The sequence below is a fragment of the Rhinoderma darwinii genome, chromosome 2 (assembly GCF_050947455.1).
Source record: "Rhinoderma darwinii isolate aRhiDar2 chromosome 2, aRhiDar2.hap1, whole genome shotgun sequence".
NCBI classification, from domain to species: domain Eukaryota; kingdom Metazoa; phylum Chordata; class Amphibia; order Anura; family Rhinodermatidae; genus Rhinoderma; species Rhinoderma darwinii.
In genome coordinates, this window is record NC_134688.1 from 349,296,727 (window position 1) to 349,368,815 (window position 72,089).

Below are 72,089 nucleotides of genomic sequence, written 5' to 3' on the forward strand. Positions count from 1 at the left end.
ATAGGCACTGTGGTGTTTTCAGGTGGCTGGGACAAAAAAAACCTAACAAATAAAATTCAACCATTTTTTTAATGTCTATGAAAAACGGATGTAAGTGGCGGTTAAAAACTTCCAGACGGCTGGGAAATAGATTTAAATTTTGAGACACACTGATGCAAAACAGCCATGAAAAATTGATCCAGTGTTAAATGCCCTTTTATTTCATGCTGTGTGAACATAGCCTTATAGCCCTCTTCACTCTCCCCTCACAGCAATCCAGGGTGACGGAGACAGAAGAAGACTAATTGCAACAGAGCTGCAACAACGTGTGTGTGTATATATATATATATATATATATATATATATATATATATATGTAACCAAAAAGACAAATATAGTAGTAATCACCCACCGAATACAAGTAATATGTGTCAAAAAAATTGTTTTGTTAGGGGGTTGATCAAGAAAGATAATTATTGTATATTGCCTGCATCCAGACTATGTGAACGAACCAAAGGCGAAAAATGATGCAATAAGCAATTATGAGGTATCAAGATTAAAATCAATCTTTATTAATAAATCTAAGACATAATATATAAAAAGGTGCACAGACACACTAAAAAGAGGACAACCACATCACCAGCTCATACATATGAAGTGATGATAAAAGCATGGACATGAATCAGAGAATAAAGTGGGTCAGACAGAAATATACAAACGTTTGTATGTGAACAGATATTCAATAACAGTCTGCACCAATCAGATATCAACTATCTAAAAAATAACCATACTGACCCATAGATTACTGGAGCAAGAGATAGGCATCCACCACGACGTGCGTTTCGGCGCCCTTGCCTTCGTCTGGGGGTCGACCCATCTGGGACCCACATCTTCTGGGACCCACACCTTAGATACATCCTGTGGATATGCCATTAATGTCCCTGATGGGCGAACATCTTTAAAGATGATTTTTGAAGAAGATTGGTGATTCACAAATTAATGTATAGCTGCAGCATCACTCACTCACATCACTGGCTGCCTGTGCCTGCCTAACTAACACACTGACACTGAGTGACTCCTATCTCTCCCAAATTCATCTCTCTATCAAATGATTGTAAATCAAACTATTCTCTTCTCCGCTGTAAAGGATCTGCCAGACACAGCTTCTGTATCGACGCCCATGGTTAATCAGTCTGCACCTGCTCCTAAGTCTGATAGAGTGACTCAATCGACTACCATTCAGGCTGGGAGGCTGAGGAGTGGGAGAGCCTATCACAGCCTGGCCAGATGGAGCTAGCTCCCGCCCTCTGTCTATTTATACCTTCATTTCCTGCTCCTCCTTTGCCTGTGATTCTGTCTGGTTTCCTGGCTCTGCTGCTCCTGCTAGTACTATTTACCTCTGCTTCTAATTGACCCTGGCTTTACTGACTACTTTCCTGCTCTGCGTTTGGTACCTCGTACACTCCTGGTTTGACTCGGCTCGTTCACTACTTTTGTTGCTCACGGTGTTGCCGTGGGCAACTGCCCCATTTCCCTTAGCTTCTGTGTACCCATGTCTGTTTGTCTGTCATGCACATATTGAGCGTAGGGACCGTCGCCCAGTTGTACGCCGTCGCCTAGGATGGACCGTGCAAGTAGGCAGGGACTGAGTGGCGGGTAGTTTAGGGCTAACCTGTCTGTCTCCCTACCCCGTCATTACATCCGCACTATGAAACACAATCAGTGACACTAATCCACTATCCATCTGCAGCATCAGATAGTGACAATGAGTCATATGACTGTCATCAGTGACACAACTTTACCCCTTATGACTGGCTGTGCTAGAGGAAGGGATGCCTGCAGGACATTATGAAAAATGTGCAGTATATTTTTAAGCCTCACCCCCGATTCACACAGGAACGCACACAAAACCTCACAGAAATACCCTCTTTGAGGCACAGTTTGCATAAGTCCCTCCCCGTTTGAGGTCAGTTTCACGGGACAGTAGACAGGTATGTAATATTCTTGTAGACTTCAAGATGAGGGTGAAGGCATAACTGTGAACTATATCCGACTGTTGCTGAAGGCAGGGACCATGCTGAGCTATATTGTCTGGCAAAACGACAGACACCATGATGGATACTCGTCGGAACACATTAAAGTCAATGGGTTTCATCGGGTGCTGTTGGTGTCCGTCGGGCAACAGATCCACGCTTACGGTTTTTCGTTGTTTTGCTCCTATGATGCAGCAAAACAACAGAAAACCCTGATGCAGTGGTGAACAGACCAAAATATCAATATACAAGTATCTATCCACAGGAAACCTAGATTCTACAATGAGGTGACAGGTGTTACCCGAGAACCGATCAGGCAGGTTTATCTTGGGTTCAGGAGTATGAATCAGGATGGAAGCACCCGGAGCTTGTAACGCCTCTTGTTGAGCCAGGCTTTCAGTCAGTTCATGCACCAGGGAATGATCCAAGATAGAAGTCAGGGACAGAAACAGGTCACAACAAAGCACAAATTCAGAATAGAAAAACCAGATTAGGAAACTTAAACTAATAACTGGTCCTGAGCACAGCAGGCAAATGATTTAAACATAGGACCCAGCGCTCTACCTGATTGGGCGGCCGTGCCCTCTGTTGCAATGACAGCCGGCAGAAGGAGACAGCACTGGACTGTGGCGAGGAGAAGTGCATTACAACATGTTTGCTATGAGTTAGTTATCTCAATATTAACACTTATGCCACATGCACATGTAAAAGTTTCCTATGCCTTTATATCACAGAGAATGCTGCCTTTTGATGCACTGTATATTGGAGATATTCTCCCCTACGAGCAATGGTTCTAGGAGAGAATATCTCTATAATATGGTATTTGATGGAACATGGCACTATTGTTTTCTTTCGGTTGCAGTATGCCCTCATAAGGCATACTGCGGTGCACTAGGGCTGTATAGAAGTCTATGGAGGTTGTAAAAAGCCGCAGTAGTGTAGCTATAGGGGTCAGAGCGGATGACCGGGCCCGTAGCCAGGGGGGCCCATGGCCCCCCACACGACGTCTATTAAAAGTTACTATAGTAACTGGGGCCTATGTAATAAACGACACTGGCCACTGTTACTATAGTAACAGTATACTTACCCTCCTCGTTTGCGGCGCAGAGGAGGTCCCAATGTATTTGACGTCATGACGTCACAATGCTGTGAGCTGCACACAAAGTTGTAACACTGGATGGCGTCAGGACCTCCGCTGCGCCGGGAGCCGAAGAGGAGGGTAAGTATAACTTTACTGTCTGCTGATGTTCCGTCTCTAAGCCTACCTTGTGGCGGCCATAGATACAGGGTTCAACAGACAATCTCACACATGCTGTAGAAGATTACTGCCTGCTGGGGCCCTGTATCTAAACCTACTATGTGGTGGGCTTAGACTTGGCCTAATACATGATAGGCTTAGATACAGGGCCCAGCAGACAGTAATCTTATACTGTATAAGATTACTGTCTCATGGGGCCCTGTATCTAAGCCTACCATATGGTAGGCTTAGATACTGGGCCCATCAGACAGTATCACACATGGGCCCTGTATTTAAGCCTACCACATGCCTTACTACTGTAATGTGTTTTTTTGTGTTTGTCCTTTTTTTACAGGTTCGGTTGTTGGACTACGTTGGATTCAAGGACTACTTTGATGCCGTTTTTTTTATTTTCAGTAAAATGGTTAACGAGGATTGTGTGTTTTTTTTTTATTTCAATAAAATATGTTTTTATTCCTTTTATTTTTGTAGAAATTTTATTACTACTGCCTTAGTAATGGCCGCTAACTGATTGACGGCGTCCATTACTTAGGCGGTGCTTAGTGTTAGCCAGTGCAGTGGCTAAGACTAACCCCCATTATTACCCCAGTCCCCTCCGCCACCAGGGGTATCGGGAAGAGCCGGGTGTGATCTAGTGCCCGACCATCTGTAGTGATGTTCGGGCACTGGGGTGGCCGCAGGCTGCTATAATAAGACTCGGAGAGCCCAAGAACAGTGGGCCTTCCCACCCTGGTAATGCCAGCTTGCTGCTATGTTGTATCTTTTAAAATGAAAAAAATTAATTTTAAAAAACGACGTCCGCCCCCCATTTGTCATAAACAGCCAGATACACATAGCAGCAGCAGGCTAGCATTACCACTGTGGGAAGGGCCAAGGATTTTTGCCTTCCACAGTCTAATACCAGCCTGCGGCCGCCTCAGTGCCCGACCATCACTGCAGATGGTCGTGTACTGGATCGCATCTGGCTCTTCCTCTTACGCCTGGTTGCGGTGGGTACCAGGGTAATAATGGGGGTTAGTGTTGGTCTTTTCACTGGCTAACATTAAGCCCAGTCTTAGTAATGGAGGCTGTCAATCAGCCAGCGGCCATTACTAAGGCAGTAGTGGTAAATATTGTATTGAAATAAAAAAAAAACACTCAATCCTCGTTAACCATTGTATTGAAAATGAAAAAAGCCGTCATCGAAGTAATCCTCGAATCTGAAGTAGTCCAACAACTGAACCTGTAAAAAAACACAAACACAAAAAAACTTAGTAATGCATAAATAAGCAAAGCAATTATTATCTTACCTTTCCTGGGTCCAGCGCTGGAGCCACAATGTCAGCAAGCTGGGCCCTATATCTAAGCCTATCATATGTGATACTGTCTGCTGAGCCACTGTATCTAATCCTATTCATAGCTTTAGGGTCTTAGTGCTATGTGCTTATATGCTGTCTCCCCTGACGTTTTAAGACCTTAGTGACGCCCCTGGGTGCTAGTGCTGCATTGTTGGGTCACCTAGGAGACCCAGCAATGCAGCTGAAAGCTGCGGGCCGTCGGGCTTGAGAAGAAGTTGGTGGGACCCAAGAAGAACTTTTGCATTGGGGCCCATGAGCCATTAGCTACACCCCTACAGAGTCATAATATGGCCATGTGCGTAAGGCCTTATAGTATGTCTGGTGGGGGTAAAGGAGCTTCTGACAAGTGCGCGGGCGTGGGGGGGGGGGGGCGTGTTGCCTGATTCAACGTTCTGATTCCTGGAAGCCCAGGAAGTTAGGAAAGTGTGAATACATATGCAACTAAATACGTGTAAACTTTTTTTTTCTCACATGAGCTAACTAATATTTTAAACAGTGTATCTGTTACTCATCTCACCCCAATCCAGTGCGCTATCTGCACACAGCCGGTCACCAACTGCATCCATGATGATCTACCTGCTCTGATGATATTATGCAGCAGCAGCTTTAAAGGAGGAGATTCACATGGATAACCTTGCCTTTAAATTAAGGTACACTGACTTTAACTTTGATCCTAACCTTAGTGGTACGTCTGGATTTCACCTTCATCCTGCTTTTTAGTCGTCAAGTACCAATTCTTTTGACCTCCTGCTTTTGACCTTGGCCCGTCTTCCAGTTAAATGTCGCATTTTGACCACTCACTTGGTGATGACCCCTGGCTTCACTTTAACTCTGATTTCGCATCATTCGTAACATTCCTAGAGCACACTTACGGTCCATTGGTAATTACATTGGGGACCGCGACCTGGGAAAGATCATACCCCAGAGGTTCTAGCGTGTAGAAGAGAGAGATTCCTTAGACCCCGCACCGCAGCTTAGCCCTTGTCAAACCAATTGCGGTTAAAGAAACCACTTCCTGGTGAGAACGTAACAGTATCATAATTCTAAACATGATCATTTTCAATTTCTCTTACTTAATAAATAACTAATGGAGAATCTTTATTTTTTCATTGGCACAGTTTATTCAGTGAAATAGCACACATGGCTCTGAGCCCTGGAGGAAATAAATTGCAATTGCTAATAGTTGAGAAGAAAGATTTACTGCGTAATAATACATCAGAAAAACAATACTTCTGTCAACAGGATACCAGCAAATGTGTTAGGCTTCACATTCTGCTTTATTGATCTTTAATGATAAATCTCCCATAAGGTTAACTTTTAAAGTGAAATGTAATTGTAGCATTTTAATGATTATCCTGCTTTTAAAGCATTTTAGAAGTTCCATCTCTGAGTTCTCAAATGTTTTTTTTTATCTCTTACCTCGGTTCAGGTGCTTATGTAGATGCAAAATAGTTCAACATTATTTTTAATAACTGTTCCATATTAACATGTTGGACTCCTCGATCAGTGATGAGCAAAACTTAGTGTTTCAGTGTATTTGGACGTCCTTTTCTATTCATGGGGTAAATTGAACTGGGGAAATGCAAATTAATATGTGTTTTTGGTTCTTAATTTGCCAGGGTGATTTAAGCAGTACAACCAGAAGTAAAATAATGGAGTTTTACTGCCTTTGAATTGTTATGGGATGCCAATTATTTTGGTGATTCACAGTATGACGACTGAGCTCTTTGGAGCAGGGTGCGGTCAGCTTTTTGGAATCCTTCCGAACCTTGACTTGTTGTCAAATGGATAAAGGCAGGAGATGTCCAAATCATATCCCTGCAGATGTGCGGAGAACATGTTATGTGGGCCATAAAAGACATATACTATTCCTGTAAGTAGTTACTTCTCCCAATGTCGCAAGAAATGCTGAATCCGCACATTGTTACCGGCAACATGGTTGTTCAGAACAGGAGCTGCTTTATTAGAGAATTAGTTGCATGTGGGCATCTTCCCCCTTCGCTGAGCTAGTGCCATGAACTTGCAGAATACACGTTCTTGAATGGAAGGGACTGTGCCACCAACAACTTAGCCGGATAGTTGACACTTCAGTGAATGGCTGCAGATGTGCTATTTGCGAGTCTTCAGCATTTCATTCCAAGAAACAAATACAAAAGCTGAATACCAATGTGGAAAGATTTACATTAATCAAGATGAATGAGTCTTGGATATGTGACAATGATTTTTAACCACCTCTGGCACATGAAGGAGACTAACTAGGCACCATCACTTGCCAAGGCTTTTGCCAGTGCTACCTTTAATTCTGTTCAATATCATCTGCTGCAGCTCTCACAGGCAGACACTGATAGCATTTTCTGACACCCTGACAAAAAAATCTCCTGCTGCTCCTGATATTATTCCATTTTCCCAGTGGTGCAACTGCAAGAGCGGGGCCCCATAACAAAGATCAAAATGTGCCTTCCATGAAGGAGGAACGGTTACTTACATTACCTTTAAATCTGATTGAACATTCATTCTGGCCCCCCATTCTCTAAATTGATCATTGGTAGGTGTCTACCAGTAATAGTCACCCAGCCCCTGTTCCTTGTGACTTCTCTATCCTGCATCCGCTTCAGACTGGAGTGGGCAGGCAGACGCTAAAGTGTGACTTCCTCCATTCACCTAGATGGTGCTGACAACGGTTGTACTACTTAAAGCACCAGGGCAAAAGAAGCACACAGAAAATATTTTGATCCGCATATCATCAATTCATTTTTTGCTACAAATAACAATGGGTCCCTCGATTTGTCAATGTACAAATTTAACACATGCCATTCTTAGCACAAATTTTCGGATAAATGACATGTCAGTGCATGATGTGCTTACTCACAGAATTTGTGGCCACTTCCATCACTTGGCAAGTGCCTACAGAACATTGAAGGAAATGCATGGCACTTTTTCGCTAAAGAGGACAGTTCACCTCTCCTGACATGTCTATTTTAGTAAATAGTTGTATTCCCTATGAAGTAACAATTTCTGGAATATATTTTCTTAGAACACTGCGTAGTGCCGTTCCTTTGTTATTCCTCCTAGAAATTTATGAATAAATTGATAACTGGGTGTTACCATTCCCCTTGTCAAAAGGGGTGTTTCCCTACACACTCTGTTAGCACTGATTGGACATTGTCAGCCTGTGTAGTGACACATCCCCAACTTGTAAAACCCAGTTTTCAATTTAGGAGGAAAAACAGAAACGGTACAACACAGAGTTTTAAGAAAAGATGTTCCAGTATCGTTATTTCATGGGGAATCACATTATTTACTAAAACAGACATGTCAGGAGAGGTGACGTCCTCTTTAAAAATGTAACAAAGTGGAAATAAGCTGTTTGCATGCTTTAAGTAGACACAACAAGTCTCAAACATAAAGCCATATAATAGGTAGTCGAGGAGCAAATCCCCTCACACCAGCACACCAGAAAATATCTGTTCTGTTCAAATTCTTCCACACATTTGAAACACTAAAGGCCAATTTACTCAGACCAATGATCAGCTGAACAAGCGTTCTTATGAAAAAAACGGGGCAGCAATCAGCCACCGATCGAGCAAATGCTTGTTTGTTGGCTGTTCAGATCTTTTATGCAGTCTTAAACATCATGTTACTGACAATATGTAAACTGTATGAGGGCCGAACTATTGTATTAATGCTAGATTGTCATCATACCGTTTACATCAGCCCACGTAGAGGGCCTTGAAATGAGCGCTGATTCACCTGTTATTACCGGCGGTCATTATGGGTCGAAATCTGCCTATGTAAACCAGCCTTCACACTCAAAGTCAGTTCTGCCACTGCCAGCCTGAATCAGCTCATCTTTCTCATTAAACTACTAGAGTAGAAACTAGAAAGGTTGTAGGAGTAAAAAAAAAGCACAAAAAATGTTGATCATATATATTAGTCTTGTAGACCCACTGCTTTCCTTACTGTAGCAGGACCTGAAGGTTTGCAGCAGATTGTAAAGCAATAGTACCTCTTAGCAATCATGTCTGGACATGAAAGTCAACCACCTGTGCCTCTGCCTAGCGCTTTTAAAGGATAGGACTCCAATGTTTTACTCTCTGAAAACCCCAGTGCCCAGGGAGCACTGTGAGTGATCACAGCACAAAGTTGCTGCCCAGAAATATAGATCAACTTTTTTTTACGGAAAAATTAGTTTCAAGTTTGAATATAAAAAGTTTGAAAATAAGCAAGGAAAATCAAAACGAAGGATAAGTTTATAGTGATAAGCTACAATGCTGACAATGTTAGTGGTGATAATGGTGATAACAATAAATGGCTATCCACACCGTCACTCCACTTGAGACACCAGATAGTTAGGTAAACTCTACATAATTGCTCTTTTTAAACAAGTAGGGTACAGTCCTACGCATGCGGCCACAACCCTATAACACATGTGGTTGCCAATGGGCACACAATTTGGCTGGTAATACCTGGCAAAAACATGAAGCCACTGCCACTGCAAGTGAGTGGGGTTATGCCTGTATACGGATGCCTCTACGTAGGACCATATTCTAACACTGATATATTGAAAAAAAACTGAAATTAAAAAAAGCTAAAATTTTTTTTTTTACTTGAGTTAAAATTAAATACCAAATCAGAGCCTAATCAAATCCAATGCAATGGAATTAGGACCAATAAAACATGATTCACATGAGACGGAAATAATGTGGAAAATCCGCAGCCAATTACAGTCCCATCCGTTTAGATGTGATTTGAACAAATCCCATTCACATGCTGCTAAACATTTTCCGCACGGAAATCAGAGCATGCTGCGTATTTTCAAACTCGCAGCATGCTCTTTCTGTTCTGGATGTTTATTGTGGGTTTCACCCATTTCAATGTAGAAGAGGTGAAATCTGCAGCAAAATCCGCATAAATGCTTCGATATGTTGCGGATATGCTGCGGAAAATCCACAGCATTTATGTCCTGTGTGTATTCAGCCTAAGGGTATGAACACACCGCGGCAGCTGCAGGCAGCTGAAACCACACCCACATGTGGTGGTGAATGGGCGCATGATTTTGCCAGTATTACCAGTTTTACCTGCTAAACTATGTGGCCATTCGTCACCCATGTGGGCGTGGTTTCGGCTACCTGCTGCTACCGCGCTGTGTGTACACACCCGGATGGCGTATACTTTAGCATTATCACATGGAAGCAATTACAATCTAAAGATGTCCAGTTTACAACATCAGGTCTGATTGTAGATTCAGGTTTGTCTGTCAGAAGAGGAGTTAAGGAGTTAAAATGTAATCAATCACACAAGCTATTTTCTAGCTGGAAAATCTCTAACATGATAAAAGGTGTGTGTACTCGATCAATACCCGGCAGAGTGCCAAAATCAAAGAGCTGCTAGGCTGGGCAAGCCTTCTACCTGGGAAAGGAAAGCTCCTGTCCCTTTAATTTCTGTGTGGGGAACGAGAAGTGACAACCACAAATAGTTGTCTCGTCTTATCCCCTTGGACCATTTGGGAGAAGGGGGGACGGGATCTGTGCTACAGTTCAGGTTAGATTCATGCTTTACAATATACACTAGCATGTGGTGCAGATCATAATGCAGGCTGCATTGCAATTCTAAATCCAATTTTTCCTCACTATTCCTCTGTAGGCCAGTCACTCTACAGTAATCTGATATGGAAAACAAACTAACTCTCCTACTGCATTTAAGGAGCTGAGTTAACACAGGTCGCACAGCCAAATATCGCTGTGTTATAGCTTTGTCGTGCTGCGAGGATCGATGTAATGTAAGTGAATGTGGCCAAGTTATGACCCGCAAGATGCCGTGACCGCAACTTGAGTCACAAGAAATTCTTCAAGTTTGGATTTCTTGCGATGATCACAGCAACTTGTGGGTCGCAACGAGACGACATTCACTTATATTACTGCAACATATACAGCGCAACACAGAGATCTTTGGGTGAGCGACCTGTGACGTGGCCAAAATTGCCGTATATTCCTTGCCTTATACAGGCTGTAGTTCAGGATCAGTGCAAAACAAGAAATGCATTGTATGTACAAAGCAACTCGACTTTTCATGCAGTTAACTATATATATATATATATATATATATATATATATATATATATATATATATATATACACACACACACCCTTAAATCTTCCTAGAACTTTATGTTAGTCTTTCACATCATGGTAAGGAGACCTTAACCCATTCTTCTTATCAGGATTTAGGACAACTCCAGTTTACATGCCCTCTTCCTACTCAGAATATCCCTGTATTAGCCACAACAATAAGAGACTCGGCAGGACCGTGTATTACTTGGTCACTCATTTATTTGAATGGGCGCCATGTAATACCACATTTCTCCATTAGTTGCTATTGCTAATCGCTAGGGATTTTAACTGCCCAACCGTAAAGAATGGAAGAGCCAGCACTGTTGTCTTTTTTTGTTATGGTGGCATTTTGTTATTTTTCCTATCTCCAGAAGTTGTGAAGGGTGTATTTTTTATACATGTATCTATATATGAGGTTTTTTTTTTAATATTCCTGTGCTGCTTGTTTCGCCCATGTGTTTTGAAAAGACTTAGAACAGATCTATGAAAAAAGTCCAAACCTGGTAGTGTTAAAGATCTTATGTGTGGTCATAAGTGTGGTGCTTACTGACTGTTTCAAGCGGTCCCGCAGAACACCGAACGTAATCTGAACCTATTTAGTTTGAAGGGCCAGTTACTCTTCCCTTGGCTGATATTGATATTGAAAAACTTTGTTCCTTGAATTGATGATTCACCTCTGCATATCTTTTAACATGGCGGATCAGTGAGGGTTCGTGAACTAACACCATTACCGATTGCTAGAATAAAGGGTCTGCGGCATTCCCTGAGACAAATACTTTCACAACACTGTAAGAGCCTTGTTGCTGTGTCTTTTCTACTAAAGTGGATTCACACTGTGTGGTCAAATCCTGGTTGCCGCAAACTAACAATGGCTATGCCATTTTGCAACAATTTCACGGTAATCGTGGCAATAAACCTTGATTTGACCCCACCCTGTAAAAAGATCATTACAACTGCACTACTTAGACTCATATGGATCAAATTGATTTGTTTTTTGGTATTTATGATAAAAGGAACACTGTGGACAAATACGACACGCCGGTTACGCTTAGTGCAGGGCTCGAAGGACGATGCATGACACAGGGATTCTCTCTTTGGTGTTCTTTGAATCACTATGTAATGCACCATCCCGTCAAGCCCTGCACTGGGCAAAATACAGTTTTACCCAGAGTGTTCTTTCATTTCTTTTTGTTTGTATTAATATTTGATATTGTTATTATAAATCTTTCATAATGAAAGAGCATCTGCAGAACTATATATGGCATTTTGGGTGCATGCAGAGCATGGAGCCTATATAGTGGCACACAGTGAGATATGCAGTCGAGCAATTGTATGGTTCCCCTGTATGGCACCGTATCACCGAGATGCTTCTAGGGGAGAATATGGCACCTGATGGATAAGTCTTTTTGAATTTGACAGTAAAAAGTCCCTTGAATGCCATCTATATGAAAACAAAAGGAAGCGAAGATACAGTATGGCCCCATAGACTTCTATGAGTGCTGTATTACGGTTCCATACGACTTGAAAATGGCACAAAGCAATATTATGCCCATGCGAAGGAGGCCTAATTCTTTTATTTTAAAGTCCACTTAGTCTTTCAGGTATCGAAAGGAGGACGTGCAGCCTAAAGGCCATATATACAATATCAATGATCAATTATTATAACCTAATTTAACATGATAGAAAATATATGAGCAATAGAAAGAAAGATTCACCAATGGCACAAACAAGTAGTGAGTATTGTAGTGAATTGATATAAAAGCTCCATTCATTTAGGCAATCTGCTGTCAGGCGCTGAGAGATACTACAGTGCAGTGAGGTCTTTATGTATGCACTGCATGCCTTACTGCAGAACCAATTGTAAGTTTCTGCTCCCCCATTAAGCAAAGGTTTACCACAAACTGGGAAAATAAATGCTACGGAATTCGGATAAAAAGGGTAAATCAAACATGGCAATTACCTCATTGCATGCGGCTTGTGACCGCTACTTGTCTGTAAGAAAGAATTAGTAACTGCATGTATAATAAGGGAGGCCAAGTGCCTGCAACGTGGTTCATTATCATCTACAGCGGGCATGCTGCTGGGAGGAAACACTACATTAAGGCCATTGCATAGGAGAAGCCAAATTAAAGGTACACGGGCCATATGTGTGGCTATTACATGACATAAAACCTTGAATCAATTTCTTGCAACAGGGACATGTAATGTCATGGAAGACGGTTCTTACAGGTAGTGTTCCTTGTTTTCCAATGGGAGGTGAAATGGGAATACTGAACCTTTTATCCAATATTCTTTTTAGGTTTGTATTTGTTATATGTTTTTTATGTATGTTTATGTTACTATATGTTTTGATTATTGTTTTTATATTACAATAAATTACGTTGTTTTTATATTACTCTATTTTGTATCTGTTGATACATGTATCTCATAAAAAAAAGGTTATGCATAGAAAGTGGCGTTCCGGATTTACGTCTTTTGGGTTGCAGGTTGTATCCAGCTGTTATTGAATTAGAAGAACATGGCTCATTAATGGAATCTGTAGACTATACTTAATACGGAATTCCAGCCTTCTGTGCAGTGGACTGTAAGGAATGTACTATCTGTCTAATGATTAGGAAAGGACTGGATAAAGGATTGTCACTGCTCCTTCTTCTCCAATAGAAAATGGTCTATTATGTTAAAGAATCCTATGACCCGAGGTAAGAATACTGGCATTTCAAGAAAATCTAGTGGCCAATTTTAAAGGTGGAATCCATGAAGAAATCTTGTAGAGCCCAACCTGTCCCTAGACTAATTCTGTACTCCTTGTGCTGTGAAGACATAGCTGTGTAGATGCTGTAGGTAGAACACTAGAGGGATTTACTTTAACCTCTTAAGCACTGAGCCACTGAATTGTGTAAAAAAAAAAAAAGAATCAATGCATTTACTGGAATCCCCAGCAGTGAAATGGTAGAAAAAAAGGAGGAAGAACTTGGGATCCCCCCATTACAGCGTCAGCAATGAGACTCCTGTTGTGTTAAAAAGGCTCCGCAATGATCTATATATAGCACATAATATGTTACAGCTAAGTTATCTGCATTTTACATGCGGTGCCATACCTGATGACACATTTTACAGCAGGGTGTATCTTAAATATGCAGTATTAGATTTGCTAAGATTCCTTTTGCCAGCGATCAAATATCAGCTTGCTGTCTGCTGTCAGTAAACCTACCCAATTGATTCAAGGCTCAATACCCTGGCAGCTCATTTGTTATGCAGAATACACTTGAATACACATTTCATTTGTCTTCTCTCTGAGCTGTGTGACCTGGGCAAGAGACAAAAAGCCTTCTTTATTGTTGAGGGGTGGGGATCCACAACATCCTCCGGGAACAGTGGTCGAATAGATGGCAGGCAGTGCCCCTTGTATTGTTGTCATGAGAGACATAGAGGACTTTCTCCCCTAAAATATTGACAGCTCATATAGTGCCAACTATATATCTTCTTATAGCTTTGCCAACTGCGCCCATTACTGCTTCTGAATGACTTCTATGGCAGAGATGAAGGACATGCATGGATTTATATTTTGTATTAAACAGTCTCTGCACTCTGGATAGGGAAAAGTTAAAAGATGGTTAATGGAAAGTACATACGGCAGAGATGCGCCCTGCTGTTATTGCAGACATAGATGTTTTGTCCTTACATTCAAAAGGTCATATATATTTTTTTTTTTAAGTTAACATTATTTCAGCATTAGTATAGTGTCTTTATATGTAATTGGTGGTTCCCGGCTATAACCCAGTACATGCCTTATCCATAATGTAACTGCACTAGCAGTATATTTGCACGAGGCACATTTTAGTAGATCCAGGTATATCCACAGACATACATAACATGTGTTTATGTTTCATTCTAGGTGGATTCCAATGTTCCATCTATTCCGCTCTCCCTGTAATGTGGGATGTGCTGTGAATGTTGCCTCTTGCTTTGTTGCAGTGCAGAATAGCGAAGCATCATAACGCAGGCTGACAAGGGGGAAGGCTGTGTGACTACTGCATCTGGAAACTGGGTCTCTGCAGATGTTTCATGATGTACCAGCGTTACCTAGCTCCTGTTTTTTTATTCCTTACCACCAGGCAACGTCACACCTCTTGAAGACACCAGACCCTTTTTTCTTCTTTTTGCTGAGCTTAGCATCTATCATCTATCACATTATACGTTTTAAACAGAGGTTTTCAAGAAAGGATACCTGCCAGACCAATCCTACCCTTTCACTTCAAGAAGAATGAAGTCCTCGTACCAAGGAATCCCCCATTTTTAGCAACAGCTGATTTCATTTTTTGGAATCTTATTACAAATAAATTTATAGGATGCCACAAAACCTGTTTTTCTTCATTGTATTCCCTGGAGAACGGATTATACCTAGTCTGGTTACTAAGAAACCTGGAGGATTGTTTCTCAAGGTAATGTCTTGTTTCATTGCTCTCACACAGGAAGGCACTGCTACTAATAAAAATGACACTGGATTTTGATATTCTCAAATTTTATGATTATTATATTGCATGGTATAAGCTTTAGGTGCTTGTTTTATGGTATTTTTACTTTAGACTATACACCTATATGTATTTCCAAATAAAATATAATTTTGAATTAATCTGTTTCACAATTTGTCATTGCTTTGCAACATTGAATAGTTTCTTGATGATGACAGATATTAATAATCCATATATACAGTAGCATGATGTATGATGTGCCATATATACATTTCTTATTTTGATAAACACCTGTTTACACTGTACTAATTGTGTATGTGAAATATTTATTATTTCTACAATATATATTTTTTATTACATGATATCAAATTTGAGTTTAATGTTTATGTACAGAAAACATATGCTACACCCTTACAGGAAGCAATCTTTACTGGCCTTGTAATGTATATTACTTTTAATGCTCCTGGGATCTCATATGTATTGAATGCAATTGGAGAACAATAGTACGCTGCCCTAAATTGTATATTTGATGCTATAATGTAGGATGAGGATGCACACCTTTAATCTATACAATGCCACGGGGATATGTATATTGATCTATGGAGCATTCAGCACCTCAGCCTACTTGGTATTAGTAGTTTTCTCTAAGAGTTTCTGTGCAAAAGATATCTAGCAGCCATTCTGGTGCCAAGGTATGGAAAAAGGTGACCGTTGTTTTAACTATTCTCTCCTCTTTTCTAGGCGAGAGGTTTTATGCCTCTCATTTTCCGAAAGCCTTTCCTATCCTGAGTGTATATATCCACACTGCTTCATTGTAGTCACATTTCAACAGCCAACCAGATCTAGGTTGTGCACTAATTTGGACGAACTATGACAGTTGCCACTGGAGATCCCACAGATGAAGCGTCAGCTTTGCCAGGTCACCCACAGGACAGTTATGAGCCTGATCCTGATCATGAATGTTGCGAGAGAGTTGTTATTAACATTTCTGGCCTTCGGTTTGAGACTCAGCTCAAAACCTTATCCCAGTTTCCTGAAACATTGCTAGGGGATCCTAAAAAGAGGATGAGATACTTTGATCCATTGCGGAATGAGTATTTCTTTGATAGAAACAGACCAAGTTTTGATGCCATCCTGTATTATTACCAGTCTGGCGGCAGATTAAGGAGACCTGTGAATGTGCCCTTGGACATCTTCTCCGAGGAAATTCGGTTCTATGAACTTGGTGAAGAAGCTATGGAGATCTTTAGGGAAGATGAAGGATTTATTAAGGAAGAGGAACGCCCTTTGCCAGACAATGAGTATCAGAAGCAAGTATGGCTTCTTTTTGAATACCCTGAAAGCTCTGGCCCTGCTAGGATTATTGCAATTATATCAGTTATGGTGATATTAATCTCAATTGTCAGTTTTTGCCTTGAAACTTTGCCTGTGTTTAGGGATGAAAACGATGACATGCACGGGAGTGCTGTCAATTACTATCCATATTCCAATAGCACAGGCCGTTACCAACAATCTAATACCTTCACAGATCCATTCTTTATTGTTGAGACACTTTGCATCATATGGTTCTCATTTGAGTTCTTGGTTCGTTTTTTTGCCTGTCCAAGCAAAGCTGGATTTTTTACCAATATTATGAACATCATTGACATAGTGGCTATCATTCCTTATTTTATTACACTAGGTACAGAACTGGCAGAAAAAACTGAAGATGGGCAACAGGGTCAGCAAGCAATGTCTTTAGCAATTCTTAGAGTAATAAGACTGGTCAGAGTGTTTAGGATCTTCAAACTTTCCAGGCATTCTAAGGGCCTTCAGATTTTGGGTCAAACCCTCAAAGCAAGTATGAGGGAACTAGGACTTCTAATATTTTTCCTCTTCATTGGTGTTATTCTTTTCTCCAGTGCTGTGTATTTTGCAGAAGCTGATGAGAAAGAATCTCAGTTTCACAGCATCCCCGATGCCTTCTGGTGGGCTGTGGTTTCCATGACAACAGTAGGATATGGAGACATGGTCCCTACAACAATAGGTGGCAAAATAGTAGGCTCCCTCTGTGCGATTGCAGGCGTGTTAACCATTGCCTTACCAGTTCCTGTAATAGTGTCCAACTTCAATTACTTCTATCACAGAGAGACGGAGGGTGAGGAGCAAGCACAATATTTGCAAGTAACCAGCTGTCCAAAGATCCCTTCTACCCCTGACCTTGAAAAAAGCAGAAGTGCCTCCACGCTAAGTAAATCTGATTACATGGAGATCCAAGAAGGAGTTAATCATAGCAATGAAGATTTTAGGGAGAAGAATTTAAAAACGGCAAATTGCACATTAGGAAATACAAATTATGTAAATATAACCAAAATGCTGACTGATGTTTGACGAATCTGCTCCTTTCAAGTGTATGGAGCAGCTGCAGAATTTGTGTAATGCAATAATCTGCTAGGTAAAACTTTTTCTAGATGTGTCAATTCTGCATGGAAAGCAATAGTTGTGTAAGTGATGTTTTATTGCATCTGCAACAAATACTTATTCACGGAACATCTATTGTCAGTGGTAGGCCAGAATAATCTGCTAGAATTTTTGACTAGGGGGTAATTAAATTATGGTGTGGCCATCAGTAAGCTTCACTTTATATGCTACTATAGGCATTTAAGCCAGAATTGTGTGTATAACTAAAAGAGCTGCACAACCTCTTGCAACACATGGTGTCCCATAAGACACAAGACGTAGCATCATGAAGAACACTTGTATTGATAATTTTTCCCAAGAGGTTCTGCAGCAACGACTGGCTTTACTGCACTGGAGACATTGATGGTATCACTTAGATTTATTGCATTGCGGAGGAGCTAAACTGCTCCCGTTAATTACAACTAAAAGATGGCGGTTTCCAAAGAAATGTACTTCACAATGAATTCACGGATACTATATGACCATGGCAAGAAACTATTAGTACAATATTATCCAACGCTATAGGATGTGCACCGCATATTCTGTAGTGATGTAAACTATAATTGCACTTAATTGATCAATGCACATATGTACAGCTCTACATTTCATGCTTTAAGAATTAAATAGCTGTTGAAAAAGGCCTTCCATATTTAAATGGGGAACATATATATTTTTGTGTTAAGGTTCTATTATTTGTATATCAAAGCTTCAATATTTGGAATTTATTTTTGAAAAATTCTCGAAAAATGATGCTATGCTGCAACTGCATTGTGTCTCTGCTGGGATGTATAACACAATGCTAACGGGATATTAATGTGTACTTTGATCTGCAGACCACTGAGAAAGAAATATGGCGCCATGGTCTACTGCTTCTTAGTTATGAGAATCACATCATTAGATGATGGGAAGGGTCGTAGCTGGGATGGATGGATTAATGTTAAAAAGAACCTTAGAGGGGACATGATGCACAGAGAGCCGGGGTTAAATATGTCATGGAATTTTTGTGGGACTGCAATAAGACCATGGTTAGGGTAACCCACGTATATCATTCCAAGTATATGTAAATTAACTGCATGCATATGTTAATAGTCGTCGTTCTTTAACTACTCCTGACAATCTTGTTAGGTAGTAGTTCTCTGTAAAGTGGATACTGTCCACTTGAAAACGTTTCTACTTCAGGCCTACATATGGAGAGCCCCTGATTTAACACTTTGCTACATATCAGGTTATTATTAATGTATACAGTACCTTGCAGGATAAAGTGTAACAGGCCTCCTCTGATGTGAAGGTTTCAGGTGTCGTGTTAGAAAATTTAGTATTCTATCACACTACTATATTCTTGATTACATTCCATTTATAAATTAGTAACTGTGAAAAAATGAATAATGCATGGAAAAGTATTGCATGCACACACTATCTATCTATATACATATGTATTCAAACACACATGCAGACGTACATGAATACTCGCACAATACATGCACATTTCCATTTTAGCTGGAATTTTCCTGCTATTTATTTCGTTGTATCACTATTTCTTCTAGAACTGCATTTGTGTAATAACTTCCTTATAGGAATACAAAACTTAGATCAGGAAAAGGGACACACTGAATGTACGAAGTAGAAATCAAATATGCTTGCACCAAGGATTGTACATACATTCAGGGAAACTTTGTTACACTTGAAAGTATATCTGTTGTATTGTTCTAGTAATATGTTAATAACAAGGACAACTGCATCGAAAATGGTAAAATAACGGACATGGGAAAAAGTTTATATCATGTGATATAAAAATAATATGGCAGCCATTGATACATCATTTGATCGGCCATAGGCACAAGTGGCATCCTAAGCATTGCACAAAATATATGTTTACATGTGAGCATGTATGGGTGAGTGTAAATGTTTGCAAAGGTAGATCAAATATATATATATACAGTAGATATATATATATATATATATATATATATATATACATATATATACATATATATATATATATATATATGTATATATATATATATATATATATATATATATATATATATAGTTTCTTGTGTTTATCTGGAAATATACACAAATATGAACTCACAAACATGTACAATTCAATAATAATATGTATAGCTTAAAAGTTGGGACAGTCCTATGGCAAACGTTCTATGCATATATGATGGCATAAAGCAATGGGTAATTTAAATGATATATTTTCCACTCAAGAGTCAGAATTGTATAATTTTAAAATATTAGTCATATAATATACTTTAAGTATATATGTAAAATAAATGCATTGATAGCTATATATTTATAGGGTATCTATCTAGTTATGGAGTTCCCGGCATTGTAAACATAAATACAGACACTAAAATGTGTCCACAGTAGGGCCGTCTGATATCGGGCTAAGGCTTCATTCACACGGCCATATGAACGGTCTATGTGAGCACATTATTCTATGTGTTTTCCTCTGATGGGATCCGATCCTGCTTTTGGCATATAGCACATGGCTGTACTATAAACGGTCCATGTGAACGAAGCCTACAAACTACAAGAAGCTTTTCAATGTGACTATCAGTGTCTGTAGTCTGCACATAAAAGTACTGTGTGATAAAGTGATACAGAAAATGAATTATTGTTTCAAGTAAACTTATAAAGTTGACTTTTTTTTTTAACAAAGTCAAATTCAGTTAATGCGTCTACAAACTGCCAAATCTGCTGCTTCTAGGGATTGCTAAAGCAAATATACAATTATTTTCAGAGGCATTGTGTGCAATTTAACCCCTAAAACTCAAAAACAGCAATACAGCAAAACAGCAATACAATGCTAACAATGGCTTTGTTACGGCTCTACATCCGTTAATGCTGACACAGACCTGTGGCAACCTCAAATTTGCATATGTGTAGAAACCATATTTTACAATACATCAAAGATGTTTCCCTTTCATTTTATGTTAATTGAGCCATGTTATGCCAGTGTGCCTGTACCTAGCCTTCAGGGTTTATCTATTGCTTTCGTTTTTTATTTAAAATTGATAAAAATACATAAAAACCTTATTCCCTTAGAGTACTTAAAGGAGTATTATGATTTTTTTTTAGCAAATAAAGTTTATTTATTGTATAATAAAAAGTTAGAACATTTTTAACGACCTCGACACATTTTTATCTACTGGGGTAAAACATTATGGTTCTTATTAACTGACCGCAAGCCGGAATCTTAAACAATTTGAGGTATTAATTTAGAAAGTATTTTGGAAAATCATATACAGGAACTTTCATTATAACACTCATGTAGATAGTAAAAACAGTATCCACTTTAAACATTATATTGTCCCAAGCCGGATTCCATTAGCGCCTGTTCACATCAGCATTAGGTTCCATTGATGGGTTCAGTCAGATCTTTCCGTCAGGGGAACCCGTCAACTGAAAGGCAAATGGAAACCAAAGCTTTCCGTTAGCATTACTATTGATTTCAATGGTAATGCTTCCGTTGCTAATGGTTTCCGTTTTTCTCTGTTCCGTAAGGTTTCCGTTTTTGTGGCGGAAACAATAGCGCATTTGACAGGCAGATTTTCTGTGGATTTTTCTTCTACATGTGGACCCACCAAAGAAGTAACCTCCAAGTGTAAATACCAGCTGGGCCGCTGGTTTAGATTGCATTCTCACGCTGCAGCGACTGCATGCGGATGAAACAACGCCCACATGCAGTGACTAATGGGCGCATGATTTTGCCAGCAATACCGCATTGTTACCTGCAAAATTACAAGGACATTGGCCACTGCGTGGTAACCTTAGCTATGACAAGGTTTATACTGCCTGCATGCACAATAAATAAACACGTTTTTTGTGCTGCCAGACCTATCTGTAACCGTTTTCATGACTCTCAGTGCAACCCACGGCAGGGGTACCGCCCTAAAAAGAGCGCCATAGAATTGCCGACCTAGCGCCAAATTTGTCCTAGCAAACTAAAGTAGTAAATTCTAGCATAACCTCTCACTACTATAGTTTGCAGGGACAAACTAGGATGAGTTATCAGATGGCCGCCCGTAACGGAGTGAATCCGGCTTAGGACAGTGTGTTGCTCAAAGTGGATCCTGTATTTACCATCTACATGAAGTTTTAATTCATAAATAATAAAAGGTATTTTTTAATACATGTTGTGGGCATCCTTCTCCAGAGTGTTATACAGAGTGAGACTAGAAGGGCGGCGAAGAGCCAGTGATAACTTTTTATTATACAAGTAAAACCTTTAGTTGCTGAAACCATCATACCTCTTTAAATTGTTCATTGAATGGTATGTATTGCTGGATGCATGAATTAGATCATCCCTGTGCCAGAGTTATAAAATACAGTACCCACATTGTGGCCTGCCTCAGATGTTTTTATGGGTTTGTAAGTTCAAAGAAGATTTCTACCCAAAAATATATTGCCCTTCTGTAAGTAAATTAGTTAAAGCCCATGTTTAGTTATTATTTGCTTTATTGTGGCGGAAGTGCAGACATATTGGTAGGCACTTAAGAACCATCAGTTTTCAGGAAGCCTATTCAGAAGGACAACCAATATGGTTTACTACTATATGGCCAATTTTATGTTTTAGATAAAAATCAAAACGCAAAAAAATACACTAAGAGTACGAACCTTCTAATATGGACCACATTCATATTTCATCCACAATAGTTGATCTTGTGAATCTTGAGGGAGTCAGGGCTTGTTTACATGCATATCTCCATACCGCCTGCTATATCGATGTAATACATGAATAGTCATCTACGTATGTATCATGTTTATATAGCATACTGTATGCACATAGAAACAACCAATAAATCCCAATTGCAGCCACAGTGCATTAGATTACCGTTGGGGGGTTATCCGGGTTTTTAAAATTGATGGCCTAACCTTAGGATAGGCCTTCAGTATTAGATCGGTGGGGGTCCGACTCTGCACCCTCGCCGATCAGCCGTCAAGTGACTGGGACAGCGGTGCAATATTGCTACAAATGTAACCCGACTTGCAAGTATGAACCAAAAGGAGAACCATGTAAATAGTGAAGAGGCTGCACTGCTCGTTTGAACGCCGCAGACCCTTTAGAGAGTTGATCAGCGGGGGTGCCGCGAGACGGACCCCTATCAATCTAATATTAATGCACTATCCTTAGGATAGCCCATCAATTAGAAAAATCAGAACAACCCCTTTAATACCAAAAATCCGAGAGAGCTACGTGTGTTTCATTTTTGAGTGCTGTGAAAAGAACTCCTTTTCACATATTCTGTGTTATTGCATATTATTTACTAGTTTGTGATCTTGAAATAAAATGTAATATTAAGCAAAATAAACCTAAATAAACATATAATATAGCTTGGAATTAATGCTGCATTAATTTAGGGAACAAAGTTACCCAGAAACCATATTAATCTTGTAAAAAAAGTAACTGCCCACTTCAGCGGAATAGCAGATTACACCCCCTCGATCAGTGGGAACTGTAATTGAATATTTCCTATAATTTGACATCTCTATTTAGGAATTGTAGCCCAGTCTTGTTCATGTGCAGCGGTGTAGTGTCTTTTGTATGAACTGCTTATTTCAGGCCCTCAACATCTCTGTTGGACTGAAAAAAGGACTAGGTCAATTCAAAACTTTTATTTTGTTGCTCCTATGGAGAGTTGCTCAGACGGAGAGTTAAGTTTTCTGCTTTATATCATTACTGTTACTGCAAAGATATTTGTGATCCTTAATAAGATGGTTTTAAAATAGTGATGTCACTCCTGAAAAACCGCACTTTTAGGCTAGCTACCGCCATGAATCTCATTGGCTGAGGATAGAGGGGCCTGCAGTCCTTTGAATGTTTTGAGAGTTCCTGGATGAGTTGCTGCATCTCGGAGTAATGTTTGATATACCAGCCACTCCTAAAAGATTCTACACTGTTCCATGTCTTCTCTAACTGGAGACTATGGCTTTCACTGAGGTCCGATTGAGTGCCAGAGACATCTTTGTAAAAATGTCCATCAACTTTTTGTTGTCAATGGTTGTGGAGTTTTTTGGATTGTGATATAGTGTTCTCTTAGAAACGTTCTGGTGTCTATCTCACTCTCATGATAAGGATTTTTTATTCAACAGTGATGTAAAAGACCAATATGAAATTATAGAAAGCGGTTGGATGTAAAAGACCAATATGCAAGATAGTGCAAAAGATCCTTTGAGGCTGGGTTCACACGACCTATTTTCAGACGTAAACGAGGCGTATTATGCCTCGTTTTACGCCTGAAAATAGTGCTACAATACGTCGGCAAACATCTGCCCATTCATTTGAATGGGTTTACCGACGTACTGTGCAGATGACCTGTAATTTACGCGTCGTCGTTTGACAGCTGTCAAACGACGACGCGTAAATGGACTGCCTCGGCAAAGAAGTGCAGGACACTTCTTTGCCACGTAATTTGAGCTGTTCTTCATTGAACTCAATGAAGCACAGCTCAAGATTTACGAGCGTCTCAGACGGCTCGCAAAATGCGAGGAGGAGCATTTACGTGTGAAACGAGGCAGCTGTTAACAGTCTGTCTTTTCACACGTAAATGCCTCTCATCGTGTGAACATACCCTGACAGTAAAATGTCTTTTTCTGGCTATGTGAGGTTTATTGTCTTCCTATAAATTGCATTGTTATTATCATGAATTTCATTTGTGTGTCTTAATCAAAATGCTGCTAATTAATTACTATCCAGACGTTTTAGAAAACATCATTTAGCAGCCTCCTCTACATGCTTAAAGCTGCCTGGCCTGCCATGTGATCACACATTTACCTATGAGCAACAGTCAACATCTGTCTTCGTTAAAACTAGCATTTCCTTCAGATAACAATGCTGGAGCATCTTTTCTTAGAACTCTATGTTGTGCCATTGCTCTGTTATTCCTCCTGGAAATGTGTAAATAAATTGACAATTAGTTGTTACTTTTCCCCTTGTAAATGATGTTTGTCCCTAGACTGTTTTACACTATCAGTACTGATTAGAAAATGTCACACTGTGTAGGGATACACCTTAAGGCCCCCTGCACACAGCCATAGCCGTGTGTATGGTCCGTGATTACGGCACGGATGGGCCGCGGACGGTCACCCACATTTGCGGGCCATGCTCTCATTAAAAAGTATAGGAGCACGGTCCATAAATGCAAAAAATAGGACATGTCCTATTTTTTGCCCTTCACTTCTAGGGTCCGGACACTTACCTGTAAATATACGTGAAGGTGTCCGTGACCCATAGAAATGAATAGATCAGTATTCTTATCAGCCATTACGGATCCGTAACTGCAATTAATAATTACGGTTGTGTGCATGAGGCCTTACTCACAAGGGGACTGGTAATACCCGTCAATGTTATTTAAGGGAATGCAAGAGTTTACTAAAACAGACATGTTTGGAGAGATGACAGGTTCCCATAATGGCGCAAACCCTTACACTCCAGAAAACGTCTCAAAATACCCATTTCAATATAAGATTGTAACAAAACAAAAAAATGGGGACAGATGCTTTTTTAAGTTTACAGTTGCTTTCCAACATGGATTATATGTATTGATAATGATAACTTTGTTTTTATGATTTTTTTTTTAACTATTACGTTATTTTTAAAGTAATTGAGTAACATTATATTTTGTATAAAGATCAGAAACCGTCTATAAATTTATACTACAAAAGGTGACACATGGAGAGGGGAAAATACTTTTTTATTGGTCAGTGCAAACTTTACATATAGAACCCCTACAAATTATAGCCATAAGTTTCCCAATGCGCTCTGCTTAGATTGTATAGAAGTATCAAAGATATTAGGTATATTTTTGACAAAAAACAGCAGTGCTCATCACAATGGACTGCTTTTATTGAAACTGAAAGATTAGCTGTGTTGCCCAGAGCAACCAATCAGAGCTCAGGTCCCATTTCTCAGTGTGCTTAAAAAAAATTAAAGCTGCGCTGTGATTGGTTGCTATGGGCAACAAGCCCAGATTTTCCATCAGACAGTTTTGCTGAATGAGGCCTAGTATGTTTATTCAGATTCTGATATTTTTAATTAATTGTTAGACTGGGTTCACACGACCTATTTTCAGACGTAAACGAGGCGTATTATGCCTCGTTTTACGTCTGAAAATAGGGCTACAATACGTTGGCAAACATCTGCCCATTCATCTGAATGGGTTTGCCGACGTACTGTGCAGACAACCTGTCATTTACGCATCGTCGTTTGACAGCTGTCAAACGACGACGCGTAAAAATACAGCCTCGTCAAAAGAAGTGCAGGACACTTCTTTCAGACGTAATTTGAGCCGTTCTTCATTGAACTCAATGTAGCACAGCTCAAAATTTACGGCTGTCAGAGAAGCCTCGAAAAATGCGAGGAGGAGAAATTACGTCTGAAACGAGGCAGCTGTTTTCTCCTGAAAACAGTCTGTCTTTTCAGACGTAAAAGCCTGCTACCGTGTGCACATACCCTTATGTTAGAACTAAAAAAAAAACATATTTTCTTTTGTACAGATACTACACTTATATTTCTGACCACATATTCTTTGCAAAAATGATTGTATAATGTAAACTATATTAGTTTAAAGTTATAATATAATTTAGAATGTGGTTGCATGAAGGAGTTTGCACTATATGCCTTTTAGGTGCATCCACAAATCCACAAGGTTAATAGATACCGTAATTCCACAAAACATGGGTGTCCACTTTGTTATCCCATCGTAGGAAACCATACTTACGCCCTTAAGGGGTTTTCTTACTAAAGTAAGTGCTGAGATAACACTAGAATATGCCATCAATAACCGATCACTTACTGATATGATCACTAAAGATCCAGGTAGTTGGACCCCCATGCACCTTCCCTGATTTTCCCTGCAGACCGAACACCCGCTGTGCAGGGAACTAGAACATAGCCCCATTCACTTGAGGGCCTGGGAGCACCACTGTGCAGGTGTCAGGCCCCCACAATCAGAATGTTATAGCATATCTTAGCAATATGCTATAATATTTCATGTTGGTAATATCCCTAAAGGAAGTATATTTGCTGCTACCAAATGAACTTCTAATGAGAAGTATCTAAAAAGAGAACACACGTCAAAATCTATCAAGTTTAGAGAATACTTACAGTCATTGTATTTGTGAATATTGTGATTTATGCATTGTCTTATTGCTTCAGACTATATATCTGTGATCCTTGAAGAGATAGTGCATGACACACAAGAGAGGAATAACACAATGTATCTATTTTGTCCACAGTGTTTGGCCGGATTCACACGAGCGTGTTTAGTCCGTGATATACGGTCCGCAGCTCGGCCGCATTTCCCGGACTGAGCACACTGCAGGGAGCCGGGCTCCTAGCATCATCGTTATCTATGACGCTAGGAGTCCCTGCCTCTCCGCGGAACTACTGTCCCATACTGAAAACATGTTTTCAGTAAGTGACAGTTTTCCCGCAGCGAGGCAGCGACTCCTAGCGTCATAGATAACGATGACGATAAGAGCCCAGCTCCCTGCAGTGTGCTCAGTCCGGGAAATGCGGCCGAGCTGCGGACCGTATATCACGGACTAAACACGCTCGTGTGAATCCAGCCTTTCTTTAAGACTTCGTTCACATCTACGTCAGGCATTGTTCTGACCTTCCGTCTGAGCTTTCCTTCAGAATGGAGCCCTGACTGACATGAACGGAAACCATAGGTTTCTGTTTTCATCACCATTGATTTCAATGGTGACGGATCCGGTGCCAATGGTTTCCGTTTGTCTCCGTTGTGCAAGGGTTCCGTCGTTTTGACGGAATCAATAGCGCAGTCGAACATATATTCTCACAAAAAGTTTATTTTACGTTCATGATTGAATATGTCAGGAACAGCACATATATTCTTCTGATGGCCCTCCAAAACAAAGGTGGGGATGTGAAACTAACTTCAATGGTGGGGATTTGAAACTAACTTCAATGGTGGGGGATGTGAATATTTTATCTCTTCATCTTGTAAGGGCTAGTTCACACTGAGTTTTTTTGGTGCGGAAACCATGTTTGAAACTGCATCAAAAACCGCGCCAAAAAATGGCTGAAATCGCCCATGGTTGATTTCAACGGGAGGCGGAGGCATTTTTTTCCCGCAAGTGGATACAAAAGCGACATGCTCTTTCTTCCCGCGGTTCTGTCTCTGACCTCCCATTTTTTGCATGTGGCGCTCAATGACCACAGCCGAAAAACGCCACAGAATACGCAGCAAGTGCAGGCAGGTCAAAATCTGCTTTGAGGAAGATTTTTTTGCCTGTAAAAAAACTCTGTGTGAACATGGCCTTATGGGAATATCTGTTGGTTAAAAACTGGAACTTTATTATAAATATTAATAAATGAAAAAACATATTTGGGGCTTGGTCAAAGGCCAACCATTCATTTTCATATCTGAATACTATACTACAATGTTAATTTTGGGCAAAGCAGTTGGGTCCTCTACAATGGTGGCTTAAATAAGCAAGTGTGAAATTTGTTTAAAGAATAGTGATGATTTACAATCAATGTTTAAATGCTGAATATACAACAGGACAATTTATATCCACGTTTTTGGATCATATTCATGGCAATATATTGTACAGTGAAACAAATTGAAAAAATGTCATTACATAACATGTGTTAATTCTGGATGTTTATTTCAATCTTTTTTTTTATTCCTTTTTATGTGTAACCTATTTTTATGTTATGCTATAAAAATGTATTTAGTTCAGATAAATATACATCAGGTATATAAGCTTTACAGTAGGGCTGTGTTTAGAAATGCTATAAGCATCCTTAAGCCTCAATTAAACAAAACTGTGTTATTTTAGTAAGGAAAGACGTTACTAAGGGAAAATAAACAAAAAAATGTATTATGCATTTCCCACAAATAACAGATGCCAGGAAATATATGTTGCCCTTGTGTCTATTGATATTCTATTTCATATTGATATTCTAGTCTATTGGTATTCTATTTATCTCATACACTAATGATGCTGACAAACAACTAAGTAGGCATAGGGGAGTTTTCCATATACCCTGAATGGTATTTATATATAAAAAAAAATTTGCATTCCCATTTGTTTAAATGGCATTTAGGGTCTTTGGAAAGCTGTGTAATGAACTGATATAGTAGTTGTCACTTATAATTTGTTTACCACATATGAGACAAGGATAAATAGTGGAAACATATCTAAAATACATTACAGAAAATGGGACTTATATTTCCTGCTATTTTTTATTTTTGGGGCAAATGTTTATTGTGTTGTCTAGGATTAGAAAAGAGGATCTGCTTTGTTTTCCCCCAGAAATAGCACGAGTCTTGTCTGTGAGCTTTGTCTTGTATTGCAGCTCAACCCTATTCACTTAAATTGGGATAAGCTGCAATACCAGACACGGCCCATTGACAAGAGTGGCACTGTTTCTGGAAGAAAAAAAACCAGACTCTTTTACAGTTCCAGGCAACCCCGTTAAACAAAGAGAATTAAATGTAAGTCTGTATGAAAATCACTGCCCTATGCATTTGCCTAGTTTGCCTGCTAAATACAGCCCTGCCTACAAGCAGAACATAAGTATTTGCTTAAATGCTTTGTATATCTCTTCAAAACCATCTTTTCTCTTTATTACAATGTAAAGAGTTTTTTTCTTGCTAGACATTCTAGAAAAACAGGTTTAAGTGTAAATGTTTATGTTTTATAGGCATATGCATATACACTACATATACAATCACATCTACATACATACATGTTTTTAAACACAGATCATTTTATTCTTACATACCATATGTAAGATTTATTTACACCATATTGGTCCATTTTAAGTAAAAATGATGTAATAATAGATGACAATGACAATGTATTCTATTGATGCTGTGTATAAAATGCTCAGTTTGATCAATGACCTTGTGTTGTCTTGTAATATTCTTTCACTCTGCACCACAGAAGGTTTTGTAGCGATGGCGAGGGTAAAGGGGGTTTTACACTGGACGATTATCGGTCAGACGAACGTTCTAGGAAAAACGCAGCAAATGGCGTGCAGGCAGATCAAAATCTGTCCTCAAAATTCCAGACAGAATTTTGAGGCAGAATTTTCTGCCTGCAAAAAACACAGTGTGAACAGGGCCTAAGGGAGTAATTACTGTGGATGTCACACAATAAGGCTGGGTTCACACGACCATGTTACGTCCGTAATGTACGGAACGTATTTCGGCCGGAAGACCCGGACCGAACACAGTGCAGGGAGCCGGGCTCCTAGCATCATAGTGATGTACGATGCTAGGAGTCCCTGCCTCTGCGTGGAACTACTGTCCCGTACTGAAAACATGATTACAGTACGGGACAGTTGTCCTGCAGCGAGGCAGGGACTCCTAGCGTCGTACATCACTATAATGCTAGGAGCCCGGCTCCCTGCACTGTGTTCGGTCCGGGTCTTCCGGCCGAAATACGTTCCGTACATTACGGACGTAACATGGTCGTGTGAACCCAGCCTAAATATCTTCACTACTCTGGTTCCCATGTTACCTATCTTCAAGGAAAGTAAGAAGGGACTGTATTGAAAGCTGCCAGGGAAGGAAGGAGACTGATTCTGTTGAGAGCCCCTCCCCCAGCAGCACATAGCAGCAGCACCAAGGGGGACATGGAAGTAAACAAAGATCAAAAAGTAATTGTATACATAATATATAATATTGCTTTTAATATGATATTAACATACATTTTATTTATATGTGTTCTCATGTTCTACTTTTTACTGTGTTTTTACTTTTACTTCTCTATGGGGGCTGCCATTTTTTTTTTCATCTCTGTATGTGTCGATTAACGACACATACAGAGATGGAATACGGCACATACAACCCATAGAGAATGTGAACGGGAGCTGTTCCATGGTAGCACAAACCCCACAATACTCAATCAAAATGAAATAAAACATGACAACAGTTTCTTTGGATAAAAATGGCCACGGTGTTTATTAAGGGTAACCTAAGATAAAATAATTCGAAGAGAATAACCATAAATAATCGAATAAATAATAAAATATAAATATTTTGACCAATAAAAACCAAGTCCGCCCAGCATTAGCTGGGTGACAAACCCCTCTAACAAACAACGTGACACTGCTTCCTCTATGTCGTCTTCCAGCCCAGTAAGTTCGCTTCTTCCCTCGACTTCCCTCGACGGCGCTGCTGCTAGGCATTGCCTCAGCCAGTTTTCTCCTCCTTCCGACTCTGCTCTTCTGATCAGCTCCATCAGCAGGACATCCATGGCGACGGTCCAATCTTCAAAAACTGGCTGCTTGACCACGATGAACTGCTCCTTTTATGTCCAATTTTCCCGCCTTTAGGATTTTATCAATGACCAATCAGCTGGCCTTCCACAAAACTGCCTGGAGATAGAATCTGCCAGAACCTGCTCATGCAATTGCACAGCTGACCTAGGTCCAATCAGCTGGGACCAACTCCAAACTGCCCAGAGACAGAAACATCTGGAAACCGGCTCGTGCCACCAGCACAGCTTACCCGGGGGACACCACGATGGTAAGTACCATTCTAATATAAAATAACAAATGGAGAAAAGAGGGAAAGGGGGAGAGAAAAACATACCAAGCAAAAAAACATATTTTATTAACAACTTATGGGGGGCCGTGCGACCATGTGTCCCCCAGGCAATAGCCTGGGGGGCCCCTGACATGGTAGCACAAACCCCACAATACTCAATCAAAATGAAATAAAACATGACAACAGTTTCTTTGGATAAAAATGGCCACGGTGTTTATTAAGGGTAACCTAAGATAAAATAATTCGAAGAGAATAACCATAAATAATCGAATAAATAATAAAATATAAATATTTTGACCAATAAAAACCAAGTCCGCCCAGCATTAGCTGGGTGACAAACCCCACAAGCCATGACATTACCAAGACATGGCCCCCCCAAAACACCGCAGCCATTCTTCAATTAAATTCTGCAGGCCCAAATTGAAAATGTCGATACCCACATCAGAAAGATGTATACAATCATTTCTGAACAGCCCGTCTGTGAGGTCTTCAAGGTCACTGTGTCTATAAGAAAGACCACCGAGGACCGACATGTATTTAGACATGGCTCTATTAATCCTTTTACGGATTCGATTCAAAAACGTATAATTTCCAGAGGACCATAGCAGTCTTGGAATAATCTCTGAAAAGGAAATAGTAGCGTCAGGGAAAAGACATTTTATCAAGGCTATATCCCTTCTCATTTCCCAAAGTAAGTCCAAAGTCTTTTCTTTACCTAGGTCATTGCCTCCAGCATGGATGATAATTAAATTCGGATCCGGCCAATAAGAACTCAGTGATTTAACTAAAGAAAACACGTTCTTCCATTGCAAACCCCTTACCCCATGCCAAAAAACCGAAAAAACTAGCGGATCCATAGACAAATTTTCTGTATAGGACCTTCTCGCGGCTCTCTTCTGTGCCCAAAATATAAAAGAGTGGCCAAGGATCCAAACAACCAAACGCTTACCTGTGGATATATAATTACACTACTAACAAGTCTGGTCGAACATAAAGTTTAAATCTATTAGACTCCCACCTTCCAATTCTTTTTATAATCCCTTCATCAATTCCTAACTGTGCAGCTTCCGTAGCTGCACCTATTCTAAACGAATGGGAGGATATTTTTAAATGCTCCAACTTCAGGGACTTCAAACATTTCTTTAAAACAGAGTTAAACTGAAATCTGGACAGCTGATCCCCATTCTGATGAATCAGGAAAGCAACCCCAAGACTCGGCCTGATTGACAACCAATGTTTAACATTAGAAACTGGGCAAAGAACAGAACCCGAAAACTGATTAATTCTAACCAAACGACCTTTTCCTAATTGATCTGTCTTAGATTTTTTTAACAATAACAAAACATGGTCAATTTTGCAACTAACATCCTGAAATGAAAGGCCCGGGACTGAAACTTTACTCTCTGCCACCAGTTCGCTTATTCTCAAGGCTGCAAAGAACATTAACACAAATGCTGTTCTAAACAAACACACTTCAAAATTACTAAAACAAACTAAATGTAACACATTGAATAATTTTAACAACAAATCTAATGAAATAGGCCTTCGTCTTTCCACAACCGGAGCTGACCTATGGTAACCTTTCAAAAGCTGCTTAACTGGGAAGAGCGAAGAAATAGCCGGACAACTGTTTAATTTAAGAAAGAAAGAGATGCCTGCCAGAGACTTAGAAATGGAGGCAAATGACAGCCTCCTACTAATCAGGCTACATACAAATTTTAAAACTAGACCTACCTCATTATGAAAGAAATTACAGTTCTCATTAACACAGAAATTAACCCACTCCTTCCAAGCAGCTGAATAATCAGCCCATGTTCTTGGAGCCAAGGATCTCTGAATATTAACATAGATTAGTCCCAAATCAGATTCCATAAATGAGGAGGACACGGAATTCCACAAAGCTCCGCTTCTGGTGCCATCGTTCTGAACCTCCGCCACTGACAACGAGATAATGAATCTGCTATATCATTCTTTTTTCCTTCTATATAGCTAGCTTTCAACCAGATGTTCAACTTCAGACAACATAAAGTTAAATGTCTTAATATCTTAACTACTAATTCACATTTTGAAGATAATGTGTTAATTGCAAAGACCACACCTTTGTTATCCGTAAACAACAAAATTCTCCTATTCTTAAAATAATGACCCCATACAACTATGGCTACCAAAACCGGAAATAATTCCAATAAGACAATATTTGAAGTAACTTTGCTTACACGCCAAGCACTGGGCCATAACTCAGCCGACCATTGACCATTAAAGAATGCCCCGTAGCCCATACTACCGGCTGCATCCGTAAATAAAGACAAAGAGTCAGAATCCTCAAAATTAAACTGCCAGCAACTGCGTCCATTAAATTTAGATAAAAATTCTAGCCATACAGCTAAATCTTCTTTTAGCTGAACCGTTAACCTAATATGGGACCTAGGTGACTTAAGACCCCTTGTTGAAAAATACAGTCGCTTTGAAAAAACTCTTCCCATAGGAATAACTCTAGAGGCAAAGCTCAACAACCCTAACAGTGACTGCATATCACGTAATGAACATTTCTTCCTAGCTAACATACTGACTAAAGAAACCCTTAACTTTAACAATTTTTCCTCTGGTAAACTAAATTCCATTCTCTCAGAATCTATTCTAATACCTAAAAATTCTAATGACCTACATGGAAACACAGTCTTCTCTTCAGCTAACGGAACACCAAAAAATTTCATAAACTCGACAAATTTTAACAATAAGGAATAACATAACTCAGAACTAGCATCACCTATAAACAAAAAGTCATCAAGATAGTGCAGAACACCTCCATCCGGAATTTGCTTCTGCACTACCCAATGTAAAAAGGATGAAAATGCCTCAAAATAGAAACAAGATAAAGAAAAACCCATTGGTAAACATTTGTCATAAAAATAATCACCTTCAAATTGAAAACCTAGAGAGTTGAAACCTGCAGGGTTAACTGGTAGTAAACGGAAAGCTGATTTGATATCAGCTTTTGCTAAAAAAGCATTTTGACCAAACTGTCTCAATAAAGAGACAGCCTGATCAAACGAAGCATAGTGTACTGTCGCTTTAGACTTGTCAGCATCATCGTTTAATGAAGCCTTAAACGGGTAAGAAAGGTGATGTATTAAACGGAATGAATTCAATTCCTTCTTAGGGACAAATCCTAAAGGTGAAAGTCTAAAGTTTGTAAACGGCGGATGTATAAAAGGACCAGCGATCCTGCCAGTTTCAAGCTCTTTCAGGATTTTCTGATGCACAATATCCTTATGCTGCTGGATGGATTTCAAATTATCCACCCAGCAACAACCAGATCCTTTGAAAGAAGGGATATCAAAACCAAACTTAAAACCGTTAAAAATTAAATTAGCTTTCTCCCTGTCTGGGAACATTTCTAGCCAAGGCGCCATTCTTATTAATTTCACTGGCGTCCATGCTTTTGGATAACTGTTCTTTGGAACTAGGGGGTTGAGACTGGTTTGCTCTTTTAAAACAGCGACACATTGGGTGCGAACCCCCACAAAAGGAACATTCATGTTTATACCGACAATTGTTCAACCATTTACACTGAGCTTCATTATAAGCAAAGCAAACTCCTTTCCTCAACGTATTCTGAGAACTAGGCTGCTGCTTGGGCACTGACCTTTGTGGAAGCATTAAACTAAGCCACAAACCAACATCCTTAGTGCCCCATTTTAATGAAGGGTACACTGCCATCTTCTGGCGAAACATTTCATCATAATTGTACCATGCTAAACCACCAAACTGGCGGTAAGCCTCAAGAATAATGTCTACATGCTGAAATAAATTACTAGAATTAATGAAAGACTTTTCCCCTAAAACTGAAGCATAGATACAGAACGCCTGTAGCCAGTTAAAGAAAGACTTAGGAGGAGAACGTTTTTTATCCTCATCTTTATCAGACTTACCATCCTGCTTGACAAGAGTCTCCTTCGCAGATGGTAATAAAGAAAATAAATCTATAAACTCGTTCCTCCAAATACGCTCCTTAATTGCTGGCTGTAAATGAAAACCTAATGGCGAAATATCGCAAGACATCACTTCCTTACAACAAGTTTCCGAAACACCAATTCCTTTCTCTAAAACAGGAATATTATTAAAACCAGCATTCTGTAAATGCTGACTACTATGCTTCCATACATCAGCGGGGGAACTAGCAGGAACAGCCGACTTACTGACCAAATCAGCTAATAATTTTAAAATATCAAACATTACATTAGAATTGAGGGGAGGGGGGATGGGGTGGGACAGATAAGGGGTAGCTGGCATCTCACCACTCTGTTCCACCTGTCCTGGGTCGTGCACCGCTTCTGCTACCTCCTGCTGCGTGCCTGTAGATCCTGGGGAAACTTGCTGACAGGAAAGTTGACTCCTGGGACCTCTTCTTCTCCTTGATACTGGCGGGGGTGGGGAATAAGCCACCCTAGTCTTCCGGCTCCTCTTCCTCGGTTGCAGCTCTGAAGAAAAGTCCTGCGCCGCCTCTAAAACCAGTGAGGCCGGCGCTTCCGCTGTGTCCTCCACACCATCCTTGGAGCAGGAGGGGGTACCCGACCAACCTGTTGTCTCCCGTTCTCTGACTAAACTTCTGGCCAGCGGGTTAGCCAATTGCGCCGGCACTTGCTGCGCACTTCCGGCACTGTGCGCCACCTTCTTTGATGACACGGTCGGCCGCCTCCTCTCAAGCTCCGGCACCTGGAGCGAACGTCCGGAACTGCGCTCCACCCTCAGTGATGACTCTGCTGCAGACTTCATCCTCTTGGCTGCAGCTGATGACGGCACCTCGAGCGACGACCCAGCAGGAGACACTGCTTCCTCTATGTCGTCTTCCAGCCCAGTAAGTTCGCTTCTTCCCTCGACTTCCCTCGACGGCGCTGCTGCTAGGCATTGCCTCAGCCAGTTTTCTCCTCCTTCCGACTCTGCTCTTCTGATCAGCTCCATCAGCAGGACATCCATGGCGACGGTCCAATCTTCAAAAACTGGCTGCTTGACCACGATGAACTGCTCCTTTTATGTCCAATTTTCCCGCCTTTAGGATTTTATCAATGACCAATCAGCTGGCCTTCCACAAAACTGCCTGGAGATAGAATCTGCCAGAACCTGCTCATGCAATTGCACAGCTGACCTAGGTCCAATCAGCTGGGACCAACTCCAAACTGCCCAGAGACAGAAACATCTGGAAACCGGCTCGTGCCACCAGCACAGCTTACCCGGGGGACACCACGATGGTAAGTACCATTCTAATATAAAATAACAAATGGAGAAAAGAGGGAAAGGGGGAGAGAAAAACATACCAAGCAAAAAAACATATTTTATTAACAACTTATGGGGGGCCGTGCGACCATGTGTCCCCCAGGCAATAGCCTGGGGGGCCCCTGACATGGTAGCACAAACCCCACAATACTCAATCAAAATGAAATAAAACATGACAACAGTTTCTTTGGATAAAAATGGCCACGGTGTTTATTAAGGGTAACCTAAGATAAAATAATTCGAAGAGAATAACCATAAATAATCGAATAAATAATAAAATATAAATATTTTGACCAATAAAAACCAAGTCCGCCCAGCATTAGCTGGGTGACAAACCCCACAAGCCATGACATTACCAAGACATGGCCCCCCCAAAACACCGCAGCCATTCTTCAATTAAATTCTGCAGGCCCAAATTGAAAATGTCGATACCCACATCAGAAAGATGTATACAATCATTTCTGAACAGCCCGTCTGTGAGGTCTTCAAGGTCACTGTGTCTATAAGAAAGACCACCGAGGACCGACATGTATTTAGACATGGCTCTATTAATCCTTTTACGGATTCGATTCAAAAACGTATAATTTCCAGAGGACCATAGCAGTCTTGGAATAATCTCTGAAAAGGAAATAGTAGCGTCAGGGAAAAGACATTTTATCAAGGCTATATCCCTTCTCATTTCCCAAAGTAAGTCCAAAGTCTTTTCTTTACCTAGGTCATTGCCTCCAGCATGGATGATAATTAAATTCGGATCCGGCCAATAAGAACTCAGTGATTTAACTAAAGAAAACACGTTCTTCCATTGCAAACCCCTTACCCCATGCCAAAAAACCGAAAAAACTAGCGGATCCATAGACAAATTTTCTGTATAGGACCTTCTCGCGGCTCTCTTCTGTGCCCAAAATATAAAAGAGTGGCCAAGGATCCAAACAACCAAACGCTTACCTGTGGATATATAATTACACTACTAACAAGTCTGGTCGAACATAAAGTTTAAATCTATTAGACTCCCACCTTCCAATTCTTTTTATAATCCCTTCATCAATTCCTAACTGTGCAGCTTCCGTAGCTGCACCTATTCTAAACGAATGGGAGGATATTTTTAAATGCTCCAACTTCAGGGACTTCAAACATTTCTTTAAAACAGAGTTAAACTGAAATCTGGACAGCTGATCCCCATTCTGATGAATCAGGAAAGCAACCCCAAGACTCGGCCTGATTGACAACCAATGTTTAACATTAGAAACTGGGCAAAGAACAGAACCCGAAAACTGATTAATTCTAACCAAACGACCTTTTCCTAATTGATCTGTCTTAGATTTTTTTAACAATAACAAAACATGGTCAATTTTGCAACTAACATCCTGAAATGAAAGGCCCGGGACTGAAACTTTACTCTCTGCCACCAGTTCGCTTATTCTCAAGGCTGCAAAGAACATTAACACAAATGCTGTTCTAAACAAACACACTTCAAAATTACTAAAACAAACTAAATGTAACACATTGAATAATTTTAACAACAAATCTAATGAAATAGGCCTTCGTCTTTCCACAACCGGAGCTGACCTATGGTAACCTTTCAAAAGCTGCTTAACTGGGAAGAGCGAAGAAATAGCCGGACAACTGTTTAATTTAAGAAAGAAAGAGATGCCTGCCAGAGACTTAGAAATGGAGGCAAATGACAGCCTCCTACTAATCAGGCTACATACAAATTTTAAAACTAGACCTACCTCATTATGAAAGAAATTACAGTTCTCATTAACACAGAAATTAACCCACTCCTTCCAAGCAGCTGAATAATCAGCCCATGTTCTTGGAGCCAAGGATCTCTGAATATTAACATAGATTAGTCCCAAATCAGATTCCATAAATGAGGAGGACACGGAATTCCACAAAGCTCCGCTTCTGGTGCCATCGTTCTGAACCTCCGCCACTGACAACGAGATAATGAATCTGCTATATCATTCTTTTTTCCTTCTATATAGCTAGCTTTCAACCAGATGTTCAACTTCAGACAACATAAAGTTAAATGTCTTAATATCTTAACTACTAATTCACATTTTGAAGATAATGTGTTAATTGCAAAGACCACACCTTTGTTATCCGTAAACAACAAAATTCTCCTATTCTTAAAATAATGACCCCATACAACTATGGCTACCAAAACCGGAAATAATTCCAATAAGACAATATTTGAAGTAACTTTGCTTACACGCCAAGCACTGGGCCATAACTCAGCCGACCATTGACCATTAAAGAATGCCCCGTAGCCCATACTACCGGCTGCATCCGTAAATAAAGACAAAGAGTCAGAATCCTCAAAATTAAACTGCCAGCAACTGCGTCCATTAAATTTAGATAAAAATTCTAGCCATACAGCTAAATCTTCTTTTAGCTGAACCGTTAACCTAATATGGGACCTAGGTGACTTAAGACCCCTTGTTGAAAAATACAGTCGCTTTGAAAAAACTCTTCCCATAGGAATAACTCTAGAGGCAAAGCTCAACAACCCTAACAGTGACTGCATATCACGTAATGAACATTTCTTCCTAGCTAACATACTGACTAAAGAAACCCTTAACTTTAACAATTTTTCCTCTGGTAAACTAAATTCCATTCTCTCAGAATCTATTCTAATACCTAAAAATTCTAATGACCTACATGGAAACACAGTCTTCTCTTCAGCTAACGGAACACCAAAAAATTTCATAAACTCGACAAATTTTAACAATAAGGAATAACATAACTCAGAACTAGCATCACCTATAAACAAAAAGTCATCAAGATAGTGCAGAACACCTCCATCCGGAATTTGCTTCTGCACTACCCAATGTAAAAAGGATGAAAATGCCTCAAAATAGAAACAAGATAAAGAAAAACCCATTGGTAAACATTTGTCATAAAAATAATCACCTTCAAATTGAAAACCTAGAGAGTTGAAACCTGCAGGGTTAACTGGTAGTAAACGGAAAGCTGATTTGATATCAGCTTTTGCTAAAAAAGCATTTTGACCAAACTGTCTCAATAAAGAGACAGCCTGATCAAACGAAGCATAGTGTACTGTCGCTTTAGACTTGTCAGCATCATCGTTTAATGAAGCCTTAAACGGGTAAGAAAGGTGATGTATTAAACGGAATGAATTCAATTCCTTCTTAGGGACAAATCCTAAAGGTGAAAGTCTAAAGTTTGTAAACGGCGGATGTATAAAAGGACCAGCGATCCTGCCAGTTTCAAGCTCTTTCAGGATTTTCTGATGCACAATATCCTTATGCTGCTGGATGGATTTCAAATTATCCACCCAGCAACAACCAGATCCTTTGAAAGAAGGGATATCAAAACCAAACTTAAAACCGTTAAAAATTAAATTAGCTTTCTCCCTGTCTGGGAACATTTCTAGCCAAGGCGCCATTCTTATTAATTTCACTGGCGTCCATGCTTTTGGATAACTGTTCTTTGGAACTAGGGGGTTGAGACTGGTTTGCTCTTTTAAAACAGCGACACATTGGGTGCGAACCCCCACAAAAGGAACATTCATGTTTATACCGACAATTGTTCAACCATTTACACTGAGCTTCATTATAAGCAAAGCAAACTCCTTTCCTCAACGTATTCTGAGAACTAGGCTGCTGCTTGGGCACTGACCTTTGTGGAAGCATTAAACTAAGCCACAAACCAACATCCTTAGTGCCCCATTTTAATGAAGGGTACACTGCCATCTTCTGGCGAAACATTTCATCATAATTGTACCATGCTAAACCACCAAACTGGCGGTAAGCCTCAAGAATAATGTCTACATGCTGAAATAAATTACTAGAATTAATGAAAGACTTTTCCCCTAAAACTGAAGCATAGATACAGAACGCCTGTAGCCAGTTAAAGAAAGACTTAGGAGGAGAACGTTTTTTATCCTCATCTTTATCAGACTTACCATCCTGCTTGACAAGAGTCTCCTTCGCAGATGGTAATAAAGAAAATAAATCTATAAACTCGTTCCTCCAAATACGCTCCTTAATTGCTGGCTGTAAATGAAAACCTAATGGCGAAATATCGCAAGACATCACTTCCTTACAACAAGTTTCCGAAACACCAATTCCTTTCTCTAAAACAGGAATATTATTAAAACCAGCATTCTGTAAATGCTGACTACTATGCTTCCATACATCAGCGGGGGAACTAGCAGGAACAGCCGACTTACTGACCAAATCAGCTAATAATTTTAAAATATCAAACATTACATTAGAATTGAGGGGAGGGGGGATGGGGTGGGACAGATAAGGGGTAGCTGGCATCTCACCACTCTGTTCCACCTGTCCTGGGTCGTGCACCGCTTCTGCTACCTCCTGCTGCGTGCCTGTAGATCCTGGGGAAACTTGCTGACAGGAAAGTTGACTCCTGGGACCTCTTCTTCTCCTTGATACTGGCGGGGGTGGGGAATAAGCCACCCTAGTCTTCCGGCTCCTCTTCCTCGGTTGCAGCTCTGAAGAAAAGTCCTGCGCCGCCTCTAAAACCAGTGAGGCCGGCGCTTCCGCTGTGTCCTCCACACCATCCTTGGAGCAGGAGGGGGTACCCGACCAACCTGTTGTCTCCCGTTCTCTGACTAAACTTCTGGCCAGCGGGTTAGCCAATTGCGCCGGCACTTGCTGCGCACTTCCGGCACTGTGCGCCACCTTCTTTGATGACACGGTCGGCCGCCTCCTCTCAAGCTCCGGCACCTGGAGCGAACGTCCGGAACTGCGCTCCACCCTCAGTGATGACTCTGCTGCAGACTTCATCCTCTTGGCTGCAGCTGATGACGGCACCTCGAGCGACGACCCAGCAGGAGACACTGCTTCCTCTATGTCGTCTTCCAGCCCAGTAAGTTCGCTTCTTCCCTCGACTTCCCTCGACGGCGCTGCTGCTAGGCATTGCCTCAGCCAGTTTTCTCCTCCTTCCGACTCTGCTCTTCTGATCAGCTCCATCAGCAGGACATCCATGGCGACGGTCCAATCTTCAAAAACTGGCTGCTTGACCACGATGAACTGCTCCTTTTATGTCCAATTTTCCCGCCTTTAGGATTTTATCAATGACCAATCAGCTGGCCTTCCACAAAACTGCCTGGAGATAGAATCTGCCAGAACCTGCTCATGCAATTGCACAGCTGACCTAGGTCCAATCAGCTGGGACCAACTCCAAACTGCCCAGAGACAGAAACATCTGGAAACCGGCTCGTGCCACCAGCACAGCTTACCCGGGGGACACCACGATGGTAAGTACCATTCTAATATAAAATAACAAATGGAGAAAAGAGGGAAAGGGGGAGAGAAAAACATACCAAGCAAAAAAACATATTTTATTAACAACTTATGGGGGGCCGTGCGACCATGTGTCCCCCAGGCAATAGCCTGGGGGGCCCCTGACATTCTCTGAAGCATACGCCATCTGTGTGGGAACGACACATGCGCCGCTCCCACACAGACCAAATCGAAGCTTGTTCGCAGAGAGAAATCCGGCTCCATTTTAATGTGGACCGGAAGCCGCTGCCGGACAGTAAGATGACGACTTCTGGCTGCGGCTTCCGGCCATATGTTCAAGGAAGCGAAGGTGCAAGGAATAGGAGCGGAGGCGGCGGCAGGAGCAGGTCATTTATGTTCGTGTACGTGATGTGTGTTTTATGTTCGAGTATGTTCGTGTTATACTATATGCTGAGCCCTGTATCTAATCCTCCTAAACTGTGCAGTCGCTCAAAAAATGGCGGCACACAGTGTAGGAGGTTTGAAGATTCAAACCCCTCCTTCTCCTGGCATTAGCCAAAAGAAGGGAGGGGGGGATTGTGTGAGGACACTAGAGGAGAGTGCGTCCACCCCAAATTTTCAGCATAAATCAATGAGGTTGCTTTACCACAATGACCATGCTGCAATTTTGGGAACTGCTCCCTCTAGTGCCCAGCACATGGAAATGTAATAAATTAGAATCTAATTTATAATATTTCCTGACTTGTGAAAATTTTTTAAAAATGAAAACAATGTGTAATCACGCAAATACTTATTGTTTAACTGAAAAAACTAAAATAAAAATTCTAGCGACACATTCCCTTTAAAGAGAACCTTTCACCTGCCCATACATGTGCAGCTGAGCGAAGCATGTAATAGGCAGGGCTGCACAAACCCTGGGGCACTTTAACATTTTTTCCCTGTCCTCCGTTATTTAGATATCGGTGTCGGTCGTTATATTTGGTGTCACAGCAAGAGCTGGGGTGAGGAGAGCGAGAGTGTGTGCGCACGCACAGCTCCGCCGCTACCTCGGGACAGAAGAGAAGAATGTGATGCACGCACACGCTCTCACTCTTCAGCTCTCGGCAGAGATAACACAGTCTTGTCATCCTTGTCTGCCAAGAGCTGAAAAGTGATTGAGAGCGTGCGCGTGCGCCCACACGTACGCTCGCGCACAGCTCCGATGCAGGAGCCGAAGATACTCCCACCGCCATGGAACGCCGTGGTGGCGGCGGAGCTGCACGTGCACACACGCTCTCGCTCTTCTCTTTCCAGCTCTTGCTGTGACACTGTCCGTATCTAATTGGACAGTGCCACAGCGATGTTGCACGCCCCCTTGCCAGTTACATGCCCCATTGACAAATCAGGGGTTTATTTAAATATCAAGGACACTAAATATAATGGCACCGATCTCTAAATAGCGGGGAAAGATAGGACATTTTTTTATAGTGAGACAGGGTTTCTACAGCTCTGCCCATTACATGCTGCACTCAGCTGCACATGTATGGGCAGGTGAAAGGTTCTCTTTAAAGAGGCTCTGTCACCAGATTCTCAAATCCCTATCTCCTATTGCATGTGATCGGCGCTGCAATGTAGAGAACAGTAACGTAAACACGCCCAGTTAAAAACACAATACACGCCCAGTTGGACATACGAAAAAAAACACGCCCAGTTGTCCATTTCAAAGCTAATTTGCATATATATAATATAGCTCATAACTTGGCCAAAAATGAACGTTTAAAAAAAAAAACAAAAAAACTTTACTGTTCTGTACATTGCAGCGCCGATCACATGCAATAGGAGATAGGGATTTGAGAATCTGGTGACAGAGCCTCTTTAAGCTTAGGAGCTCACTGCATACTGTCATAACGCAGTATGCAGTATGCTACCATGCTCCCTCTAGTGGTGGTTGCAGGCAGCAATGCTATGTTTTTAATCCAAGTAAGGGTATGTTCACACGGCCTATTTACGGACGTAATTCGGGCGTTTTTGCCCCGAATTACGTCCGAAAATAGCGCCTCAATAGCGCTGACAAACATCTGCTCATTGAAAGCAATGGGCAGACGTTTGTCTGTTCACACGAGGCGTAATTTACGCGCCGCTGTCAAATGACGGCGCGTAAATAGACGCCCGCGTCAAAGAAGTGACCTGTCACTTCTTTGGCCATAATTGGAGCCGTTATTCATTGACTCCAATGAATAGCAGCGCCAATTACGTCCGTAATGGACGCGGCGTTCAAGCGCCTGCACATGCCGTTACGGCTGAAATTACGGGGATGTTTTCAGGCTGAAACATCCCCGTAATTTCAGCCGTTACGGACGCCCTCGTGTGAACATACCCTTAAAGTTTGCTACACCTGTATGTCTGTGCAGGGGATCTGGAGGTTTGCATCAGAAAAATAAAGCCAAGATCATAATAATGATATATTAAAAAATTAGTTAGCACAGAATTTTGAACCTAAAAACAACATCATGATAAAAGTGGGGGATTTATTTTAAAGGGGTTTTCCACCTTCTGACAACTGATGACCTATCCACCGGATAGGTCATCAGTACATCATCTGTGGGAGTCCGACACCCAGGTCACGCACAGATCATCTGGTCTGGTGTCTCCGTGCCCCTGACGTACATGCCGGAAGCAAATGAATAGGAGCAGACCTGCAGTTCTGCAGCACGGCCGCTTTGCTATGTAAGGAGCCAACTGATTCCAGCTTCGTACATAGCATTATGTGACATAACATCTGGTGCCCGCAGACCATCGGAGCGGCTTATCGGTGCGGGGTCCGCGCGTCGGACCTGCACTGATTATATACTGATGACATAGGTCTGATATACTGATAGGTCATCAGTTATCAGAAGGTGGACAACCCCTTTAAGACTAAGACTGCCCATGTTAAGCGGTTAAGAACTCTGGTCAGGTGTTGCGTTAGTGTCCCATTTTAAACTAGCATTTTTTATAACATACTTTACATGTGAGTAGACTTTTACAGCATTTGAATTATAGAATGGAAACACTAGGCTGGTCACCGCTGGTGCTAGGGTCTGTTGCTAGGCAGCACTCTGAATTCATTCCGGTGCTACCTAACAAGCTCAGCACTTGCTCAGCACTTGCATAGATTATTCATTATTCATTGTAATGAACAATAAGAAAGAGAAATTCTGAGTTTGGTCTGCAGGATTAATTCACACCTGCGGATTCACATGAGCGTGTGCATTTTGCGCGCGCAAAAAACACTGCGTTTTGCGTGCGCAAAAGGCTCTTAACAGCTCCGTGTGTCACCCTCGTATGATGCGTGGCTGCGTGATTTTCATTATGACACTCTGTATGTTTGTAAACAGAAAAGCACGTGGTGCTTTTCTGTTTTCATTCATACTTTTTACTGATGTTGCGCGAATCACGCGCGTCACACGGAAGTGCTTCCGTATGGGAGCCGGACGGCCGGGTAAACGGCCGAAAATAGGGCATGTCCCATTTTTTGAATGCCAGGTTTCCCGGGTCGTCAAAAAATCGGTCATGTGAATAGCCCCATTAGGGGTCTATTGTTCCTACTGCAGCCGGGTGACGGCCGATTTATGAACGGCCGTCACCCGGCCGGGAAACCCTGTCGTGTGAATAAGGGCTGAGGCTGCGTTCACACTGAAACCGCGCCGCAAAACTCGCCAAAAACCAGCCGAAAATGATTTCAATGGGAGGCGAAGTCGGTTTTCTCCCGGAAGCGGTAAAACTGGCTCGCAGGAGGAAGAAGGGTCATGCCCTATCTTCGGGCGTTTACACCTCTGACCTCCCATTGACATCAATGGGAAGCAGAGAAAGCGTATTTCGCGGCGTATTCCAAACGGAATTTTAAGGCAGATTTTCAGCCTGCAAAAAACTCCATGTGTACCCAGCCTTAGGGCTTATTTACACGAACGTGATATACGTCCGTGCAATGCGCGTGAAAATTTTCACGCGCCTCGCACGGACCTATGTTAGTCTATGGGGCCATGCAGACAGTCAGTGATTTTTGCGCAGCGTGAGTCCGCTGCGTAAAACTCACGATATGTTCTATATCTGTGCATTTTTCGCGCATCACGCACCTATTGAAGTCAATGGGTGCGTGAAAATCAAGCGCACCACACGGAAGCACTTCTGTGGGACGCGCGTGATTCGCGCAACAGCAGTAAAAAGTATGATTGAAAACAGAAAAACACAACGTACAAAATGAGTGTCATAATGATGGCGGCTGCGCGAAACTCACGCAGCCACGCATCATACGAGGCTGACACACAGAGCTGTTAAGTACATTTTGCGCGCACAAAACGGCACGTTTTTTTGCGCTCGCAAAACACACACGCTCGTGTGAATCCGGCCTTAGGGTGGAAAAATAAAAATAAAGAACAAAAATAAATATGCACACGCTTAACCCCTTCGCGCACCCGGACGTGCCAGCACGCTCCATATGCTGCGGGTGTCGGCTGTATTTTACAGACGACACCCGGGACTAACAAACAGCCGGTAGCAGCGATCGCGCTGTTCCTGGCTGTTTAACCACTCAAATGCAGCTCATCACCCCCCCGCAGTGAGATCGGGGGGTGACGACATTTGTTATGACTGCCCAGGGGCCTATTGAAGGCCCCCAGCGCTGCCTTCACTCTGCCTCTATTAAGCCCTGATAAAACGACGATATACTGCAATACGTTAGTATTTGAACAATACAATATATCGTATCGCTGGTTCAAGTCCCCTAGGGGGGCTAATAAAGTGTGTAAAAAAACAAGTGAAAAAAAGTTTTTAGTAGTGAAAAAAAAATAAAAAAATATTAAAAGTAAAAAAAAAACCTTTTCCAATTTTCCCCTAAAGTAATGTAAAAAATGAAAAAAGTAAACAAAATTGGTATCGCTGCGTCAGTAAAAGTCTGAACTATTGCAATATAGCGTTATTTAACGTGCACGATGATCCGCGTAAAAAATAGAAAATGTAAAACGCCAAAATCGCTTTTTTTCGTCAAATTAGGTGTAAAAAAAAAAGTTCTACGTAGCAAAAAATGGCACTGATAAAAACTATAGCGAGTCCCGCAAAAAATAAGCCCTTACACCTCTTAATCTGTGAAAAAATAAAAAACTTATGGCTCTCAGAATGTGGCGATGCAAAACTTTTTTTTTAACAAAAAGTTTATTATCAATATAAGTAGTAAGATATAAAAAAAAAACTATATAAATTTGGTACCACTGTAATCGTATTGAGCCACATAATAAAGATAAGTTGTCGTTTTTACCGCACGGTGAAAACTGTAAAAACGAAACCCCAAAAACAATTGAGGAATCACAATTTTTTCCAACTTCAGCCCGCAAAGAATTTTTTTTCAGTTTCCCAGTAAATTATATGGAACTATAAATGGTACCAAAACAAACTACAACTCCTCCCGCAAACAATAAGCCCTCACACCACTCTATTGATGGAAAAATAAAAAGCTATGGCTCTTGGAATGCGTTGAGTTAAAAAATGAAAATGAAAAATAAAAAAATGGCTTCTGTAATGACAGGGATAGGGAAACAGACAAGTGAGCCCTAATCTACCCGCCACTCAGTCCCTGCCTACTTGCAACGACCCGCCCTAGGCGACGGGGTACAACTGGACGACGGTCCCTACACTCAGTACGTGCACGACAGACAACCAGACAAGGAAACACAGAACAAAGGGAAACGGGGCGGTTGCCCACGGCAACACCGTGAGCAACAAGAGTAGTAAACGAGCCGAGTCAAACCAGTAGAGTACGAGGTGCCAAACGCAGAGCAGGAGAGTAGTGAACAAGCCGAGTCAAACCAGGAGTGTACGAGGTACCAAACGCAGAGCAGAAGAGTAGTCAGTAAGCCAGGGTCAATACGTAGCAGGGACAAGTAGTTCAAGAAGCTGCAGCAGAGCCAGGAAACCAACAGAGAAGAATCACAAGCAAGGAGGAACAGGAAAGGCAGGTATAAATAGACAGAGGGCGGGAGCTAGCTCCGTCTGGCCAGGCTGTGATAGGCTCTCCCACTCCTAAGCCTGCCATCCTGAGTTGTGGAAGATGGAGTCAGTCTCACAGACATAGAAGCAGGTGCAGACTGATTACCTATGGGCGTGGATACAGAAGCTGTGCCTGGCAGATCCATAACAGCTTCATCCCGAAGGGGTCAAACTAATACTTTGTTGAATTACCCTTGACTTTATGACAGCATTCAGTCTTTTTTGGGTATCTATTAGCATGGCACATCTTGACTTGGCAATTGTTGCCCACTCTTCCTTGCAAAAGCGCTCCAAATCTGTCAGATTGTGAGGGCATCTCCTGTGTACAGCCCTCTTCAGGTCACCCCACAGCTTTTCAATGGGATTTAGGTCTGGGCTCTGGCTGGGCCATTCCAAGACTTTGATCTTCTTCTGGTGAAGCCATTCTTTTATTGATTTGAAGGTATGCTTTGGGTCGTTGTCGTGCTGAAAGGTAAAATTCCTCTTTATCTTCAGCTTTTTAGCAGAGGCCTGCAGGTTTTGTGCCAATTTTGCATGATATTTGGAACTGCTCATAATTCCCTCTACCTTGACTACAGCCCCAGTTCCAGCTGCAGAAAAACAGCCCGACGGATAATGCTGCCGCCACCATGTTTCACTGTGGGTATGGTGTTCTTTTGGTGATGTGCAATGTTGGCTTTGCCCCAAACATACCTTTTAGAATTATGGCCAAACAGTTCAACCTTGGTCTCATCAGACCATAACACATTTTTCCACATGCTTTTGGCAGACCTGATGTAGGTCTTTGCAAAACATTACCGGGCTTGGATGTTTTTTTTTTTTTTTTAGAAAAGGCCACCCTACCCCACCGCCCAGACATATGAAAAATACGGGAGATTGTTGTCACATGCACTACACAACCAGTATCTACCAGAAAGTCCTGCAGCTCCTTTAATGTTGCTCTAGGTCTCTTGGTAGCCTCCCGGACCAATTTTCATCTTGTCTTTTCATCAAGTTGAGGGACGTCCAGTTCTTGGTAATGTCATTGTTGTGCCAAATGTAATCCACTTCTTGATGACCATCTCCACTGTGTTCCATGGTATATCTAATGCCTTGAAAATTCTTTGGAACCCTTCTCCTGACTGATGCCTTTCAACAATCAGATCCCTTTGATGTGTTGTAAGCTCTTTACGCATCATGGCTTTTGCTGTCACATGCAACAAAGAAAATATCAGAAAAATCCTAATAGAAAAGCTGAACTTTATATGGGGTTACTTAGAATCACTTTAAGTAATGGCAGCTGTGTACTGACTACTATTTAACATGAGTTTAAGGCCTGATTCACACGAACGTCCCACGGACCTATGTAATTCAATGTGGCCATTCACACAGCCGTTGTTTCAACGGACCGTGTGAAGGGTCCGTGCAAAAATAGGACATGTCCTATCTTTTTACGCATCACGCATCCCTCCATAGACTCTCAACTATGGGGGATGCGTGACATCGCGTCCCGCAACGCTAAGCAGGGATGCACCTCGGACGTGAAAAACTGCAGATTTTCACGTCCGAGATGCACAGCGCTCGTGTGAATCAGGCCTAAATGTGATTGGCTAATTCTGAACACAACCACATCCCCAATTATAAGAGGGTGTTCACACTTATGCAACCAAATTATTGTAGTTTTGTTATTTTTATTTTTCCCCTCTAAATGATTTCAGTTTGTTTTTCAATGGAATTGTACAGATTATGGGTCACATTAAAGGTGGAAAAAGTTCTGAAACGATTAATCTTGTACTGATTTTTTGACATGACAAAAACCTGGCATTATAACAGGGGTGTATAGAATTTTATATCCACTGTAACCATCCCACACACTACGGAACACTGTTTATAAATTACCACAGAAGAAAAACCATATATAATAAGTATAAACATAACTATCTCTATCTATCTATCTATCTATCTATCTATCTATCTATCTATCTATCTATCTATCTATCTATCTATCTATCTATCTATCTATCTATCTATCTATCTATCTATCTATCTATCTATCTATCTATCTATCCATCTATCTAGAAAGTCAGATGTCTTTAAAGATTTTAATTTGTATTTAACCATTTTATACTGGAACTCATGTGAAATCACCCCTCTTGAACCAACACAGTAGGGATACTAATACCAACACAACTTTTACTGTACATAAGTCCATTTATAGGATCCTCCTTTTCCCTCTATTACTTAACTGCTGTAATAACCGTAATAGTATAGTATAGTAACACACACACACACACACACACACACACACACACACACACACACACACACACACACACGTATAAAGAAATAATAAAAAACTTAAATGTAAGCATACAAATAGTAAAAATATTAGGTTATCTACACTTCTGTGGTCTCCTTGATCTTAAAGTGGATCTGTCACCATACTATGCTGCCCTTTAAAGACTGGCTCCTACATGGCCAAGCCTCTACACGTACCATGTGGGGTTCATCAGAGGCCAAGCCCACTTGTGGATCACTTTGTGCTAGGGGTTATCACTTGTTTGAGTTATTTTACAAATACCCAGTCAGTCATTTTTGGAATATTTGGACTGTGTGTTCCAATGATGACAGCAGAGTTTATGTTAAAATCATAAACAGATGTACTTGTTCTGCATAGCAGGTTGGTGGACTCTTAGGGTATGTTCACACGTAGTCAACCAAAACGTCTGAAAATCCAGAGCTGTTTTCAAGGGAAAACAGACCCTGCTTTTCAGACGTTTTTTACCAACTCGCATTTTTACCAACTCATTTTTTTACCAACTCGTTTTTGGAGCTGTTTTCATTGGAGTCTATGAGAAAACAGCTCCAAAAACGTCTGAAAGAAGTGTCCTGCACTTCTTTTGACGAGGCTGTATTTTTACGAGTCGTCGTTTGACAGCTGTCAAACGACGACGCGTAAATAACAGGTCGTCTGCACAGTACGTCGGCAAACCCATTCAAATGAATGGGCAGATGTTTGCCGACGTATTGTAGCCATATTTTCAGACGTAAAACGAGGCATAATACGCCTCGTATACGTCTGAAATTTGGCCGTGTGAACATACCCTTACATTTCTTGCCTCTGGTAAGCCCAATGAATGTCAGTCCCACACTGTTTTGATGAACTGTATAGCATAAATCAATGGTAACTAATGCATACATACAAAGGTTTACAATGTTTAAGACTAACGTGACCTGGCAGGCTACAAAAAGGGTTTATGTTATATACAGAACAGTACTGTATATGTTTCTAAAATATACATCCATTAAAGGGGTATTCTCATCTCAAACATTTATGACATATTCATAGAATCTGCCATAATTGTTGGATGTGGATCCCAGCTCTGGGACCCACTCCTATCTTGAAATTGGTGGTCCTCATCCGGGTGAGGTATCGATGCAGAGGTGGTCGGTGTTCCAGAAACAGCCCAGCTCGCTAAACTATGCTGTTTACACAACTCCCATGGAAGTGGATGTAATTGCGGAAACAGCGTAGCACAGCGAGATGGTCTATTTTGGCAATTTTTCCTGAATTCTATTAAATCTGTATGATTTTCCATGTCTTATCATACAGGTTTATGCATCCAGGAGGAGGTCAGTAGAAAGGTGACTGGGATTACAGAAACTGCGTAAATCGCAGTGATTTGCTGTTTTCGTAACGCCTATTCACTTCTACGGGAGTCACGGAAACAGCATATCTCAGCAAGGTTAGGTGTCTCTGTAATCGTGGCCACTTTGCTGCTGAGTCTCCACCTGGATTCGGTTTAAAGTACGTAAGCTACGAGGTGGCGTAAGGTAGACAAAAGTGTCTAACATGTCTACCAAGATGCACCAGATGTATTATACAGTGTATGCCACTGTGATAAATTTGGCGCATCTCCTGCATATTTGGTCTAATTTTATCCTGTCTAAATTTAGGACAGTATTAATAAATCTCCCCCTATGTCTATGTGGATTTGAAGAGCTTTATCAGAAAAATGGAGCTCTAATTATTACTAAGCTATATTAGGAAATGAATCAACATAGAGCGTAGTTTTCAGCATTAGGCTGAATACACAGCGTTTTGGTTTGTGGCATATTTGTAGCGTTTTTTGGGTCAGTAGGGTTTTTTTCAAAATGCAGCATGCTCTAGGACTGCATGTACGAAATTACGCTAAATAAAAAACGCCACCAAAAACACAAATAAGAACATCATAAAAAACACGTTACATTAAAAAAATCCGGGCAATTTTACATGCTTTTTTTCATGCTGTCAAAGCACTTAACCCATCATGACGAAACTGTACGTCATGATGGGTGAGGGGAAGTATGTAAGAGAAGCTGAACCTGCTCTGAATGCAGGGGGTGTCAGCTGTTTAACCACTTACAGTAAATGTAGCGGTCATTGCATCGACTCCCCCTCGGCGGCGTGTTCGTGGGGTGACGAAGATTGTTGTTGCAGCAGGTCTGCCATGCCTTTTTTTTTAAGCCCTGTCAAAGGCAGCGTTTATTTTTACAATTATAATTATATTTATTTTAAATATATAGCACCAACATATTTCACAGAGCTGTACATCACTCACTGTCCCAAGTGGGACTCACAATCAAAATTCCCTATCTGTATGTTTTTGGTTGTGGGAGGAAACTGGAGTATCCAGAAGAAACGCAAACACGGGGAGAAGATACAAACTCTATGCAGATGTTGTCCCTGATCAAATTTAAAACCAGAACCCCAGTGCTGCAATACTGCTAACCACTGAGCCATTATGCTGCCTTAAAGGGTTATTCCCAACTCATGCATTTATGGCATATCTACAGTAACTCCCATAGAGCATAATAAAGATGGCCCCCTCTCCACTTAGTTCTCATCTAGAATCGGCAGCTTGCGGCCACCTCACCAGGCGAAACCGGGGTCGGGTGATCCCCACTTTTGATATAGGTGATGGTCCGAGAGCGGGGACCCACATCTATCAGACATTTCTGGCATATCATGACAACAACCCTTTAATAAGAGGGCGTTAAAAGTCCTATACACTGCAATACATAAGTGTTGCAGTTTATTGTACCAGCGATCTAACAACCTCATGCCTGAGTCCCCTAGTAGGACTAAAAAAAATGTGAAAATAAATTGAATAAAGTTCTTAAAAACTATTCTGTAAAGTTCTATGAAAAATATATCAAAAGTAATATTGAACTATCTAAATATGTCCTTATTTATCCCACACGCTGTAAAAAAAACAAAACCACACCAGAGTTGCTGTTTTTTTTTTGTCACCTCACCTCCCCAAAAAAATGGAACAAAAAGTAATTAAGAAGTCGTATGTACCCCAAAATGGTGCTTATAAAAACTGCAGCTTGCCTCGCAAAAAAAATAAGCCCTCACACATCCCCATGGACGAAAAAATAAAAAAGTTATGGGTCTCAGAACATGGTGATACAGAATTTATTTTCTAGCAAATTTTTTTATTTTGTAAAGGTAGTAAAATATAAAAACAACTATATGAATTGGTATCGCTGCAATCACATTGATCCGCAGAATAAAGTTACTTTTTCGCTGCAAAGGTTATGACAGTCGTGTACTGACAGGAGGGGGCATTTCTACCGATAGAAAATGTATAGAAATGTAGCATGGTCTAGCAAGGTGAACTTTTCTAAAATGTATAGTCATGGGATGTATGATGTAAGATGAATTGTTCATTCAATAATTCCTGCTTTAACTAGTCTAGTCAGAGCTGTATAAAATGCCTCAGTCCCCAGAGATGTAAAAAAAACAAAAACATCAATACTAGTAAAATCCATATAGAGTTCTAATACATTTCTTAGAACAATTAAAGGTAGAAGACTTATATTTAATTCTCAAATGGGTTATGTGATACATTGTATTTACTGGTGTTAATTTGATTGTTAAAAATGAACTTGGTTAAACTAGCTGTGGGACAGTGATTTATTGGTTTGACATTGTTTAAATGCTGACAATGAGAATTCAGAGCTACAGACTCCTGTGCTTCCCTGACACTATTATGTATAACAGACTGACCTGGCCAAGACACTCTTGTTAACCCCGTCTGCCTGTAATCCTGCCGCTTTCAATCTCAATAACAATTTTGTAAAGTGAAAAAATTATTGATGTTTTTGAACTTTAACAATACAACACTAATGAGAATGCCATTTTGTTTTAGTCTCTGTTAACGCAGACGGCATGACTTCCGTTATTACAGAAGCCATGACGAATATGATGGATCCATTGGGCAATGGATCTTGATGTCATGATTCCATTGACTTATAATGTGTTTATCAGGTAAGCACCGACTAAGCTATTCTGGCTGGCTGGGAGCAAAGGGACATTATTATTTTTAATCATATTTATCATTCTTATCAGGCATTGTACTGATGTCAGTACCTCTCCATACGGGTGCTGTATAATGAACTGTCTTTCCTCATAGAAGCACAAAAAGCACTACTTCTATGAGGAAATACAGTACGAAATCTGATGAGACATGCTACATATGGAAAAATACACAGTGCGTGTGGGCAAAGGTCTGTGCAGGATATAGTAGTTATCGGAGGTGTCTATACAGACAGAATAGGGAGTGAAACTTAAAGGGTATTCCCATCTAAGATATTTATGGCATTTCCACATATCCACCTCAGGGACCCACACCTATCTCAAGAAGGGGATTTCCCCCCATCCTGTTCAGTGTGGTGGACGACTGCCACTACGTCCAAGCAGAAAGAATGAATGGAGTCGTGGCCGTTTGCTCTGCGGTTTCCGTAACTCCTACATGCGCGACCACCTCTCCATTCATTCTCTGCCTGAACCTCCATTCTCCAGCTATCTATTTCCATCCTGTGGATATGCCATAAATGTCTGAGATGGGAATACCCATTTAAACCATATACAGTAACTTCACAATAGGCAATTTGGACACCAATGGCGTTGCTAGCACCTGGCACTAAAATAGTTTTTCCTGGTTCAAAATTCTACATGGAGGGAGATCGCACAGGTGCAAAATACATATGAACAGCCACTCTCATGCCTACTATTCATCAGGGGGTGGCTGCTTAGTATTACCATTGCACACAGATATAGCTTCTATAAAAGTGTACGTCACACGGTTACATGTAGTGCACCATGCTGGCTTGAAGCAGATTAGTTACGTCCATAGTATTAGATTAGGCGGGCTGCCCAGCACCTTCTAAGTGTACCACACAAAGTACTGACACATTATTCTCCCCCAGCATTATAAGGCATGGCTGCATCCTGAAAAGATATTTCAAGCTTGAAAATGTCCTCATTGAGAGGGTGAAACGTTGCTGCTGTGAACACTTGGTGAATAAAATAATTTTTACTGAACAATATCTTTGGAATGCTGCTTCCATTCATAGTTCACCTATACCCATTAAGGTCCAGCTTCTGAATAGTTGGTAAAACTTTGAAGATTTGTAAAGTTGAGGGGTTAACCTAAATGCAGTAAATGCAATAAAAATCCAGGAAGAAACACTCTGCAGTCTGCAAGAGAACTGAAGCTTAGGAGATATCTTTTCAAGTTAGACAATGAGCCCAAACATAAAGCCAAAGATACACTGGAATGACACACCAAAAAAATAATGCCCACTTATCAGCACAACAGATCTGCAATACAGAATACAGAAAAGTTGCAGAAGTGTAATGAATATAGGCATTTGTTTTGACTTTTACTCATAAGGACAGTCCCTGTCTATTTGACTTCTTAGGGCACATGGACGTCATAGAGGGTGAAAATGGGTCAACATTTTCTCAAAATGGAGTGCTGTTCTTACAGAGCGTCTACCACTGTGGCAGATCCAGTGCAATATATGGTCGGTCAGGGTCGCTGCAGAAAAAAATTATGATAAGACGGGCCAGTGGTAACAACTGATTGCCGGGGTTAAGGAAGCTGAACCTGTGACAATCCCATCAATTAAAGTGTAATATCTGGATTACAGCAGAAAACCAGCAGCACGTGATTACAACCCAATTCTGAAATTTATGGCTATAAAACACAATTATAAGTTTTAGAAGAGAAAAAAACAAAAACATTCCTAATGCTCCAAGATCTGTATGTAAGTAAAGTGGGAATTACATTAAAATGTAACACTTTAGGCCGTTTTTTTGTGTTTGAAAATTATATTGTTTGGTGGATTGGAAGCAAAACAGAAATGTTCCCATAGCTTTTCGTATTTAGTTTTTACAGTGTTCACTCTGCGGGTCAATATGATTATGGCTATACCAAATTTATATCGCTTTTTATGTTTCACTACTTTTACAAAATAAACATATTCTGAGACCCAGAACTTTTTGATTTGTCACCGATGAAGCTATGTGAGAGCTTGTTTTTTTGCGAGGCGAGCTGTAGTTTTTATTGGTACCATTTTGGTGTTCATACAACTTGATGAGGTGACCAAAAACACAGTAATTCTGGGATCTCTATTTGTTTTTTTCTGGCCTTCACCGTGTGGGTTAAATAATCTTGTATTGTAATATTTCGGACTTGGCGATACTAATTATGTTGTTTTTTTTACATCGCTTTTGGGAATAATGAAGGATTTTTTAAAATTTTATATTTTTTTGTAAATAAAAAAAACTTCAACTGCTTTTTCCTTGAACCAGCGATTATTGGATCGCTTGCAAAATATACTGTAATATACTGTAAAAAGCTTTGCCTCTGGCAAAGCTTTACGGGCATTAAGATGGAAGAGCCTGGCAGATGGCAAATATGGCAGACCTTCATTGAGCTCCCACGCTGCCATGACAACCATTAGCATACAGCGATCACGTCACAGGGGGCAAATGGACTGGCGGGGACTGCCCCTCTCTTTATAACGGCTTAGATGCTGCAGTCTCTATTGACCATGGCATCTTAGTGGTTAAACAGCTGGGATCAGAGCAGGGGTGGGATCCAGTCAGTTTGCCCCGGTTCTCCAGAAACGGTTGTTAAAATTACAGCCGGTTCACAGAACCGGGTGAAGCAGGAAGCCGGAGCTGGTCCCTGCACTCAATTGTATTCGCGTCCTTAGGACGCAGATACAATTGAGTTCACTAGCGCTGCCCTGGCGAGGCACATGATGCCTCGCCATTCGACACTTTAGTGATGATGCAGTCAGCGATGACGTCATCGCGCCGCTGCATCGTTTCGCTGGAGGAGGACTGACGTCGCTGGTGGATGGAGCTGGAATGGGACAGGTAAGAAATGTTTTTTTTCTTCCCTCTACCGTGGCCAACGTTGTATATAGTCCCCAGTAGCTACAGGGGACTATATAGAGAATAGTAACTACAGGGGACTATTTAGGGAACAGTAGCTACAGGGGACTATATAAGGAACAGTAGCTACAGGGGACCATATAGGGAACAGTAGCTACAGGGGACTAGGGAACAGTAGCTACAGGGGACTATATAGGGAACAGTAACTACAGGGGACTATATAGAGAACAGTAACTACAGGGGACTATATAGGGAACAGTAGCTACAGGGGTCTATATAGGGAACAGTAGCTACAGGGGACTATATAGGGAACAGTAACTACAGGGGACTTTATAGATATCAGTAACTACAGGGGACTATATAGAGAACAGTAACTACAGGGGACTATATAGGAAACACTAACTACAGGGGACTATTTAGGGAACAGTAACTATAGGGGACTATATAGAGGCCCTTATCTACAGGGAACACCTTAGAGGGCCCTATCTACAGGGACCACCACAGGGAGCTCTATCTACAGGGAATGCCACAGGGGGCCCTATCTACAGGGGGAACTATACAGGGAACACTACAGTGAATGCCACAGAGGGCACTATCTACAGGGAATGATACAGTGGGCCCTGTCTGCAGGGAATGGTATATGGGGCCCTATCTACAGGGAACGCTACTACCTACAGAAGGCTCCATGGGGAGCACTATCTACAGAGGGCTCTATGGGGAGAACTATCTATAGAGGGCTCTACTGGGAGCACTATCTACAGAGGACTCTATGAGGGGCAATATCTACAGGGGGCTCTATGAGGGGCACTATCTACAGGGGTCACTGTGTGTGTGGTGCATTACTTTACAGTGCTTGACAAAATTTTATTCATGGGCACAGTGTACGGTACTATTATAATCAGGGGTACAGTGTATGGTACTATTATATTCAGGGGCACAGTGTGTGACACTATTATATTCGGGGACACAGTGTATGATACTATTACATTTAGTGGCATAGGGTGTGGTAAAATAAGAATTTGCTCTTCATTTATAGGTGCATAAATGTTGAAAAAGTCAGCTTCCGAAGACATCTGATTGAGCAAATTGACCCATTTCCGCAGAAATGGGTCATGGCCAGGAAGCATCATAGATTTCTGGACCAGATGGAAAAGTAAAGAGAAAAAGAATGAATCTGAGAAGTCATTACCGGTGAATCACTAAATGTAAATGTTTATTCTCCGTGTGACTGCTCAGTACTGTAGCCACTGTATGATCTGCAGCGAGATGATGCGTGTATAGTTTTTTTTTGTGAAACCGCAACTCTCAGCATATCCTTACCATCGTTCTGGCTATACTGGGAGCTGTAGTTTTATTCCGTACAAACTTATATGGCAGGGGTTAAACTAAATTTGCTAATTATCTCTGTACTGAGCTGTATTTTCACTGGTGCTGTATATATGTACTGAACTTTGTTCTGGTGCTGTATATATATATATATATATGTACTGAGCTTGGTTCTGGAGTTGTATTCATCATAACAATAAAGCTCAATACATATATACAGCACCAAAGAGAAGCTCAGAACATATATACAGCACCAGAACAAAGCTCAGAACATATATACAGCACCACAACAAAGCTTAGTACATAAATACAGCACCAGAACAAAGCTTAGTACATATAAACATAAGAGCCAAGCTCAGTACATATATACAACATCAGAACCAAGCTTATACACATATACAATGTAGCGTTCATGGCCGCGGGCCGTCAGGTTTACTCACCTCCCGACGCCCGCAGCCATGGATCCGTGAGCGCTGGTCCCCATCTCCTTCCTAGGAGACGCCAGCGCTCACTTCCGCTCCGTTCTGCTGTGTCCCGTAGGGTGCGCGCGCACGCTCGTGCCTGACCTTAAAGGGCCAGAGCGTACACTTAGGAAAACGTCATCATCATCAACGGCCACGATTTCCTGGTCTATAAGAAGGCCCCAGGCCTTCTGATCCTTGCCTGAGCATTGTTAGTTTTCCCAGTCTGTCTTGCAAATGGTCCCTTAGTGTTTCCCGTTCCAGTTGTTACCTGTGCCTTGTTCCCTGTTCCTGTTTCCCATGCTGTGCCTTTAGTATCAAGTCGTGCCACGTCCGGAGGTATCCACCACGTCCTGTGTCATCTGCCACATCCGGAGGAATCCACCACGCCTGGCGCAACCTGCGGCACCTGTGTCATTCGCCACGTTTGGCGTTATCTGCTGCAAACATCTCCATCAGTGCCGGACCTGCGGCCACCGTCTGGATTATCCAGGTACCCTTGTGCAGGACATTGTCATTCTGGGGTTTCCTGATTGTTTGGCCAGCCGGCTCCCCGCTACGGCGGTACGGCCTAGTGGGTCCACTAACCCGCTTCGTGACATGCAACACCAGAATCAAACTCAGTACATATATACAGCAACAGAACAAAGTCATACACATATACAACACCAGAACCAAACTCAGTACATAATTACAGCACCAGAACAAAGCTCAGTACTTAAATACAACATCAGAACCAAGCTCTGTACATAAATACAGCACCAGAACAAAGCTCAGTACATATATATCAGAACAACCAAGCTGAAAACATATATAATTCAATTCAAAAAGTGAAACTCACATATTCTACAGATTCATTACACACAGAGTGATCTATTTCCAGGATTTTTTTTTCTTTTAATGTTGATGATTATGGGAACAGTTAATGAAAACCCAAATTTTGGTGTCTCAGAAAATTGGAATATCATATAAGCCCAATTTCAAAAACAGCACTCCACACTGTCCTCCACCCTTCTCATGTGCACAGCCTAAGTAAATGGCCTTAGGATATTGAATGTGCGCATATAGGCCTATACGTAATGGGTGAGTTTAATATAATGTGTGTGTAGGTATGTACGATTATGTAATTATATACATAGTGTGGCAATCCACACTAATGCATTCTGGACAGGTAATTTCTTTATTTAGAGTCCACTTTAAAGTAGGGAGCATTTGGAATATCGTAATTGTTTTATTTTATTATTAGAATAATTTTCAATGGTGCGATACACTGCAAAACACTGTGACCCTCCCCCCTGCGTCGCGTATGTCTTTGTCCGAAAAACAAGGAACCTGTTGTTAAAAATTTGAATCCCACCCCTGGATCAGAGTAATATACAGCTAACACCCGCAGCATATGGAGCGGGCTCAGCATGTGAGCCCACTCCATACAACCCCCCTCCCCTTATGAGTTACATGAACCATGTTTGGTCTTTAACCCCTACCCGCACCAGGACGTAACTGTACGTCGTTGCGGGAAGTTACTTCCCGCACGAGGACGTACAGTTACTGAGTTAATCCCGGTGCACACTGTCGGCGACAGTGTGCACCGGGAACCAGGAGGTCAGCTGTCGCCGACAGCTGACACTCCCCTCTTGCCGGCCAGCGGTCCTTTGCCGCTGATTTCGGCGCATTAACCCCTTAAATTCGGCGATCGGGTGCAATCGCCGAATTTTAGGGGTTTCTAACATATCGGCAGACCCCCGTCCGAAATCGCGGGGTCTGCCGATAGTTAGTATGGCAAACGGAAGCCAAACAATGGCTTCCGGGTCTGCCATGGACAGAAGCCCATCAGGACCAACCTTCGGCTGGTCCTGATAGGCTTCCTGTCAGAGTGACAGAAAGTCACTGTGCCGTTCCCGATGCACACTGTCGGCGACAGTGTGCATCGGGAACTTGGAGATCAGCTGTCCCCGACAGCTGACACTCTCCAGTGTTGCCGATCAGCGGCTCATCGCCGCTGATTTCGGCAATTAACCCGTTACATGCGGGGCTCGATTGCGATCTCCGCATGTAGCGGGTTTGTAGCGCATCAGCAGCCCCCATGCAATCGTGGGGGCTTCTGATGCTTGTGATGGCACCCGGGGGCCAGACAACGGCCCCCAGGTCTGCCATGTATGTCAGCCTATGAGGATCAGCCTCTGTTGATCCTCGTAGACCAACTGTCAGAGTGACTGTGACGTCACACTGACAGTTGGAATACGTTACACTACCTAGGTAGTGTAATGTATTCTAGCAGCGATCAGAGCTGCAGGTCAAAAAAGAAAGTGTAAAAAGTAAAAGAAAAGTTAATAAACAAAAATATAAAGTGTAAAAAGTAAAAAAAAGTTAATAAAAATGTTTTATAAAAGTGTAAAAATAAAAGGTTTTGTTTTCCTATAATAAGTCATTTATTATAGGGAAAAAATGAAAACGTTAAAAAAAAAGTACACATATTTGGTATCGCCGCGTTCGTAACGACCCAATCTATGAAACTATAATGTTAATTTTTCCGCACGGTGAACGCCGCAAACAAAATAAACGGAAAACTGTCAGCATCGCTATTTTTTGGTCACCACCCCTCCCAAGATATAGAATAAAAAGTGATAAAAAAGTCGCATTTACCCCAAAATGGTACCAATAAAAACTACAACCCGTCCCGCAAAAAACAAGACCTCCCACAGCTTTTTTGACGAAAAAATAAAAACGTTACGGCTCAAAATAGCGTGTCCCAGAAAATAAATTATTTTATAGAAACTTAATTTTATTGTGCAAATGCTGCAAAACGTAAAAAAATCTATACACATATGGTATCGCCATAATCGTACCGACCGGCAGAATAAATTAAAACGTAATTTATTGCGCACGGTGAACGCTGTAATAAATAAAGAATTTAAAGCGCCAAAATCGCTGTTTTTTGGTCACCTTAGCTCTAAAAAAGATCCTGAGGGGCCAAAATCTCACTATACCCCTAGAAAAATTCCTTGAGGGGTGTAGATTCCAAAATGGGGTCACTTTTGGGGGGTTTACACTGTTTTGGTCCCTCCGGGGCGTTGCAAACCCGACATGGCACTGAAAACCAATCCAGCAAAATCTGCGCTCCAAAATCCAAAAGGCGCTCCTTCCCTCCTGAGCCCTGCTGTGGGTCCAAACATCAGTTTACGACCACATATGGGGTATTGCCGTAATCGGGAGAAATTGCTTTACAAATTTTGGGGTGCTTTTTCTCCTTTATTCCTTGTAAAAATGAAAAAATTCTATGTTTCCACAGAAAAATAGGTGATTTTCATCTTCACAGACTAATTCCACTAAATTCTGCAAAAAAACTGTGGGGTCAATATGCTATCTATACCCCTAGAAAAATGCCTTGAGGGGTGTAGTTTCCAAAATGGGGTCACTTTGGAGGGGTTTCGGCTGTTTAGGTACCACAAGACCGCCTCAAACCTGACATGGTGCCTAAAATATATTCCTAAAAAAAGGAGGCCCCGAAATCCACTAGCTGCTCCTTTGCTTCTGAGGCCTGTGTTTCAGTCCATTAGGACACTAGGGCCACATGTTGGATATTTCTAAAATCTGCAGAATCTGGGCAATAAATATTGAGTTGCGTTTCCCTGGTAAAACCTTCTGTGTTACAGATTTTTTTTTATTACAAATGAATTTCGGCAAAAAAAATGAAATTTGTAAATTTCACCTCTACTTTGCCTTAATTCCTGTGAAACGCCTAAAGGGTTAAAATATTTTCTGAATGTGGTTTTGAATACCTTGAGGGGTGCAGTTTTCAAAATGGGGTGATTTATGGGGACTTTCTAATATATAAGGCCCTCAAAGCCACTTCAGAACTGAACTGGTCCCTGAAAAAATAGCCTTTTGAAATTTTATTGAAAATATGAGAAATTGCTGCTAAAGTTCTAAGCCTTGTAACGTCCTAGAAAAATAAAAGTACGTGAAAAAAAAATGATGCAAACATAAAGTAGACATATAGGGGATGTTAACTAGTAACTATTTTGTGTGGTATTACTATCTGTTTCACAAGCAAATACATTTAAATTTAGAAAAAAGCAAATTTTTGCAAATTTTTGCTAAAATTTGAAGTTTTTCACAAATAAATATTGAATTTATCGACCAAATTTTTTCACTAACATAAAGTACAATATGTCACGAGAAAACAATCTCAGAATCGCTTGGATAGGTAAAAGCATTCCGGAGTTATTACCACATAAAGTGACACATGTCAGATTTGAAAAAATAGGCTGTGTCCACAAGGCCAAAACAGGCTGTGTCCTAAAGGGGTTAACAGGTTAGATTGTAAGAGAACAATAATAAAAGCCAGGTAACATTCTTATTACATTGGGAGACTAAAATTACCTGCATGAAACTACACAGTGATGATCTAATTATAAAGCTAATAATAGCATATGATTTTTCTAATGTTAATGATAATGATAATTCAGATCCAGCAAAATTGATTAGAGTTGAGACAGTCGGCAAAACTGTCTTGTAAGCAGTTCTTTAGGTTAACAGACTACAGAGCTCATGATTGATCATTTTACCATGAAAAGTAATAATTTACAAGAATTTGTCTTTGCATTTTTTATTTACGCCTTTTAATACTCGAAATATATTAATGTTATTTATAAATGTTTAAACCATAAGAAGAAACAATTGGCTGCTTGTAGAAGAAAAAGAGGGTGGATCCAGCGCTGTGGTAGTTAAAAAGAAACTATTTCTATGTTTTAATTATATCCATTAAAATTAGGATCGGTGGCAACGTAATGATGATGTCCTGGAATGCTGAGAGTGTGGAAATAAAGGTAGCCTACGCGTTTCGAACGCTGCCTGCATTCTTATTCACGGCTTGACACCTCAAGCCATGAATAAGAACGCAGGCAGCGTTCGAAACGCGTAGGCTATCTACCTTTATTTCCACACTCTCCGCATTCCAGGACATCATCATTACGTTGCCACCGATCCTAATTTTAATGGATATAATTAAAACTTAGAAATAGTTTCTTTTTAACTACCACAGCGCTGGATCCACCCTCTTTTTCTTCTACAAGCAGCCAGTTATTCGTGTGCCGTCACGAGGACCCGTGCGCAGAGGACCATTCAATACAGGTCCGTTTATAAGGTGAGCTGGAGGCATCTCTCTCTCTTCTTTGTTTGTTAAGAAACAATTTGGTAAGATTGCTTATGATGGCCTTTTTGTTTGATAGAATTTGAGATTCATATATATTTTTGGATGTATAAGTAGTCTTATTTCTTCCTACACAAATCATACTGGCAGCTTAGGCTAGGTGTACACCACATTTGGCTATTGCATACAGCGGGTCTTTTTGAAATGGTCTACCAGATGTATGCCATTGTCGTATGCAACTGTATGCCTATACGATTGACTCCCATTAATTCCTTCCCAAAAAAGTTATAGCAAACTGACATACATGTATGTACATCGTATACGTACATCGTACACGTACATCGTACGTGATCGTATGGGCACAGAAGCTGTGGTGGTTGATAGCTGGGCTCTAGTTGTAATGGCTGGGATCAGAGAAACCGGCACCAATATATGCCATGTGTGAATCCACCCTATCCGTCCTGGTCATGTGATAGACAGGTGCTGAGCTTTCTCTTGTTATGAACCAAGCATCGGTGCGATCGTGACATGACAAGGTTTTTATCCACTTAATGTAAACAGTGAAGGTTCCCATTCAATGACTACAATCAGAGATCTTGAAAATAGTCAGGAATTGTTACACAAATTAATTTAGAATATTGCATGTCTTGTCATTATAATAAAAATGCTTTATTTGGTCAAAATGGAATACCCCTTAAATTAAAATGTTCTCCTTAATTTACAATTCTGCTTACCTACATATACTATGCCCACAATATCATAAATATATTTGTCATTTTCTATATTATAATATAATATGCAGGATGTGTAAAGATTGCTTAACCTGCTAGCATTTCTATAGAGTTAGGAATAAATTACTAATGTATTACATTTATAAAGTGTCAAAGCACCTATATTGTTGATGTTTAACATCTGCAAACTACACTTAGATCAAAATACATTAATTTTCAGTTACAATGGGCGCTATCCTAATCCCTGGGTTCTATGCTGTTCATTGACTGCTTTTTGCTATGTCCTTGATACAAGTCCTGCAATAATACTTAGGGACTTAAATCTGAGTTTCAGCACAGGTGGCTGGTTCAGAAGAGCTGACCTGGTAATTATCTGTATGAGCTCAGAGGACTAACTGTAAAATCTGTTCTTTTTACAGCCAACATACATACATCAGAGGTGGGAACCTATAACCAAGAGTGCAGAATCAGATGATTCATAGGAAAAAAGGTCTTGTCAGCGTATTTTGTAAAAGATTTCAGGGACTGGAAACAATTGAACTTGTACAAATACTATGATGTTAGCAATTCATTAAAACAATTAGATTACAAAATATTATTATTATGTCATTTTCATAGCACTATTGTATGTCACAGCCATGTACGAAGAGAACATCAATGCAAAGGTTTCTCTCCGCTTTAAACAGAAAATTGCATAAACAGAAATTCCCTGATACAACCTCATTATCAGAAAACCCCCCGTTATGAGCAGAAGCAATTTGGTGCTAGGTGGCAATAGCTACACGTAGCTCAAATTTTTAATGGCCAGTCTCCCTGACATCAGATCGGTGAGGGTCCGACTTCCAGCACCCCCACCGATCAGCTGACTGAGGGAGTCGGGGCGACAAATGCCACATCCTATTCAATCTTTTGCAGGGACAGTACTGTATTTATCCATGGCGGCTGTGCCTGGGATTGCCGCTCAGTCCAATTTACTTAAATGTGACCGGAACTGCAATACTTAGTCAGCTGATCGTCGGGGGGTACCGGGAGTTGGACTCCCACTGATCTGATATTGATGACCTGTCCTAAGGATAGGCCATCAATATAAAATGCCCGGAGAACCCCTTTAATAACATAATGGCCTTTTTTTTTCCAAAAAGTAAACCAACATTCAGAAACCAGCTGGAAAAAATAATAAGCACACCCTTCCTATTCCCACAATCATTCGGAGAGGAAGTAGTAGGGCAGTACTACACCTTCACATTTTGTTATGAGATTTTTCAATTATACTGTAATTATCGAGCTGCAGCTGGAGTCCAGGGGAATACATTAACCCTTTCCCACTGCAGCCACTTTTGACCATCCTTATTTTTCAAATCTGAACTGTGTCAATTTATGTGGTAATAGCTTTAAAATTCTTTTACCTATCCAAGAAATTCTGAGATTTTTTTTCTCGTGATACATTGTACATTAAGTTAGTGGTAAAATTTGGTCGATACATTCAGTATTTAATTATGAAAAACACCAAAAACTTGCAAAAATTTGTATTTTTATCAATTTAAATGTATCTGCTTGGAAGATAGATGGTAATACCACACACAATAGCTGTTAATTAACATTTCCCATATGTCTACATTAGACATTAGATTGGCATCGTTTTTTGAACATCCTTTTATTTTTCTAGGAAGTTACAAGGCTTAGAACTTTAGCAGAAATTTCTCACATTTTCAAGAAAATGTCAAAAGGCTATTTTTATGGAGACCAGTTCAGTTCTGAAGTGGCTCTGAGGGGCTTATACAATACAAACCCCAATAAGTCACCCCATTTTAAAAATTGCATGCCTCAAAGTTTTCAAAACAGCATTTAGAACATTTCTTAACCCTTTAGGCGTTTCACAAGAATTAAAGCAAAGTAGAGGTGAAATGTACAAATTTTTTTTTGAGGAAATTCATATCTAATTAATTTATTTATGTAACACAGAGAAACGTAACTCAATATTTATTGCTCAGATTCTGCAGATTTTAGAAATGTCCCATATGTGGCCCTAGTGTGCTAATGAACTGAAACACGGGCCTCAAAAGCAAAGGAGAACCTAGAGGATTTTGGTGCCTTTTTATTAGAATATATTTTAGGCACCATGTCAGGTTTAAAGAGGTCTTGTGATGCCAAGACAAAGGAAACATCCCAAGAAAGACCACATTTTGGAAACTACATCCCACAAGGAATTTATCTAGGGGTGTAGTAAGCATTCTAACCCCACAGGTGTTTCATAGATTTTATTAGAATTTGGACATGAAAATGAAAAATTTTATTTTTTTCCAATATGATGTCGTTTTAGCTAAAAAAAACAACAATGTCCACAAGGAATAAAGAAGAAAATGCCCCCACTGTAATGATAGGGGTAGGGAAACGGACAAGTGAGCCCTAATCTACCCGCCACTCTGTCCCTGCCTACTTGCAACGACCCGCCCTAGGCGACGGGGTACAACTGGGCGGCAGTCCCTACGCTCAGTAAGTGCACGAGACAAAACATACAAGGGAATAAAAGCAAAGGGAAAGGGGCAGTTGCCCACGGCAACACCGTGAGCAACAGAGTGGTGAACGAACCAAGTAAAAACCAGGAGAGCACGAGGTACCAAACGCAGAGCAGAAGAGTAGTCAGAAAGCCAGGGTCAGAATGGAGCAGGATCAAATTGTTAGGAGCTGTAGCTGGGCCAGGAAACCACACGGAAAGAATCACAAGCAAGGAGGAAAAGGAAAGGCAGGTACAAATAGACAGGGGGCGGGAGCTAGCTGAGTCTGGCCAGGCTGCGATAGGCTCTCCCACTCCTAAGCCTGCCAGCCTGAGTGGTGGAAGCTGGAGTCAGTCTCAGAGAGATAGACTCAGGTGAAGACTGATTACCTAAGGAAGTTAACCCTGAAGCTGTGCCTGGCAGATCCTTTACAGTACCCCCCCTTTTATGAGGGGCCACCGGACCCTTTCTAAGCGGACCTGGTTTACAGGGAAACGAAGGTGGAACTTCCTGACCAATACCCCAGCGTGAACATCCCGGGTGGGTACCCAAGTCCTCTCCTCAGGCCCGTATCCTCTCCAATGGACCAGGTACTGGAGGGAGCCTTGGACCATCTTGCTGTCCACAATATTGGCCACCTCGAATTCCACCCCCTCAGGGGTGAGAACGGGAACAGGAGGTTTCCTCGAGGGAGCCAAGGCCGGGGAGCAGCGTTTAATGAGGGAGGCATGAAAAACGTCGTGTATACAAAAAGATGGGGGTAACTCCAGCCGGAAGGAGACAGGATTGAGGACTTCAATGACCTTATACGGCCCAATAAACCGGGGAGCAAACTTCTTGGACGGGACCTTAAGACGCAAGTTCCTAGATGATAACCACACCAGATCCCCGACCATAAACAAGGGGTTAGCAGAACGTTTTCTATCAGCCTGAGTTTTTTGTACGCTCTGGGACGCCTCTAGGTTCTTCTGAACCTGGGCCCAGACTGTGCACAGTTCCCGATGAACGACCTCTACCTCAGGATTGTTGGAACTACCAGGTGAAACGGAGGAGAACCGTGGATTAAACCCAAAATTACAGAAAAAGGGGGAGACCCCTGACTAGTTACTGACCCGGTTATTAAGGGAAAATTCAGCGAGGGGAATGAATGAGACCCAATCATATTGACAGTCAGAGATAAAACACCTTAAATATTGTTCTAGAGATTGATTAGTCCTTTCAGTTTGGCCATTGGTTTCAGGATGGAAAGCAGAGGAGAAGGACAGATCAATCTCCAACTTCTTACAGAAGGCTCTCCAAAACAAAGAAACAAATTGTACCCCTCTGTCCGAAACAATATTGACAGGGACCCCATGGAGACGCAGGATGTGTTTGACAAACAAGGTAGCTAACGTCTTGGCGTTGGGTAGTTTCTTGAGGGGCACAAAGTGGCACATCTTACTGAAGCGGTCTACTACCACCCACACCACCGACTTGCCTTGGGATGGAGGCAAATCGGTGATAAAATCCATGGAGATATGTGTCCAAGGTCTCTGGGGAATAGGCAACGAACGTAGTAAGCCCGCTGGTCGGGACCTGGGAGTCTTGGACCTAGCACAAACCTCACAAGCGGCGACGTAGGCCTTAACGTCTTTAGGCAAGCCAGGCCACCAATAGTTTCTGGCAATGAGGTGTTTGGTACCCAGGATGCCTGGATGACCAGATAGTGCGGAGTCATGATTTTCCCTAAGTACCCTTAGCCGGTATTGCAGGGGAACAAACAGCTTGTCCTCAGGAAGGTTCCCGGGGGCTGAACCTTGATCAGCTGCAATTTCAGAGACTAAATCAGAATCAATAGAAGGAATGATTATACCGGGAGGCAAAATACAAGCAGGATCTTCCTCCGAAGGAGGGCTGGCCATGAAGCTACGCGACAGTGCATCGGCCTTAATATTTTTAGACCCAGCCCTATAGGTAACCAAAAAGTTGAATCTGGTAAAAAATAGCGCCCATCGAGCTTGTCTCGGGTTTAGCCTCCGGGCAGATTCTAGGAAAACCAGATTCTTGTGGTCGGTAAGGACCGTTACCTGGTGCCTAGCCCCCTCCAGGAAGTGGCGCCACTCTTCAAATGCCCATTTAATGGCTAAGAGTTCGCGGTTGCCAGTATCATAGTTACTCTCAGTGGGCGAAAACTTCCTGGAGAAGTAGGCACAGGGACGGAGATGGGTGAGGGACCTGGTACCCTGGGACAAGACAGCCCCCACTCCCACCTCGGATGCGTCAACTTCCACGATAAATGGCTCCATTTGGTTGGGCTGAACCAGCACCGGGGCCGAGATAAAGCACTTCTTAAGGACCTCAAAAGCCTGGACAGCCTCTGGAGGCCAGTGGAGGAGATCAGCACCTTTGCGAGTGAGGTCCCTAAGAGGCTTAACGATGACCGAGAAGTTAGCAATGAATCTCCTGTAATAATTAGCGAACCCCAAAAAACACTAACGCCTTCAGGGAGGCAGGTTGGACCCATTCTGCCACAGCCTGAACCTTGGCGGGGTCCATGCGGAATTCATGAGGAGTGAGGATTTGACCCAAAAATGGTATCTCCTGTACCCCAAACACACATTTTTCGGTTTTTGCAAACAGTTTGTTTTCCCGAAGGACCTGGAGCACCTTCCTGACGTGCTCAATGTGGGAGGGCCAGTCCTTGGAAAACACCAGTATGTCATCAAGGTACACTACAAGAAATATCCCCAGGTAATCTCTCAAAATCTCATTTATGAAATTCTGGAAGACCGCCGGCGCATTACACAACCCAAAGGGCATGACGAGGTATTCGAAATGACCTTCGGGCGTGTTAAACGCAGTCTTCCACTCATCCCCCTCTTTGATACGGATAAGGTTATACGTCCCCCGTAGATCAAACTTAGAGAACCATTGGGCCCCCTGAACCTGATTAAAGAGATCAGGAATCAAAGGAAGGGGATACTGGTTCCTTACAGTGACCTTATTCATGTTCGGTAGTCAGTGCATGGCCTAAGACCACCATCCTTCTTCCCTACGAAGAAGAAGCCAGCACCTACCGGAGAAGTAGAGGGGCGAATGTAACCCTTGGCCAGGCATTCCTGGATATACTCTCTCATGGCTTCACGTTCGGGACAAGAAAGATTAAATATCCTACCCTTAAGAAGCTTAGCTCCTGGTACCAATTCGATAGCGCAATCGTATTCTCTATGAGGAGGTAACACTTCGGAGGCCTCCTTAGAGAAAACATCAGTGAAGTCCCGAACAAACTCAGGTAGCGTGTTCACCTCCTCAGGGGGAGAAATAGAATTAACAGAAAAACATGACGTCAAACATTCATTACCCCATTTGGTAAGCTCCCCAGTATTCCAGTCAAACGTGGGATTATGCAACTGCAACCAGGGAAGGCCTAAAACCAAATCGGATGATAATCCCTGCATCAACAGTTCAGAGCACTGCTCCAAATGCATGGAGCCAACAAGGAGTTCAAAAACAGGGGTATGCTGTGTAAAATAACCATTAGCAAGAGGAGTGGAGTCGATACCCACTACCGGGACAGGTTTAGGCAAATCAATCAAAGGCATAGCAAGAGACATAGCAAATTCCACAGACATGATATTAGCAGAGGACCCTGAATCCACGAAGGCGCTGCCGGTAGCAGACCTACCACCAAAAGAGACCTTAAAGGGAAGCAAGATCTTATTACGTTTCATATTTATGGGAAATACCTGTGCGCCCAAGTGACCTCCCCGATGATCACTTAGGCGCGGAAGTTCTCCGGCTGCATTCTTACGCTTAGGACAGTTGTTCAATTGAGGCTTGTCATCCCCACAGTAGAAGCAGAGACGATTCTTCCTGCGGAAATCTCTACGTTGTTGGGGGGACACAAAGACCCAGGGTTGCATAGGTACCTCTGAGTCTTCCGGGGAAGAACGAAGCAACGGAACCTCGGGAGGCATCATGGGGGAGTCGGAGGAGAAAACACATAAACGTTCGCGTTGTCGTTCCCTGAGACGTCGGTCAAGTCGTACCGCTAAAGCCATAACCTGCTCTAGGGAGTCAGAAGAGGGATAGCTAACTAGCAGGTCTTTCAGGGCATTCGACAGACCCAACCTAAACTGGCACCTTAAGGCAGGGTCATTCCACCGAGAAGCTACGCACCACTTCCTAAAGTCAGAACAATACTCCTCAACAGGTCTCTTACCCTGATGTAAGGTCACCAGCTGACTCTCGGCAAAGGCAGTCTTGTCAGTCTCGTCATAAATGAGTCCGAGAGCAGAAAAGCAAAGATCAACGGAGGAAAGTTCAGGGGCGTCAGGAGCCAAGGAGAAGGCCCATTCTTGGGGCCCGTCCTGGAGCCGGGACATAATTATACCCACTCGCTGGCTCTCAGAACCTGAAGAGTGGGGCTTTAAGCGAAAGTAAAAGCCTGAGAACCGGTCGGGCAATTTGAGGTGGGGTTCAGGAGTTGAGGTGAGCGGAACCACCAAGGTAGCCTCAGGCTGGTTGACCTTCTGAGCCAGGGCCTGGACCTGTAGGGAGAGACCCTGCATTTGCTGAGCCAGGGTCTCAAGGGGGTCCATAGTAGTGTCAGGGACCAGGGTAGACTAGGTATATGGGCTTGTGATTATGTAATGATAGGGGTAGGGAAACGGACAAGTGAGCCCTAATCTACCCGCCACTCTGTCCCTGCCTACTTGCAACGACCCGCCCTAGGCGACGGGGTACAACTGGGCGGCGGTCCCTACGCTCAGTAAGTGCACGAGACAAAACATACAAGGGAATAAAAGCAAAGGGAAAGGGACAGTTGCCCACGGCAACACCGTGAGCAACAGAGTGGTGAACGAGCCAAGTCAAACCAGGAGAGCACGAGGTACCAAACGCAGAGCAGAAGAGTAGTCAGAAAGCCAGGGTCAGAATGGTGCAGGATCAAATTGTTAGGAGCTGTAGCTGGGCCAGGAAACCACACGGAAAGAATCACAAGCAAGGAGGAAAAGGAAAGGCAGGTACAAATAGACAGAGGGCGGGAGCTAGCT

The 72,089-nt window shown here is 41.6% G+C and overlaps 3 protein-coding genes across 3 annotated transcripts; 1 reads left to right on the forward strand and 2 right to left on the reverse strand.

The window, feature by feature from the left end:
• The first annotated feature begins 14,658 nt into the window (after positions 1 to 14,658).
• Positions 14,659 to 19,562, forward strand: LOC142743207 (potassium voltage-gated channel subfamily A member 2). Its single transcript, XM_075853718.1, has 2 exons — positions 14,659 to 15,159; positions 15,931 to 19,562. Exon 2 carries the CDS (start codon positions 16,060 to 16,062, stop codon positions 17,557 to 17,559), a length of 1,500 nt encoding a protein of 499 aa, XP_075709833.1. The 5' UTR covers positions 14,659 to 15,159; positions 15,931 to 16,059; the 3' UTR covers positions 17,560 to 19,562.
• Positions 19,563 to 26,589: 7,027 nt separating this feature from the next.
• On the reverse strand, positions 26,590 to 36,560 carry LOC142741866 (uncharacterized). Its single transcript, XM_075851192.1, has 3 exons — positions 35,468 to 36,560; positions 32,904 to 33,106; positions 26,590 to 26,697 (listed from the first exon to the last, which is right to left on the reverse strand). The coding sequence occupies exons 1-3, from the start codon at positions 36,144 to 36,146 to the stop codon at positions 26,590 to 26,592; spliced, it is 990 nt and encodes a 329-aa protein (XP_075707307.1). The 5' UTR covers positions 36,147 to 36,560.
• LOC142741867 (uncharacterized) lies at positions 36,163 to 41,798 on the reverse strand. The gene is made up of 3 exons (XM_075851193.1): positions 40,738 to 41,798; positions 38,127 to 38,376; positions 36,163 to 36,169 (listed from the first exon to the last, which is right to left on the reverse strand). Exons 1-3 carry the CDS (start codon positions 41,414 to 41,416, stop codon positions 36,163 to 36,165), a joined length of 936 nt encoding a protein of 311 aa, XP_075707308.1. The 5' UTR covers positions 41,417 to 41,798.
• Between the last annotated feature and the right edge of the window lie 30,291 nt (positions 41,799 to 72,089).

Coding starts and splice junctions, on each gene's coding strand:
- LOC142743207 (XM_075853718.1), top strand. CDS start 16,060: ATGACAGTTGCCACTGGAGATCCCACAGATGAAGCGTCAGCTTTGCCA.
- LOC142741866 (XM_075851192.1), bottom strand. CDS start 36,146: ATGGATGTCCTGCTGATGGAGCTGATCAGAAGAGCAGAGTCGGAAGGA. Junction 33,107..35,467: donor AGGACAGGTGGAACAGAGTG/GTGAGATGCCAG, acceptor TCTCGTTGTCAG/TGGCGGAGGTTCAGAACGAT. Junction 26,698..32,903: donor GTAATTTCTTTCATAATGAG/GTAGGTCTAGTT, acceptor TTCTCTTTTTAG/ATACTTCTCATTAGAAGTTC.
- LOC142741867 (XM_075851193.1), bottom strand. CDS start 41,416: ATGGATGTCCTGCTGATGGAGCTGATCAGAAGAGCAGAGTCGGAAGGA. Junction 38,377..40,737: donor AGGACAGGTGGAACAGAGTG/GTGAGATGCCAG, acceptor TCTCGTTGTCAG/TGGCGGAGGTTCAGAACGAT.